General features: G+C 41.7%; 1 protein-coding gene and 1 pseudogene across 1 annotated transcript; both read left to right on the top strand.

Moving 5' to 3' along the window:
- The first annotated feature begins 42,685 nt into the window (after positions 1 to 42,685).
- LOC147434038 (uncharacterized) lies at positions 42,686 to 43,990 on the top strand. The gene is made up of 5 exons (XM_086490108.1): positions 42,686 to 42,892; positions 43,057 to 43,188; positions 43,277 to 43,318; positions 43,479 to 43,503; positions 43,929 to 43,990. Exons 1-5 carry the CDS (start codon positions 42,686 to 42,688, stop codon positions 43,988 to 43,990), a joined length of 468 nt encoding a protein of 155 aa, XP_086346234.1.
- Positions 43,991 to 44,148: 158 nt separating this feature from the next.
- LOC147434037 (uncharacterized) lies at positions 44,149 to 45,905 on the top strand (annotated as a pseudogene).
- Positions 45,906 to 72,089: the final 26,184 nt, after the last annotated feature.

The raw sequence follows: 72,089 nt of genomic DNA, 5'->3' as shown, positions 1-72,089 counted from the left end.
AGTTTTTGATACCCATAAACTCAACTCAGCTGATCTCTACCACAGATTTTAGATGCAACAAACCGTTGCAGCAACATGGTTGTCCATAAGAGCTATACTTTACACTTGTGTGGATCTCTTGCTCTCTCTATAGCAGTACAAGTATCTATGGATGCATTGTTTTGGGGTAAGACCCCACGGGTGCTTACTAAATCACCCCATAAGCATTGAGGATCACAATTTGATCTATTCTTGTTATACTTTCAAGGGAAAAAAATTGCAATCCCCCACGCGATAGCGGAAAAATTCAACTTTTCAAGTTGATTCTCATCATTCTATATACGGTTAGCTATGTTGGTTATTGTTACCTGCTAGTTGAGCAGTTTCTACAAAGGGTCTTACCAATTGGTTTGACTATGTAGATTCTACCCAACGGATTTGGATTGCGAAGGCAACACCCTCGGTTTCCAGTGCAATGTTGCTTGGTTTCTTCACAGGTGGGAGACGTGCTCCTGTGCATTTGAATACGGGTAACTAAACTTTCAATTCAATCCCCAGGGGCATGCCAAGGGCATGTCGTAACAAGTATTTTGGGCCGTAGTGTCCAATGTATGTTATGCTGTTATGAACCCACTTGTCGGATTCGATTTGGCACATGTTTTCACATGGGATACAACATGGTCTAGGGACTCAAGGAGTTTGGTTGAGCCAGTGTGGAGCAATGAACGAGGGTTCCTCTTACTCTTGTCACAGAGTGTTTAGAGTTACCTCCACACACAAGTACATCTTGTACTTGAAGGATGTTCTTTTTTTAACATCCTTACATGAGACATATTCCACTTGTGGAGAATATGAGTCTCTAGACTGACACTGGCGCCCATTATTTCAAGTAATTGTCAGGACAAAGTCCCTAGGTGCTGGTCAAATCTATTTCTAGACCATTTTCAGCACAACATATTAGGAGCAATTTCGGTGGCAAAAAATTTTCGGATACTTAGAATGACTTGTTCAGGTAAGTACAAGTACTGCTAAACAACATTACAGATTGTTGTTTATACATATAGCAAGGCTCTAAGTTGTTAATGAAAAAGTTTCATTGTTTGTCCCTAGAAGTGATAAATGTTTCACCTTCTATTATGGTTCAAATGTTTTAGCAAGGCTTGCAAATGATTGCAGCAGATAGTATTTAGTTTCTTTTTTGAACTATTTACATTCCTCTTTAATGTGTGCTACGAGCATCACATTCACCATAAGTATTGGCAAAGATAATCATGGATAGTCAGGTTCAAATCTGTTTTTTGCTAAATGCATGCACACAAGGTGTTATGGGCCCTAGTGTTTAGCAAAGGCTGATTTGAGTTGCTTGTGGAGGATTTTGCACTTTCGGTAGTATCTCTCTGAGCTTACTTTTAGATCTATCAATCACCAATAAGGTCATGGATCGGTTTGGGTGTTTGTGGATTTTTCACGTTAATCAATATGGTTATTCATCACGACATTGTTGTTTGCTCAACAATGTTGTATGATATTGTGATCCCCGTTTACGGTCCATCTGGAAAGACTGTCTGTAAATCGTGGGGAAAACCCTCAGTACTATCAGTTATCTAAGAGGATAGGCAAATTACAAAGTGTAATCTTGTGCTAAAGGATATGCAAAGTGTGTACGTTAGCACCAAGCGATCCAATTAGTAAGCATTTATTGCTCTACTTGGAGTTTCTCACCATAAGTTAAAGCATGTTTGCGACTAGGTGTAGTATCTTCATGTATAAATCAAGTTCTCAACCTTGAACACTAGTTATGGTGGGGTTGTTATCACCTAAGTCACAAGGAACACAAAGATTGTATTGTATCCAGTCTCTCTTGATGGGAGAATCTATAATACAAACGCCTTTTGGAGGGGGGACTCTAATACTCTCTCTCTTGCAAAAGTATTTCATTACAAGTTAATTAAGTACTATGTTTATGTTGCTACGATCAATTAAGTTGCTACGTTTATGTTGCTACGATCAATTAAGTTCACCCTCTATGTTCTCAAAGTAATCTCACAAAAATGCTCACTCAAATTCTCTCAATTCCACTATTCTCAAAGTTCATAGGCCATTTCCATTACAATGTATATGAGCACCATTGGATTTAAGCCAATCCATTCCTAGGATTCCATCATAACATCCTATGGGTAAGACTGTGAAATTTGCAGAAGTATTGTGACCATCCAAAACAAAATTGAAGTTACCCCCACTGAAGTAGAATATTTAAACTTCCTACCCGTAGCTAATTCTACTGTAAGGTCTATATTAGGGTGTTCAGGCAAAATGAGGTTTCTAATGCACTTAGGAGATATGAAAGAATGTGTACTCCTTGAATCAATCAATAAGGTTAGATGGTTACCTTTATATTCTATTGGGGTTGAATTACTAAAAATTGTTCATTCACTCCCTGATATTCAATAGCAGCATGAACATAGGGTTTGCCTGATTTCCTTCACATCTGGCCCCTTGAGCTCTGTTAACTTGAGGTGTTCCTTGAGGTCTTTGATTTCCTCCTCCCCTTGGACGAGGTTGATGGGGTTAACATTTTCTTTTTGTTATTGTTGGCAAGCAGTCCATTCCAAATAAAAGGTGGATTGTCTGGTCTAAAGTCTCCTTGGTTTTGAGGTTGTCTCTGGTTTTGGTTAAAGTTTTGCTGAGTGAATTTTCTCTAAATTTGCGGTGGTTTGGGTATAAAATTTCTAAATTTTTTATTTGGATTTAAGTTCCTACGATCATAATTGTCCACCAATCTTGTGAATTTTGAATTTTTGAATAAACAATCCCTAGACTAATGACCAAGATCAAGACAAGTGTAGCACAAATGATCCTGTTTGGCCTTCATATGTAATAAGCTCTCTCTTCTTTGCTGTGGATTTTGAGACCTTTGGTCCTCCTCGGGACGAGGCCTTTTGATTTCATGAACAAGAGCATATTTTGGTTTTCTCTTTTTGGTAGTAGATAACTCTATTTCAATGGGTTTCCTTGCATCAAGGACATTTGCAAAATTGGTACGACGAAGACTCTCGAGTCTAGTCCTCATAGGATTATGTAACCCTGACACGAATCAAGCTACTTTGACCTCTTGAGTCATCCTTGCTGGAGCATACTTGAGAAGGGTTAAGAAATGTTGATAGTATGGTTCAAGATCTCTCGTTCCTTGAGTACAATCAAGAAACTCACTCATACGGTCTTGTTGTGATAGTTCTTCTGGAGCTAGGTTTTAAGGTAATCCCAAGTTGCAGCATTAGGATCAACATTGTTTTGTGATGGTCTCTTCACCAATGCTTGGCTATTTTCTCTAGTTTGAACTTAACAATAATAGCTTTGTTTACTGCAGACGAATGAGCCAAATCAAAGTAGCCATCCATGCACTCAATTCAATCTTCAAGAACTTTGCCTACATCTTTGCCTTCCCTGCTAAAATTTCCAGGTTGAGACTTGCAAAGCATAGCATTGATGTCCATATCAATGATGGTGTGTTGATGAACAATAGGCGCATTTGCATTAGTAGCAGCCGCATTTCCTCTAGGAGGCATGGTAACTTACTGCACCATATCAACCAAGGTCACACTTAGTACAATATTCTAATCCACTCAATGTCCTTTAAGTCAAATAGACTAGACAATTGAAGATAAGATTAGAGAGAAATAATAACAAATAATTTAATCCAATTCCTATATCATGAAACTTTGGATTTTCCAAAAGTCTACAAAGTGTCTTGAAAGTTTATAATAAATCCTAATGGATCTCACATAATGCACTCGGTAATATCCATTGTGACATCCTTCTACCAATGGACTATAGCTATCCCATTCCTTGAGTATATCGGATGGGTGATCCTAGTAATCCTTTTTGATCTTTGGTTGAAACATTCCTTCATTGGCGTGTGAGTCATACCACTATTGAGTAAGGAATTTTTTTGTTACATGTACCCCCATTTTGGTGTGAAAATTTTCCTTCTTGTATCCGAAGCAGTCATTGAAGTAAAAAGATTCTTTTGAAAACACATCCGGTGTGTCACCCAACTGAGTGTATATTTGCATAATTTTCAAGGCATTGCGGTCTGTTGTAGACATTGCATAAAAAATTTTACATGGCAAAGATTGTGGATTAGTAACTTTCCAAATAAGTCAAACAACAACTTCCAAGGCACTGGGCGAAAGGAATGTTGGTTTGCTGGTTTTGCATTGACAACCCCATACATTGAACATAACAATGTCAAAACATCCCCTAGCCATTACTAAGGGAAGTGTGTTTCTAACTATCCATGTTTCCTTTGTCGGTCTCAAAGTAAGTTTATGAGCATTTATATACAATATTTGGTTAGTGACCACAATCTCTTTTCCCAACTTGGATTGTATGCACTCAATACTCCTAACAGGTGAGGGTTTGCGTTCAGGTGGTCTAAACTCAGGGTTTCCTGCAACATAATGGTACCAAGCTCAATATGTATTAGGTGCAATACAATCCATGGACATTAACCTTTTATTATCTTTCCTATTATGCATGGTAGTGACAAGCCTTTACACTTCCACTCCAATTTAAAAATGCTCCTCCATCATAAGGCGGGAGAGTATATCCGCCCATATTCCTCAAGGTAAGATGTCAATAATCCACATACACATCCCATCACTCAAGTTAGTTAGAATGATAAAATTAAGATTCAAACTCAAATTTTATATCCTCAAAACAATGTGTTATATCAATAATCCTAGAAGACCAAAAGAGATACATAGTGTCTTTAGGGAGATACATAAATACTAAAGGGTCCTATGAACTAATTGTTAATTCCTACAACCGAGGTTCTACCCCTATACTTTACATCACGAGTTTCAAAGTTTAGAACTTCCACTTGTGCATTGAAATTCACGTTTTTTTTTTTGTACCATTTCTTTCCTCGTGATACATCTGTGGGTGATAATCCATTAAAGCAGTTTACATGAGCATGCCATTCATTTACATCATCTCAAAAGAAATATCTACTCGAGTTCACTGCCATTGGTTGTACCTGGGCAAAGTCACTAATGCACTTGGGCTTCTCGTAGTCATCAAAGGTAATGGTGACATTGTGAGGATTGTATTTGAGAATAGGTCCATAGACTCTATTGAACCAATCCTGGGGTACATAATAGACTTGGTTTCCACCATTTGACTTCTTCCATACTCTTATTATGAGCCTCTCACAAAAGATGTATCTTTGGTTTAGCATGAGGGACTTCTTACTAAGTATGAGTTCTCGACTCGGTATGTCTAAAAGAGAATAGGTTATTGTAAACAACATATCCTTGCATTTTAACGTCGCCTTATTGTATCCTTTCCTTGAACCAAAGCTGTGGATTGGTCATAAACCTAATAGGCACTTGTGTTTGATGTTTAGGTTGAGCTTCAACATAGAACTCCCATGCTATGTAAGTTGAGCTTCAACATATAACTCCCATGCTATGTAAGTGTTCGGAACAAGGTAGCCTTTAGTCCCCTTTCAAGCTCAAACCACTTCAATTCCCCAATGGAAACTGAATCCAACCGCATAATTGAAAAAGACCCTTTGTGCAAAATCACTCGAGAGTTCATCTAGGAAATTAAGAAGATCCATCTAAAACAAGACAAGGAGAGAGAGAAAACATAGTACACATGTGAACCAAACTGAGTCTATGCTTATTCTATTCATCAAATTTTGATTTTTATGGCTTCATTACAATATTAGGGGTTCCTCAGGGCTATTTCTCTAAATATTCTTTTAACTCTCATGACAAGGTATTCTCTCATACCTCCCATGCGACAATGTGGTATGTAGTTATCTTCTAGTTTTTCTTTTCCTATGACAGCTGCAAGAGATTCAAACTTCTTAACAACTTAGGAAATCCTTAACATGTGGGAGTAAATTGCCAAGTAGTAGAACATGTCTTCTAGGCCTAACCATATTTTGAGTTGACGTAGTCTGAGGTTTGCAAACCAGTCTCTTGGACTGTTGTCAATGTAGATAAAGAACTAACGGAAGGGTTCTTGGTGACGGGTAAGGTAACTACAACAACACTCTTTCAACAAGTTGGGATTTCTGGCATGCCAAAGACTTTGGTTTTGATTTCTAAGTAAAAGAGTTCCCTTTCATCTCTTGATAGCCGTGTCGCCATATTGTTGAATATCGTGGTTAAAAACTCATTTCCTTGGCTAAAGCATTCAAACGTCACTTTGGGAGCCATTTGTTACTACAAAACAAACATTCAAAGAAATTACAACACCGTTGTTGAACAGTTCAACCACTTTACCATAACTCAAACCAAATACTTTCATTCAAGAAGACAAGTCAAACAAGTATCACCAACCAATGTCACATATAGGTGCATCATGAATACAATATCCTTTTCCAAACAGCATGCATGAATGTGTGTACGATGCATAACTATCCCGACTAGTATTAAGATTTAGACTATCCCCATAAACTTAAGCATAGGCTCTGATACCAGGTGAGAGATACCCCTCCTCGAGGGTCCATGCACAAAATGTACAATTTACAACTTTCTACAATTTTCAATATACATCACAGTTAAAGAAGCGTTTGCATAGGGGAGGAGTTCTCAGCTCCTGACCAAGCATGGAGTTTAGGCCATGAGGTGGATTGCATTCATAGGCACCTAGCGACTAGTGCTACCCCTGAAAGGGTGTTATGAATGAAAGCGTACTCAAGAAAAATATAACATTGTGAAGGGTGAATATATGTGTACACCGCATTGCGGAAAGAGAGAGAGAGAATATAGTGGAGGGTGAAATAGAGTGCATAGGGACGTGAGAGAATGACAACAAAGAATCTTTAAATGCCCCATCTAAATGAAACGGGAAACCATCTAATAATGCAATGACAAAATTTGGGTAAACTATAACATCAAAAAGTTTATGACAAAATAACCAGGAGAGCAACGGACCCCATATAGGGATCAACTGGTCCACCCATCCACATCCTCTCTACTATGGACAAAGAGAATTTCACTCACCCTGGAGCAAGCCAGAACACCTCCAACCTACCTTAGCCAAACATAAGCTGAGGCCGCTTCACCTCCCTCCAGCTCTGAAAGGATCCCAAGTACCAGTAGGTGGTGATAGCCGGTTTTTGGAAAATCATAGAAAAAAAAGAAAAAAAAACTCATTTCACCCCCCCCCCCCCCCCCCCCCCCCCCCACCGTAACTCATCTTTCCCTTCCCGCCCCACGCGCATCAGATAAAACTCTCGCACTCTCTCCCCCCCCATTTTCTTTACATACCCTCTTCCCCCTCCTTTCCCCCCCCCCCCAATTTACCCTCCCCGGCCAGGCAGAAATTAAGAAGAAACCCCCCAACCCCTCTCTTGTGCTCCCTCGGTGTCAGTCGCGTGGGACCCCCCACCCCCCTCCCCCTCACTCTTACACTCACCCCTCTCCCATTACCCTTTACTCTCTACCCTATCCTACCCCCCCACCCCCCCACCTCTCTTCGGCCTGCCAATATTTCCTCCCCCGACCCCTCCTCCCTCTTCCCCACCCGCTCACCTCACCCTTCTTCGGCTCATTCCCCCCCCCTTCGGCCTAATTCTCCCCCCCCCCCCCCCCCCCCCCCCCCCCCCCCCCCCCCCCGGCCCGCGGATATATTCCCCCCCCCCATTGACTTAGTTGTCATTCATCCTTAAGCCCATGCAAGACACACCACCCTGCCCCTCTCCCTCTCACCCACACAAACCCATGCCCCGCCATACCCCCTCTCTCCCTCACTCTCCCTCACACACTCCCTCTATCCCTAATCCCCTCACCCCTCCCCCTCCCCATCTACCTCTCACGGCACAGCAGCACGCCAAACTCTCTCTCTCTCTCTCTCTCTCTCTCTCTCTCTCTCTCTCTCTCTCTCTCTCTCTCTCTCTCTCTCTCTCTCTCTTTCTCATCCGAATGCCGCCATCGCGCAAATCTCTCTCTCTCTTGCCTTGCGGCAACAGCGCTATACACACATACACACACACCCCACCACACACCCTTCCCCCACCTCTCCTCTCTCTCCCTTGCGCAGTCCGCAGCAGACACTGCATCTCCACCACACACTCTCTCGCGCGCAGTCTGCAATCCAAACACCCACACACACGCGCCTTGCGGAAGCAGTTGAAACACACACACACACACACCCCACCACACACCTCTCCCCCCTCTCCTTCTGCCATGCGCAATAGTCCGCCATCCGCCACGGGAAAAAAAAGAAAAAAAAATATATAAATTATATATATATATATATATATATATATATATATATATATATATATATACATTATATAACTCCCCCCCCTTTCCCGTGTTCCCATGCACGCATGTGCACATACATATACATATACGCAGTCACCCGCAAAAAAAACACACCCGCATGCTCCCACACTCACATACATACATACGCACATGCATAAACGCTTACGACATCAACAAACGAAAAAAGAAGGATCCAAAGCATGCGCCGCCAACGACAAAAACAAAGAATGCGCCTAAGGCATGCCCCGGCCGACTCCGGAAAGAAGTACGCTCGACGCCAACGCACCCGCAACTCGCCATTCACCGGCAACACGCAACCTCGATGCCATCTCAGTAATTTAAGGTTATTTTACCATTATCTACAGTTTTCACCCAAGACATTGTAAATTTCCCTTTTGTAAATATCCTCTCTCTAGGTGAGGGTAACAAAGGCCCACATAGAGATTCCCATCTTTTAATAACCTCCCCCAAAAACAAAGCAAGGGTCAACCACACCGGGCCCACCACTTGCTTTGTCTCCCTGATTAAGATTACCCTAACCACACTGGGATTACCATAATCCAAGCAGCCAACACCTATAAATTGGCACTGAGAGGTCACTATCGGGGGGGGGGCAACTTATGTGGAACCAAGCATTGGGTAGAGTGTAGTAGGAGGGATTGACACCATCACCATCATGGGGAGAGGGTTTCGGGTCTTGTGTGCCGGGTTTGCCTTGGAAATTGCATCATGCGAAGGGACTCACACCCATCTCTCGACTCCAATGGTCGATGCACACACGTATGCACGCTCTTGGCAATGAACATTTGCAATCATTGAATCTCCCTAGAGAACACACCAAGTTGCACCATCTCTTTCCCCTACCTCTCTACCACCACGGCATGCCACCTTGTAAATATTGCAGAAATAATTCACCCTCACACCCCTGAGGTTGTTTTCATCAATTGCGAGTGTTCTGTGTGTGTGTGTGTGTGTGTGTGTGTGTGTGCGTAGGCTTGCAGTGTTCATATCATCGTGGGCTTTGCGTCCTAGCCGCTCAAAGCTAGGTGGTGCCCCCTATTCGCTTTACCGTGGCAGGCTCGAGGCGAGCCATTCGGCCCCTGGTGTTTTAGAGGCCGTCGGGGTCCGGGGTCCGCTTTGCGTCCGTCATTTGGTGCCCCCACTGAGGAGGGTTTTTCTAAGACCCCTTCAGTTTACAATGCTGAAATTGACGCCCACTATCAATCATGGACGAGTGGCTAAAGGAATTTTCTAACTGGAGGACGGAAGAAGAAGAGACGAAGGAGTCCCTAGCCACTTTCATTGAGGTGTTGGTGCCAAGCTGCAGTGTCATCAACATTCAAGAGGTAAATTCTCCATCTCGCATCGCTCATTCTAACTATAAATCGAAAGCATCAGGCAGGAGATTGGTGAGGTTCCATCACTGTTGTCAACCAAGGCACACGGTCAACTGAGTGCCAGCAAGGAAGGCAGCGGAAGGTCTGAAGTCTTCTACATTGGCATTCATCGCAAGGAGGTCATTCACGTCAAGGAAGGAGAGCAGACGATAAGGCCTCTTTTCCCTAAAGAAACAACAGTCAAAGATAAAACCCCGAAGTGGCCTAAAGGGGCTGCTCGAGCCAAGGGCAAGGAGAAGATAGGCTAGCCTGGAAACACATGACCCCGAAGGGAGAATCATCTGCCCAAGCAAGTGCTTCAAGCTTAGAGAGCCGGGTTGTACCCACTTTGTCAAAGAAGAAGTCATCTGAAGGAAAGCGGTGGAAGATCGCCTACCGATTTGCACGACGCATGCGAGTGCTACCAATCCACTTCGACAATCCAGAAGAAGAAGTGGTGAGAAGATTCCCATGTCCTAGAGAGGAGTGGTTCGGCTATTGCTCTCGCTATTTTGGGAAGCGAGTGGAGGACCTTCCTCCCCTCCCTATACAACTTATCCTGAAGAAGCTCTCTACCACGGGAGAGACCTAGTGGGCTGGAGATGAGCTGCAGTTGAATGGAGTAGAATTCATGCAACACGCCGATTACGGAAATTACCTACAATTGATGTTAGCCAAGAGACTGGGAGTGGTCAGACGCGTCACCATCACCCCGTACGTGCTGAGCAACGAAGGAAGGGTAGAACCCATGAAAGGTGACGACCTCTTGTGGATGTGCCAACTCATCAACACTGGCACGGTAAGAGTGTAAGTAGGTATTTCACCCTTTGTGCATAATGGAAAACGGGCCAACGGCATTTCCGTTCAGATTCCTGCAGCATATGCATGTGAACATCTATGTGGATAGGAAAGTATTCTACCAGTAGAAGATCGTCTACCTATTTGGTGCGGCAGTACTAGGAGAAATCCTCAATTCCCCGCACCCTATCATTCTCCCCATACTAGATTACCACCATTCCTTTAATGTCTCTATTTTTATCCTATTTTAGCCTATCGATTCGCCCTTGTAAGAAACCCCTATGAGCAGTTGCTGTTCATGTAAAAAAAAAAAGAGTTTGTAATTTCCCAAGTCACCATCATGGCAAGTGTTTCTTTCCCCACGTTTTGTGGAAAGAAGCGTGAGGATCTCACCACTGATTTTTTGGATGATTTTGACATTGCGTGTATCGTCTACAACAAAGATGACGACGCTTCATGACTCAAAATTTTTCCTCTACTGATGAAAGTAGAGGCCAAGTCGTGGTACAATGCATTTCCCCAGGCTACCAAGAATGCATGGGATGTGTTAAGGGCTGCTTTTGTAAAGAGGTTTGGTGGAGGCACAACCTCGGAGAAGCTATGGCAGCTATTGACAGAATTAAAGCAGGCAGGCCTGCTGGAGTATGCCACCTATGAATCAAAGTTTGTGGACCTATGGGAGAGATGGGTTGCCACACTGGAGGAAGGCGAAGGAGCGCCTAATTTCCTAAAGAAGGACCGTTTCATTGTTGGTCTATGGTCGCCGGTTAGAGAGAAGGTGAAGGGAAGGTTTCCTGCAACATATGAGTTGGCAGTCGAAGTAGCCCGGCTTAAAGACAAGAAGCTGCGCATGCAATCAAGAGTAAACAAGTCAGAGGAAACAAGCTCGGCCCGACCAACCCCAGTGGCTGCAACAACCAACCATAGAGTCCAACCACAGGAGATAGCAGAGGAACAACAAAACCTGCTGAGTCGCATCACTACCCAACTAGAGAGTTTATCTGTGCATCTGGTGCAGCAAGGGCATGCATCTGGCAGAAATCTAGAACAAGGAAGAGGACAACGAAGGCAGAACCCAGAATACCACTGTTACAATTGCGGAGAAGACGGCCATGGAATGTACTACTACCCACACCCAAGAAGGCAGAATTTTAATAGAGGGGGGAGACAGAATCAGATCTCTCTGCCAAGAGTAAGACCACCACCAAGACAGCTAGGACCAATCCTAGCAATCCAAATCCTGCGACCACCTATACAACAGCAACCACCACCCCAACCTCTCATTCCACCACTACCCCCACCACCTGCGATGAACCAAGCGGTGAGTGTCATTAGCTCAGAGGCTAAAGGGAAGGCGAAGGTAGAAGAGTTAGCTCGAGAGAAGCACAAAGGAAAAGCGAAGGTAGAAGAAGTGGATGCTATGGGAGTGAAACGTGCGAGGCACGAGGAGGCATCTCAAAAGGAAGAGAAGATGAAAGGGAAAGCCGAGTCTAGCAAACAAGCAGCTAAACCATGGCGGAAGATAGACATAGTCCAGGATGTGTTAATGCAGGGCCCGAAGATAACATGGCCCCAATTACTCCACCTTGCACCCAGAATGAGGAGGCAATGGACGAAAATGGTAAGTACCAGGAAATCAAGACCACGGATAGCTGGGGCTATCTCTCAGAGGGATCTCGACAATATCTTGCCAACCATGGATGCTCACATCAAAGGGCAGCGGATTTCAAACGTCTACATAGATGGTGGCGCGCAAATATGCGTCATGAGTGAAAAGATGATGCACCATCTAGGTCTAGAGGTAAGTAGGCCGGCACCCTGCCAAGCCAAGATGGCAAACAATGTAAGAGTAAAATGCGTAGGCATTGTAAATGCGGTCAAAGTAAAAGCATTCAATACGGAAGTGGAGGTAGACATCTTTGTCATGCCACACAAAGGGGAGGGCTACCCCATCATTCTTGGAGGCCTTGGCTTATGGCCATGGAAGCAAAACAAGACTGGAGCATCGGGATGATCCAGATGAAGGATGCTAAAGGGAAGTCCATATTCTATGACATGAGGACTAGGAAGCAGCGCAATATGATCTTGGAGGCTCCAGAAGACGAGTCCACCAGCGATTCCTCGCCTACCTCAGGAGAAGACACAACCACCACCGACGGGAGTGACAGTAGCATCGAAGTAATGGGAGTCATTCTTAAAGACCCAAATAGATTAACAGAATCTGAAGCAACCTCAGCAAACGAAGAGGGACCATCAGGTAAGCAGTCATTGGAGGATGCAGGTAAGCTACAGAAAATTCTCTCAAATGAGTTAACCAATGAAGAGAGGAAGGAGTATGTCTCTATGTTAGGCAACTTCAATACTTTGTTCATTGATGGCTATGATAAGATCACAGGAATTATAGTAGTGCATCACCACATAAAGCTCAAGGAAGGCAGTAAACCCGTAGTACAGAAGCTCAGAAGACTTGGAGTGATTCAACAAGAGGCATTGCTTAAAGAAGTAAGGAGTTTGCTACAAGCAGGTTTCATCTACCCTGTCGAAGACTCAGAATGGGTCTCCCCAGTAGTAGTCACACAAAAAAAAAAATGGTACATGGAGAGTCTGTGTGGATTACAAACCTCTCAATGCAGCCATGAAGAGGGACCATTTTCCCCTCCCATTCCAGGATGAAATACTCAATGAAGTGGCAAGTCACGAACGCTACACAGTATGCGACGGCTACTCAGGATACTTCCAGATTAGCATTGTGGAGGGGGATCAGAAGAAGAAAACCTTCATCACACCCTGGGGATGTTTTTCCTACAGATTAATGCCATTTGGCCTCACCAACGCCCCAACCACATTTCAATGCTATGTGACCTTTGTTTTCCAACCCTACTTTGCAACATCAATACAGGTTTTCATAGATGACTTTTGCATCTATAGCTCACGAGCCCTTCATCTAGCAAAGTCTATGATGGCTTAAACAGGCTACAAACCCTGGGTGGCCAACTCAACGTGGACAAGTGTCACATTGGTGAGAGCAAGGTCACTCTCCTTGGTCATGTAATTTCAGCAAAAGGAATCGAGGCTGACCCCAACAAAATTCAGGCTCTGGTATCTTTATCATCTCCCACCACCGCCAAGTAGTTGGTTTCTTTCCTTCAAAAAATAAGATATTTAAGCAGGTTCATTCACCTGCTATCTCAAGTGGTCCTTCCCCTACAACAACTCACCCAAAGGCATGTTTTCTCATGGAGTGAAGAGAATGAACAACAGTTCACTGAGGTAAAGCAAGTCCTATGTAAGCTTCCCACTATTTCACCCCCCAAGTGGGACGAGCCATTCTATGTGAACCCTAGTGTGGGAAATGATACTCTGGGAGCAGTACTAATGCAAAAGGATCCCAAAACTTCTTTCATGCGCCCTATTTACTTCTCTAGTCGAGTCATGACCCCATCAGAGAAGGGATTCGCCGAAGTAGAACACATGGTTCTAGCACTAATGTTTGCTACTACGAAATTCTGCTCCTATCTCTTGCCTAGACCATTTGTAATCCTGACAATGGAAGAGGTTTTTCCTTATGTAATGCGACACATGGATGTCTCATCTAGGATCTCAAAGTGGCTAATTAGACTATAAGAATTTGATTACACCATGCAAGTAGAAAACTCTACTAGGGCTATTCTAGCAGGAATTCTCACTCATCGCCACTATGAGAAGAAGCTGAAGGTCGACACGGAAGCAAAGGAAGGAACACCAGATAAAGAGAGCCCTAAGCTAGAGAGAGCTCACTCTCTTTTCTTTGACGGAGCATACAAGAGAACAATGAATTAGTCTGTAGCAGGCATGGTCATTTTCAATGAACAACAGGAAAGAGTATTCTCCATAGGGCACTTATCACACTCCCACTCTAACAATGAGGCAGAATATGCAGCCCTAATCCTTGGGCTGGAACAATGTATTTCACAAAAAATTCAGCGCTTGAATGTATTCGGCGACGCTTTGCTTTTGATAAGGCAGATAAATGGCACCTGGGAGTGCAAGAATCAGGTTTTACTTGGTCAACTTTGCCAAGTTAAGGACCTTCTGAAGAAGTTTGAAGCGGTAAGACTCTTCCACATTCCCAGAGTAGAAAATCAAGAGGCAGACGCACTAGCTAAAGAAAGGATACAAGATGTTTCCATAGGAGCAATCAAATTAAAGCTACCCCTCTTTCAAGGCAGTGATGCTATGTATGATATCATGAGCTTTCTAAATACAGGGGAATGTCCAACACTACACACTAAAGGAAAAAAACAATGGCTGGTAAGGAAGGCTACTAGGTATCGCCTTATAGACGACCACTTGTATTGTAAGGGCAAAGATCAAATTCTCAGGTGGGTGCCAACCTCCAGTGAAATCACCGAGGTAATCTCAAGCTGCCATGACGGCGTCTGCGGTGGTCATTTTGCTCTAGATATCACCAGTAGGAAGATTCTACAGGCAGGATACTTTTGGCCTAGTTTGAACAGAGATGTACACCATTGGTGTAAAACATGTAAGGCCTGTCAAGTGGCCAGTGATCGCACGCTAACCTACGAGCCCCAAACCCCTATCATTTCATATGGTCCGTTTGAGAAATGGGGAATAGATGCAATTGGTCCCTTACCAAGGGCCCAATCAGGTAACTTGTACATCATTGTGGGGGTAGACTACATGATGCGATGGGCAGAAGCAACAGCCACCACCTGCATTACAGCCCAAGAGGTGGCAAAGCTCATTTTTGAGCATATCGTTTTCCGTTTTGGCACTCCTCTTGAGATAATATCAGATAGAGGACCAGGATTCAGAGGTGATGTGGTAGGAGAACTGATGAAGAAGTTAGGCATCACACGTCAGCATTCCACACCATACTATCCACAATGAAATGGTCTGGTAGAGAAGTTAAATGGAATGATTTGTAAGATCATCACAAAATAGGTGAACAACCATACAGGAGATTGGGATAAACATCTCATGGTAGCTCTTTGGGCCTACAGAACAACGTTCCGAACATCACTAGGTTTCACCCCTTTCCATCTAGTTTATGGGAAGGAGGCAATTCTACCCATTGAGGTACAAATAGCCAGCTTATGAGTCTTGGCCAGCCAGACCCACCGTCCAATCGTAAACCTTAGAAACCACATCTTGGATCTAGAGAGACTACAACTGGATAGGGAAGAAGCAATCAATCACTATGCGGCACAGGCAGAATGACGCCGACTCACTTTCAATCAAGGGATTAAAGAGAAAGGACTGGAAAAAGGCATGTTAGTGCTGCGATACGACAACAGATTTGATACCAGGAAGGACAAGAAATTTCAGCCCAGATGGGAAGGACCATTCATCATCAAGAAACGCTACGACAACGGCAGCTATAAGCTGATGGAAGCAGATGGGAGAATTCACAAGACTAGAGTCAATGGATGGAGACTAAACAGGTACTTTCTTAGGTTTGACCCAGAATTCGTGCTAGACATTCCAGAAGAGGGAGAACCCTCTGACTCTACAGCTGAAGAAACTGAAGAAGGGCTAGAAGCATGAGTGCCTCTAGCCAAAAGAGAGAGGGCTAATGATAGCCGGCTTTCAGAAAATCAAAGAAAAAAAAGGAAAAAAAAGAAAAAAAAACTCATTTCACCCCCCCCCCCCCCCCCCCCCCCCCCCCCCCCCCCCCCACTCTCAGTACCCCCCCCACCGTAACTCATCTTTCCCTTCCCGCCCCATGGGCATCAGATAAAACTCTCGCACTCTCTCCCCCCCCCCCCCCATTTTCTTTACATACCCTCTTCCCCCTCCTTTTCCCCCCCCCCGATTTACCCTCCCCGGCTAGGCAGAAATTAAGAAGAAACCCCCCAATCCCTCTCTCGTGCTCCCTCGGTGTAAGCCGAGTGGGACCCCTCCCCCCCCCTCCCCCCCCCCCCCCCCGGCCCACGGATATATTCCCCCCCCCCCATTGACTTAGTTGTCATTCGTCCTTAAGCCCATGCAAGAAACACCACCCTCCCCCTCTCCCTCTCACCCACACAAACCCATGCCCCTCCATACCCCCTCTCTCCCTCACTCTCCCTCACACACTCCCTCTATCCCTTATCCCCTCACCCCTCACCCTCTCCCTCTCCCTCTCACGTCACGGCATCACGCTGTGAGCGGGATGAAAACACACACAGCGTCTCTATACAACCCGACACACACTCTTGGGAAGATACACACACACACTATGGGGCACCACTCGGCTTAGACAACACACCTGGCCGAGACAAGGAACACACCTCTAAAGTGAGAGGAGGGAGATTATCCACTTGCCCACGCCACACACACACACACACACACACACCCCCAAAAAACTCAGCTCAAAAGAGGAGAATTTCTAATGTTTAGATACAATTGAGCTTGGGCCAACACCAATGGGGCAAATAACTCACACAATATGGGTAAAATAAGCCAGATACAATCACAAACTAGAGCAGAAACTTCGCTCATAGAAGAAACTTACACAACAAAAAAAACACAAAAAGAGTGAGTAATTTGGCAAAATGGACAGCGCCATCGCGTCCGGAACGGCCCAAAACCCGAGTCTACAATGTCAAAGTGCTCAAATCCAACCTCGGATGAGCAGTTTAGGGCCAAAACAGGCTCCAAAAACACCAAAAACACACCTGCGGCTCTTCCTCCTCTCTTCTGCACGTTTTTTCTGCTCTTCGCTCTGTTTTTTCAGTTCCCACACTTAGCTTTATTACTTGGGCACCCTTGGCCTTTTAGTTGATCTCAAACGGACCCCGAACAGGCCAAAAACTGACCTCGCAGTGCATAGTTGTCACCCTGCTGCATCCATACGCACACCTGGCACTCAGCTTTTTCCAATAATGCATCCCGTAACCACGTGAAGTGGCCCCAAAAGATGGTCCTCATGATGACCTTTCTGCATAATTCTCACAAGAAAACACCCACGCTGTGTCCGTACTCATCCACGTGCAAGTATTGACCCCATTCGGCCTCCTGACGCCACTAGATGCCATCTGACGCACCTGCTTACCTCATGTCGTTGGCCCGCAGATAGCTTCCTCGAGAAGTTTTACGCACTATCAACTCCTCATTATTGTAGAAAAAACACACTGGTACTGGTAATAGTGAAAATCGATGCACTATATACACCCTGTCCTACCTATACACACGTGGGCCCCACGTAACCACCTGGCTCTGGAAAATGGGCAATCCTTTATTTGATGCACCATGCATGTGTATGTACATATGCACAATCCCTTGCTCCAAAAAACCCTTGACATAATTTGCCCACCCCCTAGCCTGCTAGAGCATTCATGCTCAGCAGCAGCACTAGTAGATGCTCATTCCACCTGGATCAAAAGGCCAAAGGCATATCGCCTCATTCACAAGAAGCATCATAACACCACACCTACATTTGTCAACAATCAACCAAAATGCACCATAGGCATATCCAACTAACACATCCGCCCTGTCTGGAGTTCCAAAAGCATAAATATTGCATGCCACATTCAACCCAACCGATAGAGACAACTAAAGTGACTCATCACCTGGCATCTTGGCTTCACCAGCCATAGCAACAACCTACAAATCATGCACCCAAGTAGCTAAAAGCATTGTGTGAAGGTAAAGTTGTTGATATCCAAAGCACAAAAGTATCCCCGCAGCACACATATCCCTAGCATAGACATCCACATAGCTGAGATTGGACTCATATATGCCAAACCCCTTCTCATCATCATAAGCATACTCATCATCACACGTAACTTTATCCACATCATAATCATGGCTAGCACCACTATCCATAGCTTCTAGCATGGGTTCATCAGTCTCCAAGAATACAGATCCCTGCTCTAAACCACAATCATGCTCATAAATCGGTTCAATCACTGCACATACATCAAAATATGGCTTCAAAACAGGCTCCACATCCAGCAAATCCACAAAATGGCTCTCAACCTTGCCCTCTTCCATAATTTCCAAGGAACTAGTATCCAAAGATACGTGCTCATCATCAATAACCTCCATCTCACACTCACACCCAGAATCACAAGGTACACAAGTAGCCAATGCATCCTCTTCAAGAATTTTCAATCCTGTATCCAAAGCATTACTCACCTCTTTAGTCTCTTCCATAAACCTGTCAACCTGCAAGACCTCTTTATGCTTCACAATAGACCTTGGGAAGAAACGAGAAACATCATAGGATAGGCTACTTTTCACCTGCTTAGGCTTAACTTCATCTTCCATGTCAAATCCATCTTGCACATGCATACCTGTACTGATACCATGTTCCTCAAGACGCTTAAACTTCCATTCCTTGTGCTTTGCAATGCATACTGCATCTTCAAAAGACTCGGGCCTCTTCAACTCAACCTCGAACCGCAACCAAGGTGACAAACCATCAACAAAAAAACTTTTCTTCAATGAACAAGGGGGGTCTCATCCTTAAGATCAACACACCAACGAGTCCATAAATCTGTAAAACCTTGTACATAGGCATCAACACCTTGACAAGAACCTTGCTTAAGAGCATTGAGCTCATTCCATACTGCATTTGCATCTTCCACAACCTGGAAACGCTCTAAAAAAGCTTCTATAAACTTGTCAAGACTCAAACCATAAGAAGAAGCCACTGCTTCTTTAGCTTCCAAATCCATGAACCAAACACGGGCCTCATCTTTCAAAAGCAATCCAAATAGCCTCAAAATCTTCTCCTCATCACACATATTGTTGCTTATGCATGCCACCTCGACTTGCTCCAAAAAGTCTTCCGCATCTTCACCACTTCTTCCATGAAATTCCGGATAAGAGAAAGCCATGGCTACCCAAGTTTAATGCTTTAAGAACCTCTTCGAACACACATGCAAGAACCCAAGACTTTTGACTACCCAATCCCCAGAAACTTCAATGGAGCTCAGCTTTAGATAAGGACAAACACATGCACATCAAATGAGTTTTCATAGTTGATCATCGGAATTACAATAGGCAAAGGACATTCCAGGATCTCTCTTAATCTTCTTGGCCCGAACATAAAGACTATGCGCTGCTTTAAAAAAATCTTCCTGGACACATGAACATTTATCTGGATTCTTTGAGTTAAATGAAATGGAGTGAATTGAGGGCCATTTTGATCATCCATTAAAGCCAACCATGCAGCTCCCAAGAAGGCACACCTGACTTATCCTCTGATTTTGCCAAAATTTCAGCAGCATAACAACATAAATGGATCAAAAGACCAAAAAACCAGCCATCATAACTTGGAAAAATTTTGGCAGAGTTTCCCCAGAAATAGAGCAGTAGGAACCCAAAATATAGACTGTATATGTATGCATAAACTGTCAACAATAGAACCCGAGCATCAAGTAGGACTCACTAGTACATAGCCTATGGCGAGGTCACAAAAAGGGTGCTCCAGCTACCTGTATCACCGGAAGGATCTCCACATTTGAGAATCCCCCAGCTCAATAAACACCTCACGCTATCGACCCTCACACGAAGGCTAATGCAAATCGCGTATAGTCAAGTCTCAGAAATGACTATCTTCCAGACAAAGTCTCAGAAATGGCTGGGACTGCCAAATACAACCAAGTATGGCTCCACAAATGCGTACAATGGCAGTTTCCACAAGTAACGTACAATCCAGCAGACAATGCGCTCAAACAGGCGCCAAATGATGCATACCCAGAACAACTGCAAGTGACACCACTACTATAGTATATCACTGTACTCCAGCTACCTATACCTGTGTGAATCACTTGTACCTGTACCTGTCCCTGTAACTTGTAACCTGTAACCTGTAATCTGCAACCTGCAACCTCTAATCCCAAATCTCGAAGCTTGAAGCTCGAAGCAGAAGGTACTCGAAGAAGATCCTCCGTGGGGGCGCCAAAAGAATGTGAGAGAGATGAAAACACAAACAGCGCCTCTATAACGACCCGACACACACTCTTGGGAAGATACACACACACACACACTATGGGGCACCACTCGGCTTAGACAACACACCTGGTCGAGACAGGGAACACACCTCTGGAGTGAGAGAAGGGAGACTATCCACTTGCCCACTCCACACAGACACACACACACACACACACCCAAAAAACTCAGCTCAAAAGAGGAGAATTTCTGATGTTTAGATACAATTGAGCTTGGGCCAACACCAATGGGGCAAATAGCTCACACAATATGGGTAAAATAAGCCAGATACAATCACAAACTAGAGCAGAAACTTCGCTCATAGGAGAAACTTACACAGCAAAAACAGCACAAAAAGAGTGAGTAATTTGGCAAAATGGACAGCGCCATCGCGTCCAGAACGGCCCAAAACCCGAGTCTACAATGTCAAAGTGCTCAAATCCGACCTCGGATGAGCAGTTTAGGGCCAAAACAGGCTCCAAAAACACCAAAAACACACTTGCGGCTCTTCCTCCTCTCTTCTCCACGTTTTTTCTGGTCTTCTCTCTGTTTTTTCAGTTCCCACACTTAGCTTTATTACTTGGGCACCCTTGGCCTTTTAGTTGACCTCAAATGGACCCCGAACAGGCCAAAAACAGACCTCGCAGTGCATAGTTGTCACCCTGCTGCATCCATACGCACACCGGGCACTCAGCTTTTTCCAATAATGCATCCCATAACCACGTGAAGTGGCCCCAAAAGATGGTCCTCATGATGACCTTTCTGCATAATTCTCACAAGAAAACACCCACGCTGTGTCCGTACTCATCCACGTGCAAGTATTGACCCCATTCGGCCTCCAGACGCCACTAGATGCCATCTGACGCACCTGCTTACCTCATGTCGTTGGCCCACGGATAGCTTCCTCGAGAAGTTTTACGCGCTACCAACTCCTCATTATTGTAGAAAAAATACACTGGTACTGGTAATAGTGAAAATCGATGCACTATATACACCCTGTCCTACCTGTACACACGTGGGCCCCACGTAACCACCTGGCTCTTGAAAATGGGCAATCCTTTATTTGATGCACCATGCATGTGTATGTACATATGCGCAATCCCTTGCTCCAAAAAACTCCTGACAATGCCAAACTCTCTCTCTCTTTCTCAGCCGGATGCCGCCATCGTGCAAATCTCTCTCTCTCTCTCTCTCTCTCTCTCTCTCTCTCTCTCTCTCTCTCTCTCTCTCTCTCTCTCTCTCTCTCGCGTTGCAGCAACAGCGCTGTAGACACACACACACAGACCCCACCACACACCCTTCCCCCACCTCTCCTCTCTCTCCCATGCACAGTCCGCAACATACCCTGCATCTCCACCACACTCTCTCTCGCGCGCAGTCCGCAGCCCACACACCCACACACACGCGCCTTGCGGCAGTTGAAACACACACACACACACACACACACGCCTTGCGGCAGTCCCCCCCCTCTCCTTCCGCCATGCGCAACAGTCCGCCATCCGCCACAGGAAAAAAAAAAGAAAAAAAATATATAAATTATATATATATATATATACATTATATAACTCCCCTCCCTTTCCTGTGTTCCCACACACGCCTGCGCACATACATATACATATACGCACTCACCCGCAAAAAAAACACACATACATGCTCCCACACTCGCATACATACATACATACGCACATGGATAAACGCTTACGACATCGACAAACAAAAAAAGAAGGATCCAAAGCACGGGCCGTCAACGACAAAAATAGAAAATGCGCCAAAGGCATGCCCCGGCCGACTCCGAAAAGAAGTACGCTCGACACCAATTCACCGGCAGCTCGCCATTCGCGGGTAACACGCAACCTCGATGCCATCTCAATAATTTAAGGTTATTTTACCATTATCTTCAGTTTTCACCCAAGCCATTGTAAATTTCCCTTTTGTAAATATCCTCTCTCTAGATGAGGGTAACAAAGGCCCACCTAGAGATTCCCATCTTTTAATAACCTCCCCCAAAAACAAAGCAAGGGTCAACCACACTGGGCCCACCACTTTCTTTGTCTCCCCGATTAAGATTACCCTAACCACACTGGGATTACCATAATCCAAGCATCCAACACCTATAAATTGGCACTGAGAGGTCACTATCGGATGGGGGGGCAACTTATGTGGAACCAAGCATTGGGTAGAGTGTAGTAGGAGGGATTAACACCATCACCATCACGGGGAGAGGGTTTAGGGTCTTGTGTGTTTGGTTTGCCTTGGAAATTGCACCATGCGAAGGGGATCACACCCATCTCTCGACTCCAATGGTCGATGCACACACATATGCATGCTCTTGGCAATGAACATTTGTAGTCATTGAATCTCCCTAGAGAACGCACCAAGTAGGTTGCACCATCTCTTTCCCCTACCTCTCTACCACCACAGCATGCCACCTTGTAAATATTGAAGAAATAATTCACCCTCACACCCCCGAGGTTGTTTTCATCAATTGCGAGTGTTCTCTCTCTCTCTCTCTCTCTCTCTCTCTCTTTCTCTCTCTCTCTCTCTCTCTCTCTCTCTCTCTCTCTCTCTCTCTCTCTGGGTGTGTGTGTGTGTAGGCTTGCGGTGTTCATATCATCGTGGGCTTTGCATCCTAGCCGCTCAAAGCTAGGTGGTGCCCCCTGTTCACTCTACCGTGGTAGGCTCGAGGTGAGCCATTCGGCCCCCGACGTTTTAGAGGCCATCGGGGTCCGTGGTCCGCTTTGCGTCCGTCAGTGGTAGGGTATCAAACCAACCATATCAATTTAGGTGTCATGCCTCTTCGATGCCTAACATGCGTGTTTAGGAAAAACGAAGAAAAAATCCCCGACGCGTTAGCCATATAGGTCATTCAACCCCTGACGCACTAACCTTGTAGATGAACCTAACAAAAAGAAGAAGACCTAGGAAATACACCCAATCCAGCAAAGTCCAGGTCAATGATTGTGTAGTCTAAGGCTTGGCGATGTAGGTGATCCTAGTCTTGTAGTAGAAACATTTTCATGAGAAACATAACGGGTGAGTCCAATCAAAATAGCTCTTTCCATATACACAAACAATATTTTCCAAGCAACTAGACTCTACATGGTCTCTACACTTACATGTCTAGGTCATAAACCATCGAGATCACTTCATGATATGATCCCAAAATCGTAAACCATAATCCAATCAGATCACACTGGTGAGCACTCCACCCAAGTCGGGTGAGGCACAACCAATCCTACATAACCACTTTAGAAAATAACATGGCTGCAAAAATTTGGCAGCATAACCATATCCAGAAAGAAACCAAGAGCCACACCGGCTTTCACCATAAAATCACAACCATAATCCATAGGGGAATCTCGGCCCTTACCCACAAATCATAATCACACTAAACCAAGTCCCACACTTGGAGTTTGACATAAGTCAATCGGAGTCCACAAACTTTGAAAGTCATAGGGAAGTGGACGTGCTCATCACCACCCAGCCATGCCCTATATAGACCCTTGGCGTACTAAATATAGGACTCCCTTGATTGCATGTCCGTCCTAGCCCTTGGACGTGTCTGGTCCTATGACATTACTCCCCCCTTGGAGAAGCATTTTCGTCCTCGAAAACAAGAGTGATGATACACTAATGTTTTCTATAGTGGCATCTTTCATGGATCCAGCTGTTTGGTTGACCGGAACACGGTTCAGCAAGAGGTTCAATGAAACCAAGAGTAACATCCTGATTTTTCACATTGTTGTCCATTTGCAACCATCTTTTGTTACCGATTCCTATCCAATCATAGTGTGTAGACTCCATTTAGAACACACATGAGTAAGAAAAACGAGTTATCACACAAAGATGTACCCTAAAGAGGTACCTTCTTTGCACTTTCCATGAAAGTAACTTGCTAACATAACTCGTCAGCTAAGTTTAAGTCCTTGACTTGTTTTCCAATTACAAATGAATACCATTAACATTCCCAAGCCTCAGTCCCAAGGCCTCAAACACCTTCAAAGGTGGAGAGATCTAGCGGGGAATGAGGATAGGGAAGATGAGGAAGAATCATCCATAGGAGAAAGAAATAGTTCCTCACTTATTATCACTCTTATTTCTTAGCATAGCATAATAGCATAGTAATGAAGATGAAGAAGATGACAATCATAAGCATTGAAGCATATCTTTTGGTTGGATTTTCATTTCATAGCCAAGAGTGGTGGTGTAGGCTCTCCATTTTCCAACAAGCTTGGAGAAGGAGATGGAGCTCTTACTCTTTGCACTCCACACAATGAGAGAATGTGTGTGTGTGTGTGTGTGTGTGTGGGGGGGGGGGGGGGGGGGGGGGGGGGGGGGGATTATACCCCCCTCTCATGCTTGGTCCACCTCTCTCTCTCTCTCTCTAGTAATATTTAATTATATCATTTGGGACATGTGTCCTCTTTTTTCTCTTTGAGAAAAAGAAATTAATTATTATTTTTATGCATCTAAATTCTCATTGGACCCCTTTAAAGCCTATCTAATAGGATTCAAGCACATCATGAGGGTCACATGTGGAGAATGTTTTTGAACATGTGTCTTTTATGCTTCTTAAGTCATTTGGTTTGTATTGAATACTTCAAGCACTTAGTCAATCAAGCATGGAAATGTTGATGCCTCTTCAGAGTTTATCTTTGAATTGAACATTTCAAGAACCTTAGTCATTTTAAGCATAAAAATCACCTCAAGCTTTGGGCAAGTGATTTTATGGTGAAAGCCGGTGTGGCTCTTAGTTGTTTTTCTGGATATGGTTATGCTGCCAAAATTTTTGCAGCCATGTTATGTTCTAAAGTGGTTATGCAGGATTGGTTGTGCCTCACCCGAGTTGGGTGCGGTGCTCACCAATGTGATGTGACTGGATTATGGTTTATGGTTTTGGTATTAGATCATGAAGTGATCTGGATATTTTATGGTAGACGTGTAAGGCTAGAGACCCTCTAGAGTCTTATTGCTTAGAATAGATTGTTTACGCATATGGAAAGAGCTATTGTGATTGGACTCACGTGTTATGTTTCTCATGACAATGTCGCTACTACAAGACTAGGATCACCTACCGCTTAGCCTTAGACTAAACGGTCGTTGACCTGGGACTTTGCTGGATCAGAGATGCTCCCTAGGTCTTCTTCTTTTTGTTAGGCTCATCTACACAGTTAGTGCGTCAGGGGTTGAATGACCTACATGGCTAACACGTCGGGGATTTTTCCTTGGCTTTGCCTAAACACCCAATTTTGGGTATCGAAGAGGTGTGACGTCTAAATTGGTATGTCCCCGATGCAAACACTTCCGCAACTTTGATGTATATTGAAAATTGTATAAAGGTGTAAATTGTATATTTTGTGCATAAACCCCCGGCAAGGGTATCTCTCACTGGAGCAAGGAGCTGCATCCATGTGTCCAGAGGGGGGTTCTTAAGTACCTTTTAGTACCACTTAATCTTTTTTTGGTACTCAAAACATTTTAATAGACTCACCATTTTGTAAGTTTTTGGTTTGATGACATTAATATATCAGTTCATTTCTCTCTCCCTCTCCCTCTCTTGCACTACATTTATAGTGTTGACTTCTCTCTCTCTCTCTCTCTCTCTCTCTCTCTCTCTCTCTCTCTCTTTAGGGCAGCCGGTTTTTGACCTACTAGACATCAGTTCACTCTTTTGATTATAACTTGTTCATTGGAACTCCAATTTGGGTGATCTATGGGATAAAGCATGTTAATGTAATATTATTTTTGTTGTCTCGGACAATGCTATTTAGCACATGTTTGACTAGTGCTATGGAAATGAAATTTTACTATTTATAGCTGGCAGATGGACAAGGCTTGATCGAGCCAGGCTATTGCAAAGGATATTATATTTATATACATTTTATCATTCAAGTGCTCATTTATGAGCTTTGGCCATTTATGACCGACAGGCGAGTTTGTACTCAATTTGACCATTCAAGAAATCTATAAATGAAATACATGCAAGAGGGAATTGGTCACTCTTGCACGGGGGGAGATTGTACCCAGTGCTTGTGTGTTTCTTCTCTCCTCTCCTCTCTTCTCCCTTGTCGCACCGGTGTGGCACTCCTCTGTTGGAGGTGCATCCGCATCCGCATGCGCTCTTATGCTCTCTATCTCTCTTTGTTTGTGTACATCTTGGATTATGCATGGTGAGATTTGTCAGGTATGAAGATTTGTTTGTTTATGGTTAGCAGTGTGCTTTTTGGTGTATTTTGTAGGGCCACCTTGCATCTGTTTGTAGAAGTGGTATCAGAGCTATGAGTACACTCCTTGGCATAAAACAATCATGGCTATGGAAAAGTACTCTATCTACACTGGAAGGGAGTCGTGACTATACACCGAGTGACATTTTTCGAGCGAGCCAAAATATGAGCGAATATTTATACGACATGGGCCCATCTTCTTGTATGTGGTGCAATTTGAGCCTCATCCTGAACATCAAGGATGAACCAGAGGGGGGCATGCCACCTAGGGACCGTGTCTATAGTTTTCCTCTTTATTCTCTCTCTCTCTCTCTCTCTCTCTCTCTCTCTCTCTCTCTCTCTCTCTCCATACCATAGGTAGGACCACCTTCAAAGATTAATAGAGTAGTGATCTATGAGTTTTGATTTTTGTCTTCACACGACCTTATTCAAGAGATGTGACTCGTGAGGCTTTGACTCCAAGATCTGTAGGGCACGTACATTATGCATACTCTATGTCTCTCCTCTCACATCCCCTTACTCTTTCTCTCTCGCTCCAAATTTGCTCTCTTCTTTCTTTGACCATAACACACAAGATTGTGTCTCCTGTCTCTCTCTTTCTCTCTCTCTCTCTCTCTCTCTCTCTCTCTCTCTCTCTCAAGCACACGTGCTTTTTCGAATGTAGAATAAGGTTGAAGCTACTCGAGCTCGTGACCTGCAAGCAACAAAGCATGTATTGTAGATCACTGCAAGCATTTTCTTGCTTGTCGAGCTCCACACAAAGAATTATAAAAAGACTTTCCTGACTATTTTTCTACCTCGCACACACTTCTCCACGTGCATGCAACACCTCCAACATGTGTCTCGCCACCTGTATCTCCCCACACCACTGTCATCGCGTGCCCTAGCCCAACCTAGTCACCACTTTCTCTTTTCTTTGAATTATCTTCTATGTAAAATAAGGGGGCCTTGTCTTTTCATTTGAATTACCTTAGAGGTAAAACTAAAGTAAAGCTAAGCAGGAATCACTCATTATTCCCTTTAAAAGACATTTATGCACCCCTATTTACTCACCCCCATTTATTCCCTTGGGAAGATTCTTGGTTCCACATACACATGATCTCACCCCTTGGATAGCATGCTCTTGAGCTACTTAGTTATCACACCTCCACATACAAGTGGTGTTCACGTAGATAGCATGGGGCTAAGTCCTTGTAGTTGAACCCGCCGGGTTCTTGCTGGTTTGATTGTCCTCAGCCAACTTGAGGTGTTTTATGCCCAAAAAACCCACGAGCTCGTGATTGCTTAGGTGGCATTAACTCTAGTATCACTTGCTCAATACTGATCATTCTTCAGCCCTCACGTAGATGCCTCTCATGCACACCATGCATAAGCACAACAATGCTTTTCTCTATGTGCACACATGAGAGCAAGAAAGCGAGAGGGAGGCGGGGTAGAGCCCGCAAGCAAATGCATAGGTCTTTATATTTTCACGATCGCGGCTAGTAGGTGCTACAATTATTAAAAAAGAAAGTAGGAGGAGAATCAAATGAGATGCCTCTCACTCTCTCGAGTGAAGCATAGATGCCCTTTACAAGTGTGTGTGTTGTTGCATGCAACAAGAGCCCTCCCTTCACATTTGCATGATGCAAGCGCTGTAAACCTGTGTGTGTGTGTCTGTGTGTGTGTGTGTCTCATTTAGCAATCTCACTATCACGACTGAAGCATGGATACCCTTTTTATTCCAAGACAAGTGTGTGTGCAGTTGCATGTAGCAAGATCCCTCCCTTCACGTCTGCATGATGTGAGGGCTGCGACTCTCTCTCTCTCTCTCTCTCTCTCTCTCTCTCTCTCTCTCTTTGTGTGTCTCATTAGCAATCTCACTCTCATGACTGAAGCATGGATGCCCTTTTTATTCCACACCAAGTGTGTGTGCAATTGCACGCAGCAAGAGCCCTCCCTTCACATTTGCATGATGCGAGGGCTACGAACCCCTCTCTCTCTCTCTCTCTCTCTCTCTCTCTCTCTCTCTCTCTCTCTGGATAGATCTTCAAGGTCTCTCGGGATAGTTTCCTACGATGTTAAAATTCTCTTATTCTCGTGTGTGTGGGTGTGTGCTAATAAGAGGAGGAAAATGGTATAACCTTTTTATCATCGAAGTGTGGTAGATTGGTTATGCCACTTCCCTCTTGAATAACAAGTCTTCACGTCAATTCTCCTCATTGAGGATAGATCTTTTTAAGGTCCCTTAGGATAGTTTCCTATGACGTTCAAATTCTCTTCTTCTTCTTCTTCTTCTTCTTCTTCTTCTTCTTCTCTCTCTCTCTCTCTCTCTCTCTCTCTCTCTCTCTCTCTCTCAGACACACACACATACACACACACACACACTCATTAACAATATCGGTGTGAGTTCTCTATTGTTAGGCATGGATTGCGTAGGGATTGTTGTGACTCGTGCCACTAGAGGGAGGCTATTGTTTGTAGGCTTAAGAATGAGATGTGTTCTGGGTTGGGGCTAATGGGGTTTCTTGTGGCTTACGTCTGCTGATATTGATGTCGGCCTATAGCAGGAGTAGACAATGGAAAATCGCAATATAGCAAGGTTAGGGTTGTGGGTCCGCACACGGTGACTGTAGCAAGAAGTGACCGAGTGCTTGAAATAGCGTGCATATGCATATCTCTCTCTCTCTCTCTCTCTCTCTCTCTCTCTCTCGTTCGTGTTAGGGGGCGGGGTAGGGAATCGAGACAGCTTGCATATGTTGGCTTAGAGGGAAGGAGAACGGAGCACAAAAGACACTAGAGTACCGTGGGAGGAAAGGTGGGCTTGGGTTGCAAGTAGTGTTTCCCTAAGAGGAAGTAGTGCACCACATGCACTTGGCATACTTAGTAACCAATTTTTTTTATTGAAGTAAACATTAGCATGAACATGATTATGTGTTCTACGGCCTTGATATGTAGGTGTCCTTGCTTCTTACCACCAAAGGAATTCTTCAAGTGCCTCGAGAGCAGAGGAAGGACTCAACAACATGAGCAGCACAGGGTGGCTAATGCCCATCCTCCTCTTCACTACCTTAACTCTCCATTAGCATTGCGACTGAGACCTAATAGCCAACTTTGTTGTCTGTTTTGTGCCCACCATTATCTGAACCCGCCTGCTTTTGGGAAGCACCACAGCTTATATGTCTGATCACTGGGTTATCTGCTCAAGTATCTCATAATTGAGCAAAATGTTGTCAAACACGATGCTATGATCTAACTACAAGACGGTATGCGTCTGCAATTTAGTTTCTATTACAAAAAAGTTGAGTTTAAAAAAAAGAAAAAAGCCTCCATAAAGTATTTGCACCGACGCAGATCCTTTAGGGAGGCTTTTTTAAAGGAAAAATCAATCAAAATGTCCAACCCTACTCACTTATTCACTACAAAAATATTGAAAATTTCCACCCCATCGAAGGGGTTTCGAAATTTTTGGGGTGAAGCCCTCACTATAAAAAATATATGTAGTCTCCTCTTCTCCCCTTGTTGCAGACACGTGCCTACTCTCCCTCACGCAGGCTACTTTTGGGAGTCGTATCAATTCTCTAGTCACACGGCATGCTCCCCTTTTTGTCAACTCTTGCATCAACCAACGCATATTGTTTGCATTGATTACCTCGTCCATAGTTGGCACGTGTGTACCCCTCCACTTTTCCTCCTCTTTTAGTTTCAATTTCAAAGTTTACTAAGTATCTTTGTAGCTATGCATTAAAAGGACATGGGTTTAGCCATAGTCAATTTGTATTCACTATAAAAGGATTGAATAAATAAAAAAAAAGGTCCCTAAAGGATTGCGTCGGCGCAGATCTTTGGAGAGTTTTTTTTTTTTTTTTTAATAAAGTGAGTAGGTCTCCCCAATCTCAAAAAAAAATAAAAAAAAGGGTTGGAAAATCATGAAGATTCTTAACATGAAAACTAAAGAATTTCGGAGGCCATACTGAAGAGTTTTGAAGGTCTAGAAGGTGTGAAGAATATGGAAGGTAGAAAGTAATTTGCAGTAGCATTCTTGTTGATCATGGGAGAGTCCATCTAGAACGTTTAGTAGTGTTTTTCAACTTCTCTTGATGGAGAATATTCGCAATTTGTTGCACAAGCAAGACGCTTGCTTCACAGAGTCCACCGACGGGTGGCTACACTAAAGTGAGCCATCGAACAAAAAAAAAATGTAAACAAAATTGGCTTGCTAGTGCATAACACAACAAAGGAGGGCCCCCATAGGATCTGTCACTTGCTATCAGTTGAGGATGCCATAGAGAGCTCCTTGGAGAATTTCTAGAGAGCCACTTAAGAGGGCGGCGTGAGAAACAAAATCACGTCTAGGTTAGTTGCATGAGGTAGTACTAGAGGATAGGCTATAGGTTAATTAATGGCTTCCAGAGCTTTTTGTTGTTGTTGTTGCGAGAGACCCCTTGAACTGCAACATTTGATTGGCTGAGTCACTTGCGAGAATGAGCCTGATGTGTTAGGAATGGCACGATGTGTTGGCATGAATATTGCACAAACCATGCAAAGCTGCATAACTATATAGAGTAGGCTATGCGAAATCTGGAAGGGGGTGGGATCATACACCGCTTCTTAAAAACTCTCAATGAATCTTTGAGTCTTTTGTGATTTTATTTCTTTTGAAGCCATTAGGAATACCATTTTAAATTATAAAAAGTGAATAGAGTCAAGGGAACCTTGGGTTGTTTGGGAGAGAGCCTCCTCCGTAGCACAACCTACAAGACATCGAAGCTTGGGGGGCTCGAACGAGGTGCTCCGGCAGGGTGGGGTTGTACAGGTGTTCCTCTCTTGGAGGGCGTTGCATGGAGATCTCAGGCCGGGAAGTCTCTGGGTGAGGTGTTGGGTAGGACTGCTTTCTCGCTATTGCTTTTCCTCGCTTGTCCCCCACATTTTCTATCATAGGGGAGGTTTAGCCCATCTTGCCTCCTCATTGGGAGGGTAAATGGGTGGCCTAGCTACTGTTTCATCACGGGATGTTCTCGGTTTAGCACTTCGGGTGTTCATTGCTAGGACAAGGCTCCCTTCTAATAGGTTGTGGTCTCGGCTTCAAGGTGCATGTCGGCTCTGATCTTGGAGAAAGGCGGTGCTTCTGATTGTATGGCTTGTGATTTCGGCCTTGGTTGTGGGTTAAGCTTGGTTATTCTTGGTGGTCTTGATAGACTACAAGCCCAAGGTGGTCTGCTTTGCTTTGCGATGTTGTAGGTGTTCTTGTCTCGATCTTGTTTAGTTGATGCCCCCCTGGTGGTGGCTTTCAATGGTCAAGCTATTATATCAGCTCTATTCACAGGTTCCCTTTGGGCAGACAGTTTGTGCGTGGTAGAGGCGTCGTCCTGGTGGAAACTAGGCATGCCTCTACTAGTGATGGGGATTGTGGGCCCCGCCCTCTCAGGATGCTATGTGGATCAATTTTTTGATTGTTTTGGTTTGGCCTCTCTTGTTCTGGCTAGTTTGTTAAGGGTCATATATGGTCAGCTGGTGGTTATCACATTTGTTTATGTATTTTTCGGTTAGGCCTCCGTGTAAAAGGTCACGATTTCGTTGTTTTTTTGTTGTGCTACTTTGATGCCATGGCTCATTTTGAGCATGGAGTTTTATGTAATTCTTTCTGCTACATAAAATATATACTACTCACTATTGTGAGTACTGAAAAAAATTGAATAGTCTTCATTTCTCTCTCTCTCTCTCTCTCTCACACACACACACACACACACACACACACACATTGTATAGTTTCAAAAATCTCCCTAATTGACTTTATTTTTCAACAACACAAGAGCTCTCTCATTGTATAGTAAAAGAAATATCCCTAAACCGATGGTTCTTTTTTAAATTAACACAAGGTATTTAAAATAAGAAAAGCGTATTCACTTATACATTTAGTACAAAGAGAGAGAGAGAGAGAGAGAGAGAGAGAGAGAGAGAGAGAGAGAGAGAGAGAGAAAATCTCCCTAATCGACGGTTTTTTTTTAATAACACAAGAGCTCTCTCATTGTATAGTAAAAGAGATCTCCGTACACCGATGGTTTTTTTTAAAATAACACAAGAGCTTTAAAATAAGAAAAGCATATTCACTTATACATTTAGTATAAGCGTACAAAGAGAGAGAGAGAGAGAGAGAGAGAGAGAGAAGAGAGAGAGAGAGAGAGGAATCTAGACTGAACAACTGCATCTCTTGTCAATGAAAATTTGTGATGATTAGCAATTTTGATTCTCACCCTATCTTTCACCAATAGCACCTCTCATTAACTTGCTCGGTTTTATCATCACTCAAAAAAGTTCGCTCGAATTTAACACATGAGCTGGGAAGTATGCGACGTAAAAAATGTATGTACAAACAAGTCTTAGACTGATGTATGTGGTCACAATTTGGTTCCCAATTCCTTACTTATACAAGCTATGACTCAAACAAACAATGTTGCGAATGTGGATGTGGAGGAGTTGAACGGGAGCGACGTTCCAAGAACATTGTTATTTGTGGAATTCTTGAAGAGAAGTTAGATATGCCTCCTTCTCTTGCCATCGTTATCAAAGATTTCTTCAAAACCCACTTTGGCATGTCCAGAGTTATGGTCTATGGAGCACATAGAGTGGATGAGCAAGGAGCTCCTTGCTCCGGAGAAGGGCCAATTGTATGCACCATGCCAGATGAGACCAAACAAAAGATTATCCTTGATAATAGCTGGATATATTTTAGCGATACAAAAAAATTTGTATGTGAAAATCGCACTATTAAGCAAGAAAATATGAGTCGCAAGGCATATGAGGAAAAGAAAAAGAAACATAGAGCGCAACAAAGGGGTAGCATGTATGGTTAAGAAAGGATTGGAAGATTTTGTATCAATTGTGAGATATGACAATAATGTAGATGAAATTGAGTGATTGGGCTAAAGAGAATGACAAGTGTGCAAAAGGACAAGTGGGTTTTTGTCGATGCCATAGCACCATTGATCATTTTGTCACTCTTTGTGTGCTCATGGAGGAGATTTGATTGAAAGGAAAGCAATTCTATTGTTGTTTTGTGGACTTTAAGAAAGCCTTTGATATGATTCCACGTAACAATTTGTGGAGGGAGGGCAATAGACACCTCGCTAATGCCCCCCTCCCCGGCATAAGATGGAGAGCAGTCCAGTGGCCAGTGAGATAGAGAGAGAGAAGGAGCTCAAAGCTCGCCTCTCCCAAAGGGGCCGCCAGGTGTACAAGGCCAATCCAAGGCTGATCAAACAAATGCAAGGGCAAGAAAGCCCGAGAGGGTGCCAAGTGCAAAAGTTGAGCAAGCATTTCTAAGGCCGAGCATAAAGGAAAATCCAAGGTGAAGGCAAGGGAGAGAAGGCATGTGGAAGCCAAACAAAAATGGTCAAAAGTGAGCCAAAGGGGCGGTGCAAGCGAAGCCCCCTCAAAGGATAAAAATAAAGAAGAAACAAATAATAAAAAAGCCTACGGGGCAATAGCGACATCGCCAATACCTCCCCCCCCCCCCCCCCCCCCACCCCCCCCCCCGGCTCAAGTGCAAAGAGAGCATATAAAAAATGAAGCGGCTACCTCCTCCAAAAGATGCCAATGTGAATGCCATATGGGCCAATGAAAGGGTAGTTTCCAAAGTGGAAAGCCCCCTTATAAAAGTCAAATTTTAATCAAATTAGGGGCTTTTTTGGTGCCGTTTGAAGCCTACAAAGTGGAGTTCTTTGATAGACCCATCCCTTTGTACTTTTTTCTTGAAAACGGCCGTGGTGATGGCAGTGCAAGCCCGTGTACATGCTTTCCGAAGTGCAATCAAGCCATTGTTGACCCATCTTGTTATTGTTTCCCTTCCCCCCTAATCTTTCTCCTGCTTTTATGTTTTCCCTCAGTGCCGGCTGTGTGGATATGTGTCCCCCCTCGGACCGACGGTGTTTTGTGTGAAAGAGTGAGATTGAGCGGCCGTGTGCATGTGTAAGGGTGGAGATAAATCGTGGCATTAGGTGTGATTTGTGTGGTGGATTTGTGGAGTGTGTGAGCGGTGGAGTGTGTGAGCGGTTTCTATTATCATACCCAACCTTGATTTCACTCACTCCATCAATCGCACTCCCATGTCCTCTGTCCATTACATACCTTTGTTGCTCCCTCCCTCTGTTCGTCTCCGCTTGTCTTTTTCACCTACTCCATTCTTCTCTCTCTCCCATTCCCTCTCTTCCCGTCCCTCCCTCCCTTGCATAATCCTCTCTCTCTCCCTCTCTCTCTCTCTCTCTCCCCCCCCCCCCCCCCCCCCCCCCCCATACCATCCCACTCTCTCACCTATTTTCTCTCTTCCCCTCTCTCCCTCTCTTGTGTAATCCATAATCTCTCTTTCTCTTTATCTCTATCTTTCTCTAAACCCCTTCTAAATCTCTCCTCCCCCTCTGTCTCTTTCATTCTCCATTATGCATCTCTCTCTCTCTCTCTCTCTCTCTCTCTCTCTCTCTCTCTCTCTCTCTCTCTCTCTCTCTCTCTACCCCTTACTCCCCCCCATACCATCACCTTGCTTAGTTGCTTCCCTCTCTCACAACCTTTGTCTCATTGTTTCTCCCTCCATCCCTTTCTCTAGAAAGATCCACCAACTACCACATGATGTCTCCATCCCTCCTTCACTCCCTCTCTCTCAAGCTAGCCATGGGCATACATATAAGGGGCAAGGGGGGGGGAGGGGATATATATATTCATTATCGTCCTTACAGGTCACATATGACCCATGGGACCCAAAAAAAGAGATCATTACAACGGGGTTTTCAGAGAGGCAAAAGGACTCTGGGTCCATTGGAAGGGAAAAGAGGCAAAAGGAAAATAGCAGATACTAAGGGGCGTCAAGAGGGGGAATCCCAAAATCCGAGCAAATATAATCAATCAAGGGAAAAACCGAGCAAAACTTATAATTTTTTTGACACAAAATTGAGGAAACCATAAACTTTGCAGAACTTACAATGTTTTTTAATATCCTTGTGCAATATATTAGTTGTATATATCTTGGACTTTTATTGGTTAGAGACACTCCCTACATAGTTTCTTTACATATAAAAATAATTTTTAAATTGTTCTATCGCTAACACATGCCAAAAACCTTCCATCAACATTGAAATTAAGAAAAAAGGTGTATCGCATCTACAAATCAAAATGGAGAGCGCAACAACTAAAATACTGAGCACATATCACCCAAAAAACTACTTCTCAAAACCATTGCAAGGTCCACAAGCCTTTAAGGCTGCATCAGCACCCGTGAACCTCCAAGTGCTTGGACTAACTCCAATTTCGTTAGAGCAACCTGATGCATGAACTCATGAGCATGAGGGTCAAGGCCAAGTACTTGCAGAAATATGAAGTAAATGTGCTTCCATGGCATATACACAAGGCGCTTGCTTTCTCAGTTTTGAAAATCCTCACAAGTACATCTAGGAAAATTTGACATTGTCACAGAGTATGTCACTCCCTTTGCACTTGACCCCACAGTCTTAACATAGAAAACATGTGTATCATTGCAAACCACAATGACCTCTCGCACCAACTATGCTGCCATGGTTCTACCCACTTCAATCTTGCCATGAAACTCCTTTGTTAATCGTGATCTCCATTTCACAATCTTTCCATCTCTAAATTTGGGACGGACGCTGCTAGCAACTCTTTGGTTCAATGGAATTGTTTCATGCATTCTTGTTGCTGATGTCACTCCTACTTGCAAAACAAAACAATTGGCTTGCAATTTTGTTACCTCTTGAGGTTGCAAATTTGTGCCCTCTACAACCACCCAAACACCGGGAGCTGGACCTGGTTGCCCTTCAACTATGTTCTGAACCTTCCACGTGTGCATGTTATTGGAGTTACAAAACCAAATGTACCCTTCCACAAGGCCTCCTTGTTGTGAACCAGATGGAGGATATTTTCTGCAACCCTAAAAACAAGGAGCTGGCACCCCTATTTTGGCATCCATTGAACAATCATTAATGAACCGCCCACATCTATCTCCATCTTTTGACACCACACCAAAACAAGTCATCTTTTGCCCAGGTTCTGTTCTCCTTATTGCCCAAATTGACTTTGCTATATTTACTTCAGGATATGGGACATCCCTTGGAGTTTTTTTTTTGGCTTGAAGTTGTCATTGTAACATACTCTGGCCTGTTGCTATCCTCCTCTAAGACAATATTCGCATCAGCAAAACTTGGACTCTTTTTCCTAATACTCTTTTCTTGGAGTATATTTCTATTCATTTCAGGACTATTGACACCCGTTTCATGCATTGAAGAATGTGTGAGGTCAACTAGTTTCTTTCCTGTTGCCACTGAAGCAGATGAAGGTTGGTTCATGAAGCGATCTGTCAAATCTTTAATGCCAGGACTGGTGGAGCTCCCAACACCTTTCAAATAGGCATTATATTTCACACTTTGAAGCACAACTAAAGCCATATCTGCACATGCTGCCTCATACAAACTTATGTGATCCTTATAACCAACAGAGGCTCGCATACTAGCATGTTTTGACTCAGACAAGTTTGTGTTAGGGACAAATATTCGTGCAGCATCTTGTGATACAAATCTTTCCCCCCAATGAGGCACTCGTACATCCCACCAAGCCAAACATGTCTCCAACGAAGCAGTCTTCCCTTCAATGTCCATTCCGGTTTTCCAAAATCTTCTAAGCTCTCCCTTACAATGCTCAGCCGCATTCTCTATAGGTGCAGTTCTCCACTTGCGGAACAAAATCTTGTGCTCCTCTTGAAATGCGGGATGGATGCACTTGCCAGTATTTCGAACCATACTTTGCTCCCAATGAAACAAACATGATCTCTCTTTGTTTGGAATAGACCTCTTTGCTCCTCCAAAATAAACAGTACGCACAACAATCCAATTGGCACTGGCTTCATCTGCCATAAATCCCCTGAACAGCTTATCAAAACCCTGTTCCTTAACCACATTGTTTAGTATCTTCCAAAATTCAATCTAAGCATATTTATTTTCCACGCTAAACTCAACAGTTGCAATGGTGAGCAGCTCTCGCACGTAAGGGTCATAGACATGCGCTGACATAGTCGGCCATCCTTGTACACGGTGAACATGATCAAAGTGCACCCACATTTGCTCTAAATTACCTCTAGGGCGCATCCGATTCACCAAATCAACTCCACTGCCTGGTCCCTTAATTGACATTTTAAATACATGAGGTTGTACCTTTTCACCCAATTGACCTAGGAAAAGGATACTATGGATGAAAGGATATCTGCACTTGCTTTTCAAGTCAAGCACTGCCTCAAGACCCTTTGAAGTGATGTTCTTTGATCTTTTTGCAGACTCCAAGCTTCGTTCCACTCTCCTTTTATTTGAAAGGGGAGTCACACTGTCAAGGAATTCAGCAAATTCCAAATCTTCAATCATAGCAGTTGCTCTTAACCTGCTCCAATAAGCTTTTCCATGATAAGATCATGGGTGGTGGCCCGTTCCAATTGTTTTGTAGTCACCAAAGGATCTCGACTCGCATGATCAAGCAACATTTAATCAATGTGACTTTCAACCATCCGACTCCTCCCTTCTGAACATGGATGATTATGTTCTCCAAGATGCAAAGCACACCTAGTATAGTTATGCTTATCTCTAGGCAAACAATAGTAAATAACTGCAAGACATGTAGAAACACATTCGGGAATTCGTCCACAATGAGTGCATACCAGTGTGCCATACTGAGAAGAGATCCATCATTTAGGACTAGATTTAACAAGCCGACCTCGCCATTGAGACTCATTGGACATATTTGAACGCAAATAAAATGGACAATCAATGTTGATGCAATGCAAATGCCCAGAGAATCTACTAAATCTGACAACTTCATCGAAACTATCACTACTACAAGTAACATACTCTGTCCACATGTGACTATCATGTCTTTGTTCCATACCACTCATACCTGAACAGAATTCAAAAGCAATATACCCATCATAATGAGCTGGGAGCTCATCAGTAGAGACCACTTTCTTGGCTTGATGGAGCGCAATATACCAATTGCTTTGCAATGGCATGCACTTAATCATGTCAATCACACTTGCATTGATCTCTGAGAGAGGTACTTTCTTGTCTTTCTTGTCTTGAGAAACTCTGCCAATGCCAGCATCAATCTGATCCTCACTTCTCATATCCACCTTGTAGAACTGGTGCTGCTCATGATCAAGCATAAAAGTTTGTTCACCATCTGATGATATAGTAGCTTCTACCTTGACTTGCGGTCTAGATAATGTTAATGGACGAAGACAGAAATGAGCATCACGAAGCTCAAAATGTTCTTGCAAAGAAGCAACTGTCAACGAATAAATTCTGGTATCAAACATAAGCACTAGCTTCTGTCCACGCCTTGGACCAAAAAGTGTAATACATCTCCCCATGGGTTAATAGTGTGCAGAGCAAAAGGTAAGAAATATTAGAAAGCATTGGCATGGTTTTGAATGATACAACGGGTGTAAATATAATAGACTGATATGCTTAAAATCCTATGCATAACCGCAAGCCGCCAAGAGGATTGCATGTTCGTGTTCCCAAGAACAACAATCATAGCTTTATAAAATATATTATACTAAAAATAATTCACTTTGAGTTTTAAGATTTTCAGTGAATCGTGCATAGTAATGACAAGCGAATTTCACCTACCCTCTTCAATATCCCATGCACAAATCCCAAATACCCTCTCCAACCATATTTTAGAGTGTTTTCACACTACTGAGCTACGGGCATGGTCACGCGAGGATTAGTTAGAACCAAGCCCCGGCAGTCTCCGACAAGAGCTCATAACTGCCACCTTCAACAGCATGTAGAGAGATGAAGATCGATGTACAGATGAAAAGCTGTCAAGCGTCAGATATGGTCAGCAAAAATAACTGAAAACTAAGCCTGAGATTTTTAAGTTTGAAAATCAAGGTCCCATGGTATTATTATTGGGAATATTTAATTTGCAAGCCCAATTTACACTACAAAACGGGATATGTGAGCACTAAGCTAATCTACCAGCATTGGGACTATGCCCCAAACAGGTAATATCGTGAGGGATGCAAATAGTTGTATGTGTGCCTTCGACAACACAGGTTAGTTTGAGATAGATTCCAAAGTTCCATGAAACAAGGCCAGATTAGTTGTATGTGTAATCGAAGGAAAGCTCTAGCTGAGGGTCTCCCCCACTCCTTGATCAAACATACTACAAAGTAGGACTCATTTGAGATAATATATGGGACAAAGTAAATTGCCTTAGAGGATTAACAAGGTAAGACCAAGGCTATGTCTATTTGTTGCATTTGTCTGAATTTTACAATAGTTATTTTAAGCGGACACTTTCCCTGAACAATGCGTTGAAAGTGTTACAGAAAGATTTGATTTTTTATATAAAATGCAATTTTTCAATTGATTTCTTGAATTAAAAACGTTATTCATGCCCTGCGTTAGCTTCTTGTGTAAGGCCAACGGTCGTCCACACCTCTTAAAGCAACCTCTCTAGAAGAAAAACATACCTGCTCGCACTCTCCTTGTATGCCGGTCACCTGACCTCCTTCCGGTATCTAGTTCGATTCCAAAAAAGAGGTACAACCCAGTATGTAGAGCTAAAGCTAAAACCAAAAGGACGTGTGTGTTAACAAAAAATAAACGCTACTTTTATCTTTTCCAAAAACGGGTACAACCCAATATGTAGAGCTAAAGCTAAAACCAAAAGGACGTGTGTGTTAACAAAAAAAAAACGCTACTTTTACCTTTTCCAAAAACGGGTACAAGATGTGCTGGCTCTTATTTGATTATTAGTTTATCTCAAAGTAGCCTTTCTATGCTGCAGAACTGCAAGTCTTGCCTTCAAAGCTCCTTGCGCTAACCTCTTGCCCATCTCTTGCGCTAACCTCAGCTAACCTCAGCCTTCTCGTCTTGCCTTCAAACCTCCTGCCGCTAACCTCATCCATCTCTTGCGCTAACCTCTGCCATCTCTTGCTCTCAAGTTACGCCCTCTGAGGCCATATAATCTCTGTAGCAAGCAATCTTCAACCTTCAAGAAATCTTCTCTGTAGCAAGCAATCTTGCAATCCATAAGAGTCTTCAACCTTCAATCTCTACAGCAGATGCGCCTTAACCACTACAAATAGTCAAGCTCCGAGTTCGCATAGAAATCTTCATGGGGAGAAGGGAGTCTTCTTCATGGGGAGAAGGGAGTCTTCCTCGGCCCGAAAGCCTCCTACTAGAAGGGAGTTTTTTTTTTCGAATGTTTAAGATGAAGTTTTGTAAGGTTTTGTAAGGCTACTAGTTTTAATTTAAATTATTGACAGCTTTTAAGAATACAGAAACCTGTCGTAAAGCTTTCTACACATTACAGGAGGCTAAACTAAAGTACAGGAGAGATGTATTCTTAGCCTAATCTCTTGGATAAACAAAACTACTGCATACCCTCTATTGATTTTGTGATTGATGGTGTCTCATAAATTCTGTTAGAATTGGCAGTAGCCATCCACGCCGGCGTTGGTGGCTAGAATGAATTTTTGAATGTGTGAATTTAGCTATAGATACGCTCTCTCTTGATATTTGCAGAGCTGCACAACTTCTCTAAGAACTGTCTATAGCCATCCACACCGACGTGGATGGCTAGAAAGAGTTTCTAGGGACAAATGTTTTCAGAGTTATATAGCTTTTGTTAGAACTGGTTGTATCCATCCACGCCGGCGTGGATGGCTAGAAGGAATTTTGAATGTGTGAATTTAGCTATAGATACGCTCTGTCTTGAGATTTGCAGAGTTGCATAGCTTCTCTAAGAACTGTCTGTAGCCATCCACGTCGGCGTGGATGGCCAGAAAGAGTTTCTTGGGACAAATGTTTTTTGCAGTGATTCATTCTCAGTAAGCTCCCTCAAGATATCCACGCCGACATGGATGGCTAGAAGGAATTTCTTAAGATAAAATTTTATAATTGGGCATGCTTTCTTTAAATCTGTTAACTGCCTCTTGTTATCCGCGCCGACTTGGATTTTTTGGTGGATGATCAATAAATAAAGTTTTTGATTTTTTAAATTGCCTCTAGGCATCCGCGTCGGCATGGAGTCCTAGAGGCAGTTTTAGTGAAGTAAAGAAATTGGTTTTGTTGTGTTTTTCAAGTCCTTCAATTCGTGGACGAGGTCGCAGAGGGAGACGACTCTCTTCAACTCAAGATTCAAGTATATTAGAGAGCAGTGATCAAATAAGTGCAGTATCTGTCACTGATATGACAGAAGGTTTGGAGACACAAGAAGAGGAGATGCAAAGTCAAGACTTGGGGCTTGGCTCCATAAATGAAGTTGATGAATCTCTTGCTCCACAAGAGGCATGTTTACAAATAGTGCCTTATGTTGTAAGAGATGAAGTAGCAGTAGATACTGAGACAGAGGATGAGCACAAGCTATACATGCATAGAGGACAAGATATTCTTCAATGTACTCGCATGTTTAGTTGTTTTGATTGTCCACCGATTCCTTTATGTCGATTGATCCCCTATGCAAGGGTGAGAGGCTTAAGAGATGATGTTAGTGGATTGACATCTGCTTTTGCAAAGGAGGGCTATATGCAAGAAAAAGGAGCTTTTATTGTTTCAATTTGGAATTTCAAGAAGGAGGAAGCTTATGTTACAGGTATTTCATTTCTCTACTTTGATCTTTTCTACTTTCTGTTTCTACTGTGTTTTTTGTTGTTCTCATAAATAGTAGTTGAGTATGCTTTTCTGTCTATGCTTATCTATTTTGCAGAGGACCTTCTTACTTCATGGGACCCAATATGGGTTGATATACATAAAGAGTTTGAAATTGAGCTTTCTAAAAGACCAAATATTCAAGCCCTTTCTGATAAAATGTTCTATGTTTGGGAGGGTAATCATAGAACGATCGCTTGGACGGCTGCTATTAAAGAGAGATTCTCCACTGATCGAGAGAAACATTGTAGTGTGCTTTGTACAGTTATTGACCCTACACGAGTGCCAGAGATAGCTCTTCTTAGTAGCTTGCAAAGAATGAATTCGTAAGTTTTATGACTTTCCATATATTCTAGCAAAAAAATTATATGTTATGTTTCTTACTATGTATGTATTGTATATGAACTTGGAATAGCATGAACACACATGCTCTTGTGGTCACCCATCTTAGGGATGAGCTTGTCAACTTCTCCCACATTTGTGCAGCAGATCATGAAGCTTATGTAACAGGGCTTCCAGAAAAACATCAAAAAATGATTGCTGCAGTCCGTAAGAAATACTCGAAGGGTGTGGAGCCTTGGTATCCACTTACTCGTCGATACTTGGGAAAGCTCTTATACGATGTAAGTGTCTTTGGCCTACTTTTTAAGAAAGATCTCGTGTTTGGTTTTTTTGAAAATTATGTGTTTTCAATTGTGTATTGAAGGATAAAATATCCAAGTAATTGAGCCAAAGAGTATGTGCTTGTTTTTTTTCCAAATTATTTATTTTTAAGTATGTGTTGAAGGTTCAAATGTCCAAGGAATTGAGCCAAAGAATAGAGCAAGCTAGGCAGACAATGACAAATGAAGAACTTATAAAAGAGGAGGAGAAGATATTGAATGATTTAGCACTCAAATATGGAGAGAGTGTTGGAAAGGTGGTTGAAATATTTTTGTTTAGGTATTTTTCACATAGTGTAATAGCTGTTCAAACTTGGTTTTTTACTCGTTGCTCAAATACTACAGTTGCTAAATATTGTTGATCCGAATCTTGGACCGGATTGGATGGTTCGAGTTCTTGCACTCAAGTGGGGTCCTGATAGTTGGGCTACGCTTGGGAAGCTGAACTTGATTGCTATGCATGATGCTCCTGTCTTGAGCAAACTGTTATGGGTTTCCTTGCTTGAGGCAGACAAGATTACTAGAGCATCTTATGGTTTAAAGAAAGGAGATCATGTGTATCGCATTTAAGTGAAGTTTCTTTTGACATTCAAGAATCTTTGATGTGTACGATTGCTAGTTTTTTGTGATTGTTTTAGTTTTTTCTCATCTTCATTGTTATGTAGTTGGATTCATAGAGAAGGCCTTCTACAAAGGATTTTTGAGAGAGCCACAAAGTTTGTGGAGGACTTAACCAACATTGTTGGTGGTATTTTGTTGCCTCATGATTGCTCTCTTGCCTCTTACTTTGAGGAGCTCAAGTTTGAAGCACGACCCTATCTTTTTCCTTTGGAAACCTCTCTTGAAGCTAAGACAAAAGATGTTGACAAGCAAGCTATGAAGAAAGTGGAAACAGTACGCATGGCATCTCAAAGGCTAGCCTATAGGTCAAGCTCATCATACTTTTATTTCAAGCTTTTCATAATTACAAAGTTTGTAGTGATGTTATTTTGTTTGATTGTTTTAGATTTCTATTATCCTTGGTTGGAAAAGGCTTTCTTCCACGGATTCCATTCTTAGCTAAGCAGTGGGCACAACTATCTACTGGGGAAGAATGCATGTAATCCCCTTCCATACATAAGCTCACTACTTGGGAGATGGAGACATGCCCATGGTGGATAGACATGGCTTCTGGGCATGTATTGGCGAGAGAGAGAGAGAGAGAGCTTCACGATACTATGAGAGTTGGTGGCGCATCCATCGATGTGCCTCTACCTCCTAAAGTGAATGAGGTAATATCAGGTAAATGGTTACTCAAAACAAACTGATGAACCATGATTTGTTGAAGAGCTTTAAACTCTCTTCTTTCTTAACTTATTTGTTTTACATACTGGTCATATTGTGTTTTATTGCTTTTTCTAAGCTACAAATACTTCTCACAAGGGAAAGGAGGTGATTGTTGAGACTAGGGTGGATGAAAACATGGAGCGAGAGCATGGTGAGTATCACTTACGATGCATACGTTTTTATGTTCATTTATTGGAGTTAATTCACTTTGTTTAGCCTCTTGTATCGCAGTAGATCATGGGGAGATTGTTGCAAAGAAAACCATTTCTTTTGTCTACATCGTTGATATTCCCTTGTCTTCTCTGTCCTCATTGTCTGACTCACGATGCATGGCCATTTTTGGGGACTACATAGCCATTGCTGCTGATTTTAGGGCCGGTGTTTGACATCCGGCATGGATTCGTGTTCATGAGCACATGGGATTTGCACCCTTTGATGAGACCTTGTGCGTGCATGGTGGGAGAACAGTCGCATAGGCTGCTGATTTTATTTTTTTGGATCTTCCCTTTGGTGGTTCCCACTTAGCCTCCCCTGTTGTACCCCTTTGGGATATTTGTAGTGAGGATCATGTTCGTGCAGGCATGCAACTTGCATATTCGACTTTGTCAGACTCTGGGTGGTTGTTGATCATGGTCTCTATGACAGGTTTGAGATATTTTGTCGTGCATCAGAGATCACTATTCACCGTCGCATTGTATTCCTTCATCATGGAGCTTATGGTTATGGTAATAGCTTTGGTGGTCGGATTGAGGTAATGCTCTTCTACATAATTAACTTGTTTGTTTTTCATTTTGGTGTGTTATTGTTATTTTTATTGTTCTAATTGTCTATGTGGTAGTGTTGTGTCATTGTTCTCTCTTACTTATGGTGCATAGGGTTGGCATGCAACCACCTTGCTTTGTGGTTGAGAGCACTCCGCTATTCAATCGACTTGGCATGCAACCTTTGGATTCTTACATGATGCACCATCTTCCAGAGTCTTCTCTAGCGAGATCATCATCCGGGGAGCCATGGCGTGGTGGCTTGCAACGAAGTCATTCTTTTATTGCATGTTTTGTGGAGCTTCTTTGTAGGCCTGGAGGTCTTTGCTTGGAGTTGGGATGTGGTACATCACCCGTATTAGCAGCATGCTTAAGCACATGGTGGGTGTGTGCAGCAGTCGATAGTGACGACACTTTGATTTCAGATTATGTGCAACCATTACTTCGCCCTAAAAAGCGAAGCAGAGAGGGGGCCTCCACCTCTCTTGATGTTGATGATGTGGGTGACATGCCTTCGCGTGTCAACCCCTTTGATGACTAGTGAGAGTTCACCTTACACTTCATTTTCCCCCACTATTTTATGTTTCCATCATACTTTTATGCTACTTTGTCACTTTTTGGTATCATTGATTGTTCAGTATTTGAAAATTATGGATAATGATTCAAACAACAATTTGAGATTTCTTATGTTTCAATGATGAAGGTTATGTATTGCTTACATGTGCATTATGAGACTTACCTTTTTCTTTTTGTATGGAAGTGTGTTGCCAGTTTATGCTGAGGGGATTGCAAAAACAATGGCTACTGATATACGATACGATTTTGACACCCACAAGAAGTGTCAGAGGCGCAATGTCTTTATTGATGACGAGTGTGACTCTTCATAGTCATGAGATAGAACCGTAGCATTTCTTGTTGTTGTTAAAGTGTAGAGGAATGACATGTTGCTCTCTATATTCCACTAAATATTCCACTTGTTATCTTACAATCCTAAAGAAATCTCTCTTTTTTGGTTATAAGATATGACAATTGTCTCTTAATATAGTTTAGAAACTTTGTAGATGTATGAGCATTGTTGACTAAGTTTAAAGCTAAAATTAAAATTATGGTGTTGAATGTAGTTGTGGATCATTACATGGTTTGTAATAGCTTTGCTACCTGCTTGGGTTTCTCATTGCTCGACATCAAGCCTCAACTGCACAAAAGAATCTAAAGTCTAATTCTCAACAATGCTATTGCTACGATTACTTAGGGATTCTAGAAAAGATTCTCATTTTGAACAGTATTTTTGCTATCACTTAGGGCTTTAAGTAGGATCTTCATTCATCTTTCTTAACAAAGCCCATTTGGTTTCATTATTCATTTGCTCGGATTTTCCTTCGCTCGACAATTCTCGCTCGCCACATGGTAAGACTCCGTCAAAAGATGAAGGTGATAGTTTAGGAGTTTTAAAATCCTAGATGATGGCTTTACCACCTCGGTAGACACCCCATTTACCTTGTTTATGAGTTTTGTGCATCTTCTTGAGATTGATTGCCTTGATCTTGAGGTTGTTTGGGGTCAATTTGTTGGCAATCAAAAGTGTTCTTCCCTTGAGAAGGCAAGATTTTTGTAGTAGTTTTGTTCATGGTTTCTTGTTCTTGAATGTAAAAATACATTGTTGGGATGGCTCTGGTTTGTTCATATAGTTGATTTAAGAGATGGAACTAGAATTGATGTGAATTGGTTGGATAATATCATTGAGCTTGGTGATGGCTTCTTTGAGTGTGTCTTCCTCGGTGCACCATGGGGGGTTGAGCCCTCCAATGCTGACCTTGAGTTCAAGAAACTCTTGCAGTCATTTTTCTTGTAGTGCTTTTTGTATTTCAGTGTCAAGCTTCTTGTGTGTTACCTTATGCATTTATTTTGTACCGCCATAAAAGTTTTGGTGAGGGAAGCTTCAACTATTCTCCATTGTAGACCCTTGAAAACATCCTTCCCTTCAAATTGCTCCAATTTAGCGATACCATGTGGCATGCTTTATGAAGCCACTCTTCTAGGTCAAATTGATGTTGACTGGTAGTGTGTTGCTTTAAAAAGACTACTTGAACTCTCACATCATGTCCTTGGGGGGTGATTACAATACAAAAACCTATCATATGCGTTCCAACTAGAGGAATTATCTTATTCTATATTTTCTCACATTTTCACATACATAAGGGTTTGGAGAAAATGATCTTGAGACAAAAGTTACCGATTGAATTGGCAAAGGGTCCCTTTTATTTGGGAAAATTTTAGAGCCAAGGGGTTTTTCAAATAGTCCTTGAACACACATGATTTATAGGTTTTACACATAGTTACCGCCAAACATTATGTTTTGGAAAGATGCCATTGCTTACAATTTCAGTGGTCCAACTTTCATGTCAAGTTCACATAGATGTCAAGTGTAGGATTGTTTCATAAGCATCAAGACACTATACACGCAGACTTGTAATATGAAGACAGTGCATGCACACACACACACACGCGCACACGCACACACACACACTCTCATAAATAGATAGATAGATAGAGATACATGTAGTAGGAGGAGCACAATTAACATGGTGATATGTGTAGCACATGTGAGTGGTCTATGTACCATATTTTTTGATAGGGATAGGTTGCTAGTGGAGGCATTATAGCGTGAGACATTTTTCAAAACCAAGACAACGTGACTTGCAAAAACACTGGCAAGCATATCCCCAAATGGAAATCTCGGAGAGAGAGAGAGAGAGAGAGAGAGAGAGAGAGAGAGAGAGAGAGAGAGAGAGAGAGAGAGAGAGAGAGAGAGAGAGAGAGAGAACCACTCAAAAGCATGAGAAGATGACACTTATTTTTTAAAGATACTTACAATGGTGTCCAAGAGATGTCACCAACATCCAAGAAGGAAGGAGAGAGAGAGAGAGAGAGAGAGAGAGAGAGAGAGAGAGAGAGAGAGAGAGAGAGAGAGAGAGAGAGAGAGAGAGAGATTGTGATGTGGAGCATGCATGATGGAGTGTATACTTCCATATGGTGCATGGAAATCTCCAGAGTTCGCAGGTTAGTGTATTAGTGGCAAGATTAATATAGGAAACATCATGACAATAGGAACACCAACAACATCGTGAGTGATGACAAGTGCTAGGAGGGCCCAAGAGTAGAATGGAGTCATCAATTGTTTCCCTTGAGTGCTCATGGTTACTTCTAGTGCTTTCCTACTACCTTACTGTATAATTTATGTGTGAATTCATATGGTGTATGTAGTCATGCATCCCACTATTTTTTCATGCTTCCTCTCGTGTCTCATGTCATGCATCATGTTGCTTTGGTGGTGTGTTCTTTGGTGATATCTCTCTCTCAAAGTGGTAGTATGATGATGATGGTGTGTGTCTGATAACCTTGTGCTGCTAACCATCCCCTTGAGAGTGACCTCAAACCCTCCTTATATAAGTGGAGAGAAAAAATCTTTAACAATTCTCAATGCCACACAAAGAGGGCCGAAACACATGGCCCAACCCCGCTAGGAAGACCATTGCCATGGCATTATTTAGGGATGATGATGCAAGCTAGATGCTCTCTAGTCGGTGGGTGGCCACTGCTAGCGAGACAAGGAGAATATACAATGATTTTTGTTTTTTATCATTATAGGAAAAAGGTAAGGGTGATGATAAGTAGAGTAAAATGAGAAATTTACAAGTGGTCATGCCATAAAAAATGATGCCAAATGCTTGTGCGGGCGGGTTGCAATATACCTTTTGTGATGCTCAATTTGGTGATGTGATGCTTATCCAAGTATGCCTCTAGCTTTGTTGCGTTGTTTGCAGCCATAGTCACACACTTCCCTTTCTGTCATCATGGCCACCATCGTTCTTGTTGAGAACTTCATCGGAGAGTGGGTATGCATGCAAGTATATGAATGAGAGATTGCTGCTGATAATCTATTTTTTCTTACTCATGGGATGATCTGGGAGGTTTTTGGAGGTGATTATGCCAGGAAAGAGGTGGGTGTCTATGTAGGTGATGTGTACACATGTGTATGAAAGTGTGTATGGCTGAAAAAGTTATTTTTCCCCCAGCTTATGACTGATTCGAGGCGAATTAAAAATTGGGAGAGAGAGAGAGAGAGAGAGAGAGAGAGAGAGAGAGAGAGAGGGTAGTTGTGCTTGAGAGAGGAAGAGAGAGCCCATCATTGAGGGAGAGAAACTGGGAGCACTGTGTGTGTATGTGTATGTATACATGTGTGTGAGAGATAGGAAGAAGAGAGATTTGATTTTAGGGAGGGAGAAAGAGAGAGGGAAATTTCAGCCAGGAGAGCTTGGGGAAGACATGAGAGTGAGAGATAAGTGTGTGTGTGTGTGTGTGTGTATGTACTTTGTGTGTGAGTGTGTATGTACTGAAAGTTGACTATTTTCAACTTGTGTGTATGTGTGTTTGTATGTAGGAGAGAGATATTATAGCCTTTTGTTGGTTACACACACACATACAGATAGATAGATAGATAGAGAGAGAGAGAGAGAGAGAGAGAGAGAGAGAGAGAGGAGACAAAGAGGCCTCTCCCTCCTCCTTTATTGAATTTGACTTCATTATTGTGTACACTATTTTCAAAATGTAGATATTATATTGCTTAAATAAATTAAGAGTGGAGCCCCAATGGCATGGAAAGAAAAGCATGGGAGAGGAGATGCTCTTGGCTCCACCAATGCTTGACCATAATGTACCCTCTTGACCGTACGTCCCATGGCACGTCCCATGGCAAGCTCTTATAAGAGATTTTCCTCCAAGCTTTGAATCTTCAAGTGGAGGATCATCCTCTAAGCCTTGAAGACTTGCTATTGAGTGTATACCAAGAGAGAGATGGACCAAAAAATTGAAAAGAAATCCCCATTATCCCTCCTCTTGAAACTAGAGGCATTTATGCCTCTAGTTTCATATTTGATTCTTCTTTTGTTGAAGTGGAGGAGTTTCCCTCCTTAAGAATTTCCATCATTGGTGTTTGATCAAACCTCAAAAAGTATTGCTTTAGCCTCCATCCATTGACATGTGTTTTGTGAAGCCTACCATCTACATCCAGTCAATAACTTCCATTATTGTAGTTCTTTCTAATGACAAATGGCCCCTTCCATCTGGGTGAAAACTTCTCATCCTTCCTAGTGTCAAACTTGTTATCATACCTTAGAACCAACATAACTTTCTTGAGACCTTTTGCATTGAGTCCCTTGTTTAAGGTAAGTTGATGTTGCTCTGCCTGTGTTGCATAGTAGTTGTTGATAGCATTTTCTCTATCTAACTGAAGCCTCTCTAGATCAAGAATGTGGTTGCAAAGATGTGTATTAGGGTGCTCCATTTGCATAGCTAGCACTCTAAGACTATCCAACTAAACTTTGATGGGTAAAATAGCCTCTTTACCATACACTAGGTGATAGGGTGTGAATCCCAGTGATCTCCTGAATGATGTGCGATAGGCCCAAAGAGCATTCATAAGGTGATTCTCCCAATCAATTGCATGATCATTTAGCATGGCTTAGTGATTATTTTGCATTAGGAAAAATTTGGACTCTTAAAGGGGCCCTATAAGGATGTTTGACTTAGTCTCTCTTGTCCAAAGTGGGCAACCCGGTGAATTCCATGAACGCTTTGTCAAAACCCTATCAACCAACATATCACTAGAAAGATCATAGAAGTACATTATAAATCCCCAAACTCTGACAAATTTGGAGTTGATTTGTAGAAATTATGACCTCCCCACTAAAACTAAAATGTGGAGAGAGATTCCATTTATAAGATGGAGTTGTCACATAAATAAATAGAATCTTCTAGAATATGCGAAATTTGACGGCATGCTATATATCAATGGATAGATCTCAATGAGTACATTATAAATCCAGAAGGTCCAACACGTTTTTATTTTATTTGTAAATTTTTTACCATGTGCATGTTTTGGACAAGAGAGAGAAAGTCAAAGTCCTCATAGGGCGCCTTTGAGAGTACAAATTTTCCCTAATGTAGATCATACCATTTACCTTTTCCACCAAACCATTGCATCGTGGATAGTAGGGAGTTGAGTGTCGTTTGCAAGATGCCCAACTTTTTCATTAGATATCCTACTAGGTCCCCTCTAAAACCTGGTCCCTTGACAAAAGTTATCTCAAGAGGAGCGCAAAAATGACAACAAATGTTTTTACATACAAATCCGGACACTTCATTAAGTGTAATCCGGGTGGTAGCTACTACTTCTATCCACCTGGTCATGTGGTCCACACCCATTATGATGTAGAATTGACCTAATCGGGTCCTTGACAAAGTCCTAATAGTATCAATTTCCCATTTCTCAGATGGTCCATAAGAGATAATACGAGTTTGTGGCTCGTAGGTGAGCCTCCTATCGCCAGTCTTCTGACATTCCTTGCATGTTTTGCACCAATGGTGAACATCTCTTTGCAAACTGGTCCAAACAAATTGAACTTGTAGAATCTTTCTACTAGTGATGTCAAGTGCAAAGTGCCCTTCACAAACACCATCATGGCAACTTGAAATTATTTATGTGATCTTTCTAAAGAGAGGTACTCACCGAAGGATTTGATCCTTACCCTTTGTAATAGAGGTCATCATTGATAAGGAGGTATTTTTTAGCCTTGCATACAAGCCACTGCTTTTGGCCCTTGGTAAGTTTTTTAGGACACTCTCTTGTGTCCAAGAAACTCATGATTTCAGGCATAGCATCACTACTTGGAAACGAGAGTTTTAATTTGAATGCTCCCACTGGGACATCTTGTAGCCTTTCTTTAGGCAAAGCATTTGCCCCTACTTGCACAAATTGAAATTTTCATAGAAGCTCCTTAACTTGGTATAGATGTCTTAGCAAGCTATGAGGTTTACAAGCCCAACGTCCTTGTACTTGTATTATTAAAAGCCTGGAATCACCAAATACATTGAACCATTGAATACCTTGTGTCACACACCACTCTAATCCAAGAGTTAAGGATTCATATTTCGACTCATTGTTGGAGTGGGAATCCAAGAGAAACCCAATGGAGAGTACCTTTTCCTCTTACTTGTTGAAGACGATAATGCTAACTACAACTTTTTTCATTGTCTTAGGCTTCATCAAAGAAAAGAGAGTGAGCCCCCTCTATCTTAGGGACTTCTAACACATGTGTTACTTCTTTATCATTTGTCTTGATCTTCAAATTATTTTCATAGTGATGATGAGTGAGAATGCCTCCTAGACTTGCTCTTGTGGAGCTCTCTACTTGCATTGTGTAGTCAAACTCTTGCAACCTTGTGTGCCATTTGAAAATTGTACAAAAAACATCCACGTGCTGCATTACATAAGGAAACACTTCTTCCATGGTCAAAGTTATGAATGGTCTAGACAATAAATAAGAGAGAAAATTGGTAGTGTATCTAGACTAGTAGACCTTCATATAATTTCTCTAAATGAAGAGAGAGGGATCCATAAATACAAAAGTCATCAATAAAACACGGATAGATTGTCCACAAAATGACTGAGAAACAAATGTTACATGGCACTAAAAAGTGAATGGAGCATTGGTGAGACCAAAAGGTGCAACTCTATTAGTAAAACATCCCCATGGTGTGATAAATTTTCTCTTGATCTTCTTCAGTGATGCTAATTTGGAGGTAGCATGAGTAGTCATCACATACTGTGTAGCACTCATGTCTTGCTACCTCATTGAGAATTTCATCTTGGAAAGAAAGAGGGAAATGGTCTCTCTTTGTGGATGCATTAAGAGGCTTGTAGTCAACACAAACCCTCCACTTACCATTTCTCTTTGGTGTGACTACCACTGAAGAAACCTACTCTAATTTTTCAAGATGGTAGATGAATCTTTCTTCTAATAGTTTCCTTACCTCCTTGAGTAAGGCCTCTTGTTGAATCACTCCTAGAAGTCTCAACTTTTGTACTACAGGTTTACTTCCCTCCTTGAGCTCAATGTGATGTTGAATTACTTTGATGACAATGATTTTATCATATTCATCAATGAACAATGTGGGGTAAAATTACTTAGCATCAAAATATAATCTTCATGCTCTTTGTCACACGACTCACTAGAGAGCATCCAATGTAGCTTACTTTCTTCTACTAGAGATTGTATACCTAGTGGATCCCCTTGGTTTGATGATGATGCATTAGGTTGCTCCATCTTCTTAGTGTCCTTGAGAATTACCCTCATCACTTCAATGCTACTATCACTTCTTTTAGTCATTGTTAACTCCTCTTCTAAAGTGGTTGAAGAGTCACTACTAGAAAACTTATCTTTACATATTTTAAGATACACATTGCATTGCCCACTTGTCTTCATGTCATAGAGTATTGTCTTCCATTTGGCATACTTCATTTAGATTATTCCGGTACCCAATCCTACTTAGCTTTCAGATTTAGAAGCTAGGTTTCCATAGATTGATAGGATATCCCTCCCCATTGTGTGGCATAACAAAGATATCTACATCCATTTCAAATGTTGAACGCCTTTATCCTAACTGCATTTACAATGCTAATACATCAAACTTTGATATTATTTTTCATTTTGGTTTGGCATGGTGCCGGCCTACTCACCTCTAAGCCCAAATGGTGCTCATCATTTTCTTAGTCATGATGCATATTTTTGCAACACCATCAATGTAGATATTGGAGCTTTGCTTCCCTTTGATGTGAGAATCCATCACCAGTAGTATGTCAGCTAGATTCCTCCTAGAGATAGCCCTAGCTATCTTTGGATTTGGACATCTTGTGCTAACCATATTTTTCCATTCTCTCCTCATCCTAGGTGGTGCAAGGTGAACAACCTAGGGCTAGGTGATCTTTGGGCATTGTACAGAGACAACTTGAACCAAATCATATGGTTTAAAACATTCACACAAAGAAAAATCTATAATTTCAACTTTACGTCGTGACTTGGATGGATGTTTGTTAAATTCTCCCTTGGTTTTCATATTTTATACTTTTGGGAAGTTTCACCATGCCTACCATTATTTAATCTTATTGCATCCACATGTTCTGCCTTGGTGTTACCTTTTGCCACTCCTTTGGTATGCCCCCTCCATTTTCACCTTTTCCTTACCTTCATAACTAATGACACTTACTGCCTGGTTGCCGATTGGTGATGGGGTAACAGTGGAATGAGAGGTTGTGGTGGTGGTGGGTGTGGTTGAACTTATGGTTGTAGGATTTTCATGGGTGGTGCTACTTGTGGTGTCCTCGGTGGTGGTGGTCTTGCTCTTGGTGGTGAGAGTTGATTTTGTCTTACTCCTCTGTTAACATTTTTCCTCCTTGGTTGTGGACAATAATACATACCATGGCCATTTTCTCCACAATTGTAGTAGTGGTATTCCTAGTTTTGCCTTTGTTGTCCTCTCCCTTGCTCTTGATTGTGGTTGTGTGCAGCCCTTATTGCACCAAATGCACATACAAATTCTCTAATTGAGTAGTAATGCATCTTAAAAGTTATTTCTACTCTTTTGATGCCTCTTGTGGTTGGGTCCTCTGAGAATCTATTGCAATCACTAGGGCTAGTTAGATTGACGTCAATGAATATGAATCATTAAATCTTGCTTGCATGTGCAACTTCTCGTCTTTAAGGTGGGCAATTTCTACTTCCAATTCATACGTTGCAGGGAATCTCCCCTTCACATTCTCTTTAAACGATGACCACATGCCATCAATGCAATGCTACTCCTTGAGGAATTTAAGTGCTCTTTCACCTTACTCCAGTGAGGAAACCCATTGCTCCCACAAACTCACAAACTTGGACTCGTAATTGGCATACCTTGCCTGCTTCAATTCTGTCACCAAACAACTTCCATAGTTGTGTCTTCACCAAACCTCTTCACAAAGGTAGCACATAGCAAGTACCATGTATCCTTGGTAGCTTGGGGCAAAGTATTGTACCAAGACTTGGCCTCTACTTTCATCAATAGAGGAAAAATGTGTAGCCATGAAACATCATCATCCTTGTTGGAAACCACATAATCAATGTCAAAGTTATTCAAAAAATTACTGGTGATGTCTTCCCCCCTCTTTCCACTAAATGTGGAAAAAGAGACACTTGACATGGTTGTAAATCAATGAGTAGACAATCAAAAATCCTTTTTTTTTTGGGAATAACTTAGTGATTCATAAAGGTTTATACACGGGTGAAAAATTGGAGCTAGATTCTAAATGAGCACCCCGATAGAATAGAGTAAAGATGCTTACATCATAAGAGTGGTAGTAATTGAGAATGGGTAGGATGATGGAATGTGGGGATAGAAGGATTTTGTCTAGCATTTCTACTCTGAATAGGAAATAATCTTTTGCTGAGAGAAAAGTTTCCTATCAACATATACATTTACATGCATGTGTTGCAAGCAACAAAAAGAAAAGACTTCTAGCCTCTTGTTGTTATCCTTGTCAGGTGTAGGAAAAGGATTTTACCACTAGAGTTGCATACCTTAGGTGTTCACAAGGAGGCACCTCCACCATATGCCACTACCTCTTGTTGAAGCTCACATAATCCTCCATACCGGATTCAAAATAGACTTGGCCAGAAGAGTCTACCTCAATACACAAAATCTTACTAATGTGAGAGTGTTGATGTACATCTCAAAAGAAAAACTCACCATCCTTTCTTCAACTTCTCTGTTGGCACTTATTGACAGAATTCTTTGGTTGATAGCAGTGATGACACTTCATAGCCCTTTCCCTTAATGCTCTTGATTTTAAGTAGCATGAGCAATGAGAGATGGGGATCTCACCTCTTGGATCTCAATGACAATACAAGCTGACAATATTCTATGAAGGCCTTTGGTGCTTCCACAGTCTTCTCTTCTATAGTGCTTCTATGAAGGCCTTTATTGCTTCCATAGTCTCCTCTTCTTTAGTCCTCCAAGTTGAAAACTCCAGTAGCTACTTGTCCATGATTGATGGCATGAGTCATTGCTACTCTTTATTAATTGAAGGTCTTTGCAAAGTCCTCCTTGATGAAAGTGAAAAATAGACTCAGTGGCCTCTACACCAAGACTATGCACAATGGCCTCATCAAAAGGGATACACAATATGGGACACCGTTTAGCTTGGGGTGCATCTAGGACACAGACACATACAACCAAAATGATAGAAATGACACATCAAACACTTTAGTATACATGGAGTAGGAGGAGCACATTCGACACGGTGATATGCATGACACATGTGTGGTCTATGTCGCACATTGTTTGATAGGGATAGCTGGCTAGTGGAGGCATTATTAGCGTGAGATATTTTTTCAAAACCAAGATAGTGTGACTTGCAAAACCACTAGCAAACATATCCCCAAATGGAGAGCTAGGGAGAGAGAGATTCACACAAAAGCATGAAAAGATCAAACTTATTTCTTATTGATACTTACAATGGTGGCCAAGAGATGCCACCAACACCCAAGAAGAGAGAGAGAGAGAGAGAGAGAGAGAGAGAGAGAGAGAGAGAGAGAGAGCTTGTAATGTAGAGCATGCATGATGGAGTGCGGATCACCATATGGTGCATGAAAATCTTCGAAGTTAGCAAGCTAGGGGATTAGCAAAAAGATTAGTATAGGAAACATCATGATGATGGGAACAACACCAGCATTGTGAGCAACGACAAGTGCCATGAGGGCCAAAGAGTAGAATGGAGTCATCGCCCATTTCCCTAGAGTGCTCACGGTGCCTTCAAGCACTTGCCTACTACCTTGGTGCACAATTTTTGCACAAATGCATATGGTGTGTGTGGTTGTGTATTCCACTATGTTTTCATGCTTCCTCTTTTGTGTCTCATGTCATGCATCATGCCATTGTAGTGGTGTGTTCTTTGGTAATGTATCACTCTCAAAATGGTAGTTGATGATGATGGTGTGTGTTTGATATTCTTGTGTACACTTCTAGCTTTGCCGTGTTGTCTACACCCATAGTCACATGTTTCAATTGTTTCTGTCATGGTCGTCATCGCTCTTGTTGAGACCTTTTTGGAGGAGTTTGTATGCATGCATGTGCGTGTGAGTATATGAATGAGAGATGGCTGAAAATCTATTTTTTTTACTCATAGGCTGATTCAAGAGGTCTTGGAAGGTGAATATGCAACAAACAATGTGCATGTGTGTAGGTATTGTGTGCACATGTGTATGACTAAAAGAACATCTTCTTTTTTTAGCTTATGGCTGATCCAAGATGGAGGAAAAAATGTGTGTGTGTGTGTGTGTGTGTGTGTGAGAGAGAGAGAGAGAGAGAGAGAGAGAGAGAGGGTCATTGTGCAGTGCTTGAGAGAGAGAGGGAGAGAGAGCTCACCATCCAGGGAGAGAAACTGGGAGCGATGTGTGTGTATTAGTGTGTGTGTGTGTGTGTGTGTGTGTGAGAGAGAGAGAGAGAGAGAGAGAGAGAGAGAGAGAGAGAGAAGAAGAGAGAGAACCGGTGATTTTAGAGAGGGAGAAAGAGAGAGAGAATTTTCACACATGGAGAGTTTGGGGCGAAGAGAGTGAGAGAGAAGAGAGAGAATGTGTGTGTGTGTATGTATTCTATGTGTTAGTGTGTATGTACTGAAAATTGACTATTTTCAGCTTGTGTGTGTGTAGGAGAGAGGTAGAGATTTTTTGTTGGTGAGAGAGAGAGAGAGAGAGAGAGAGAGAGAGAGAGAGAACGAGGCCCTTCCCTCCTCCTTTGTTGACTTTGGATTCATTATTGGCCACCCTATTTTCAAAGTATATATATAATATTTCTTAAATAAATTAAGAGTGGAGCCCATGGGAAGAAAAACATTTTTAAAGGAAGATGCTCTTGGCTCCACCAATGCTTGACCATAATGCACTCTTTTGACCACCCATCCCATGGCAATTTTTTATTGGACATTCTCAAACTCGGTCCAAGTAGACTTTGAGATGCTCTTGCCCCACCCACTTCAACTTCATAAAGAAGAACCGGTGTCACCAATGTGTCAAAAAGGTACTTCTTGAGAACCCAACATTTGATGTTTTTCACATTACAGATATTCTTAAATGAATAGAACGCTCTCTTTCTTGCTTCCAAATGATGCATAGCATTCTCAAACTCGGTTCAAGTAGACTTTGAGATGATGCTTTAACTATTTTCAATTTGGTCACTATGTAGATAAGTACCCAAACAATACTGCTAAAAAAATGGCCATTCCGATAGTCAACCCAATGTAGTAACACGTAATCTCAACTAGATCCCCTTCAACAACAAATGTCCCAATGGAGCAAGAATTAACCTCATTGAAGATGATTTACCCTATGACAATGAAGTTGAAGCTAACTAAGGTGAGAGCTATGATCCCAAACATGATACAAATGACAACCCTTCTTAAGTATTTCTATATCTACACAATTCACTTAAAGTGAAGGGAACATTAAGTAAAGTGAAGGGCATATTAAAGAATGAGGATATCACCTTAAATAAAAGTAATAGTCATGATTTCATTTCTGCACAATTAATAATCACTATTTCAATTGTAAGACTTACGTAATGGTTGAAGTTTGCATCGGTGAATTTGCAGAGACACGGACGTTCTTGGTATCACCTTGAAAAGATTTTGATGTTGTCTTTTCACTTACTATTCACAAGCATTATGTGATATAGATTTTCAAACTGACACATTCACAACGCATTTCACATTAGTATTTTTTGACACAGTTGCTATCCTTTATTAAAGTGATGTTACATTATTGGGCACCCTCCTAATGTATACATGTGTCTAGAATTGCAATTGGGATAGCTTACATGTAATGGTAAATTATTGTGTTGTCTTTAGTTTTCACAAATAGTGAGTTGATGACGTGTAAATCAAAACTCTAGAAATTGTAAAAAAGGCATCGTCTCAATAAAACCAACAATACTTCTTGGACATTTATTTTTACATAGGCATTAGGGGAATTTTGAGGTCATTTTTGTGCCTTTTAGCGTGTAGAGAGAGAGTGGTCTCAACCAATGGTTGAAGAGCTTCCGTTACGGAACCTCTATTTTTGAAAACTCACAAAAAAAGCAAATAGTCTATCTTTACCGCAACTTTGAGCTGGTAAATAGCAATGTAAACAAGTAAAAGTGCAAAGGCATTTAATAGCTGTCGCTTTTAGAAAGACGTACTTCTCATATTATATTGTTTTCATTTTGCACGTTGCCATCATAAAACAACGTTTGGATTATATCTCATGATCTTTTCCAGTTTTGAACCGTTTTTTGCACATTCTGCTTATTTTCTCTTGAACTCAGACTAGAATTCTCTGCTCATTTCTTTTTTCACCATGGAATCTTCATCACGATCAAAACGACCAAGAACTTCCATTGAAGCCATTATCACTTACAACACGACTGATCAAAATGGATAGTGTAGAATTTCTATATTCATGCCCATTGTAGTTTCTATAGACTTGTTCTCTAATGCTGAAGTTAGAAAATCTAGAACAATGTTTTCAGTGAAGACTTTAGACTCAGCAAATGTACTTGAATTTGTGGATGAGGGTTGGAACAACAAAACAGTGAATGGAATCACTTGTTATGTGCAAGCTGGCTCAATTTCTTGCAAATACATGATAGGGACACAAAACTTCATTATGTCATTTTATTACTGAAGATGGCACTATGTTGGTGGTCAGCTAACTCCACTTGATCAAGACAAGGAGGACTTCATTGACAGCCCAATAGAAGACATTGATATATGGGTAAACAATGAGCATCTGTCAATTGTAAAGATAAGAGGCATGTGTAGCTTACAACAATTGAGATTGGACCTGCAAAATGATGAAATTGAACTGCCCACAACATTCTGCTTTCAAGTAAATGGTAGAAAGGTAACTATTATGCCTAAAAGTCTCTTGTTCTCTTATTGGTTCTTTATTTAACTTTGACTGTTTTTGTAGGTATCAAAAAGGAATGAAAACAGGCTACAGTGCAAGGACATCTTGGATGGCATTGTACATTTGGTGCCTTAAACATGCCCTGCGAGGATCTTATTTTGTATCACATGACCTACAAGGATCTTATTTTGTATCACATGATTTAAAAGGATCTTTATTTTGTTATTGAAATGCAACTTTTTCAAACATCCAATGATTTGATTTTGTAAGAGAGTCTTAAAACAAGTATTCAATTTCAAATATTTGCACTTACATACAAGGGTCCATACAAGGGCCAATTGGTTACAAGTGGGCTATAGAATAGACAATTGGATACAATAGAGAACTGAGAAGCTTGATACAAGTGGGCTACAATAAGCTAGAATAGTTTTTTGGCAGGAGTTTTCCTGTCCCTAGGGGACTTCCTTAATGCGGTTGGTGCTTTTGCAGGAGATTTTCTTTTTGAAGTGGGCTCTTTTGTCCTGGGAGATTTTCTTTTTGAAGTGGGCTTGACTGGAGGGCTTGAAGGCTGCTTCCCCTTTCTCTTATCATCCATCTCTTCACTTGCCTTTTCCTGCTCACCACTCTCTTCTTCATCTTTTTGAAGTGGGCTTGACTGGAGGGCTTGAAGGCTGCTTCCCCTTTCTCTTATCATCCATCTCTTCACTTGCCTTTTCCTGCGCACCACTCTCTTCTTCATCTTCCAGCTTTGCTTTCCCCTTCTCTTCAACATCATCATCTTCAAATACCTCTTGCAGTTCTCCATTTGCTTCAATCATATACTTGATAATCCTTGCTCTTGTCAACCATAGCACTCTCTGTTGATCTATACAAGGCAATAGAAAGCAAGTTTTAGGAACAATAAAATGAGAAAAAATACGGCTGGAAAATATGAAATATGCTATACTTCTATATCTTGATTGTCATTGCAGTATATGAAGTCCAAGAGGAGCTTGACATTTGTCAATACCCTCCATCCACATGAATGGCTTTCAGGCTGGATTGGAACGTGCAATTCATTACATGTATTTTTGGGAAAAAATCTTTGAGGATAATCCATTGAAGTGAACAAAGCATAAAGAATTCCAACCTTCACCACTACAAAATGGATGTCATTCAGCATCTATAAATCTTATAGTAGCACTATCCAAAATTCTTTATATATGAGGTTGTGCTTTACTAAAAGTATGTGCTTATGGTTTACAAAATGTGTCTGCTGCTATACTTACAATTTTGCTTGACCATGTACTCCAGCAAGAGAATTGACAAAGTAGCATTTTCTTTTCACAATATCAATTGCAATTAAACTCCAATGTGAGCTATAAAAACAAGCCTCAGTTAGCCTTCTAACGTGAATTAGCAAATTCTCTTCACAAGGTGTAGGTAGAAAACTTACCTCTCATGATAAGGAATCAAGAAAAATTCACAGATTTCCAAGTCCACATGAGTCAACCACTTTGTGAGCTCTCTAATGTTTTTCTCTATCCTGAGAAATTGGGAGATAGCAGGGTCTAAAATCTCCACCTTTTGTTGAAGGTATGGCTCATATGAATGCATCATTAACCTGGTAAAGAGTTCTTGTTATATAAAGAGTTCTTGCTATAAACAAAAATACAGAGGAAAACAAAAACAACCTAAGGCATGTGATAAGGAGTGGAGAATTCATCTCCTTGGTCCAGTCCTTGAGAATTTCCAAGGTCTCAGAGTCAAGTGAATTGTAATCCTCCCTAGGATCCTCCCCACTGAATAGAGTGACAACAAAACCAGTAGGATTGACACTCCTCAAGAGGGGCACTGGCTGAGGTTCCAACAGGTCAAGCTCCTTTCTCTCTGCAATTTCCTTGTCTTACTTGGCTCTCTTTTTCCTTTCCTTTTCCTCTTCTTCAGTAATATCAAAAACTCCTACTTCAGGCTCCTTGGGCTTCCTCCATGGAGGAATGTTGAGAATATTGAATGCCTTTATATCATGCATAGGGACAGGCTCCAAAATTTTTGAAAACCTGTATGTCAGCCTCCTAAGAGTGATCATGTCTTTGTCCATCAGAGTAACCCTATGGGCATGAGCTGCACAAATATAGGCATCTTGGAAAATCTCAATCATAAAGTCCTCAGAAGCCTCCTGGATACATGCCAATGCAGTACTAGTCCACCTCATGGAAATCTTATACTCCTCTACAACTTGTCTGCACACTCTCTGGAAGGGCAGTTTGGGAATTGCAAGATTGATGGCCTTTATGGCCTTCCTTATCTCTCTTAGACATTTGACCCCCTGCTTGAACTTTCTCTTTGTAAGGAGAGGCTTAAGCTGCACAGGCTTGGAAGCTTTCCTCTGATGTGTATCTTTCCTTTTGCTTGTTTTAGGGTTGGGTAGAGAAGAATCCTTCCTCTGAGATTTGGTCTTCTTTGTGCCAGCAGAGGTTGGTTTGCCAGGATCTTTAGAAGTGGATGGTTGGTTTGGTAAAGTACTAGCTGAAGCTTTGCTAGGCTTAGGAATCTCTTCTTCATCTTTGGATAGAGGCTCATCAACTTTCCTTGCAGTCTTCTTGGTCCTTGCCATCTTCAAAAGGAATAGGAATGATTGTTGCACAACAAACAACAAACATTAGTAACAAACAACAAACATTTTTTTCCTATTATGACACCCCGTGCGGGATAACCATAGCATTGGAAGTTTCCACCTTCCAAGCGGCTCGCGACCGAGTGACACCCCGTAGGCGAAATAGCAAAGCGAGGAAAAAGTTCACACATACAAAGATCGCGCACGGGGTGACGGGGTGACGATTGTTCTTCTTGGTCCTTGCCATCTTCAAAAGGAATAGGAATGATTGCTGCACAACAAACAACAAACATTAGTAACAAACAACAAACATTTTTTTCCTATTATGACACCCCGTGCGGGATAACCATAGCATTGGAAGTTTTCACCTTCCAAGCGGCTCGCGACCGAGTGACACCCCGTAGGCGAAATAGCAAAGCGAGGAAAAAGTTCACACATACAAAGATCGCGCACGGGGTGACGGGGTGACAATTGTTCCAAGTGCGGGTAAAATTGGGTTGTGAAAGCGCCGCAAGAATCGGATAATAGCGCAGCAAGAATCGGGAAAAATTGGGCAAGAATGTGCTCGATTTGAGTGCTTCTCGGGCTTGTATAGGGCGCTATGCGCAACTCCCTAAGTGCACAACTCCCTAGGCGCATACTAGCCGTTAGGCACAAACTTAGAGGCGGAAACCGCTTGGCACACCCCCCGAGGCGGCATTTTTGGCCATGTAAACAACCTACCCAACCCACTTTTCCGCTCATTGTCCTTCACAAGGCTAGAAATAAAGCCTCCAAGCGACACCCCATGCGCGAATTTTGAAGGTGTCGACCGCTTACCCAGTGACACGCCGTAAGCGAATTTATTGAGTGCCAACTCTCTTCTCACCCTCACAGCTCGCATAGCAAGTGACACAATTTGTTGTAATTCTTTCTTGCTTGCTTAGATTTACAACTTGCATACTTGTTTGTAAACCATTATTAGTTTTTTGCATTATTAAGGAAGGGTAGTTTATTGATATATTTTAGTCATTGAAGAAATATATTTCTTAATGTCATGTCTACTTCTTAATGTCTTGATGGACTTCTCTTTTCTCTTTCTCAGACATTTGTGGATTGTCATAATGGATACAGAGGATATGCAAGAGACCGCTGATGAGAGGCTGATGTCTTTTCTTTACAAAGTTAATGAACTTGCAAGATTTCAAAGTGTCAAAGAGATTTTTATCGATGCCTTTGAGCTTCAACTACTTGTGGATGGCTTCTCCACACAAATTAGTGAATTGATAGAGATATATACAGCATTGACCAAAGATCACAGGCTTGATAATCTTGTTCATTTTCTTGATATATGCAAAGCAGGTAGCTTGGCAAGGACAGGTATTGCAAAGAAGTGTTCAAGCCTTCATCCAGACTGGAAAAAGATCATAAAGCCTTGCAAATTTCATGGTAATATGCATTGCCAGTTGGTAGAGTATGACCTTGGACTTATCATTTTCTTCAGTGTACTCCCAATACCAGAGGGCAAACAGATTCCAAATCAAATTTCTCAGGCTGAGGAGGACCAGGAGGAAGAGGAGGAAGAGGAGAGGGAGATGGAGTTTCATGAAGAGGAAGAGAAACTACAAAGCATTGAGATGCTGGACATTGCAAAATTTAAAGCAAAAAACATCACTAAAGTGGAGAATGTTGACATTGAGGATGAAGATGTTGATCCTTTGCATTGCACAACAACATTTTCCACATACAGAGTTAACAAAAAGGAATATGTTTTGCTGAATGACATTCAGCATCTTTTTGATCTTAGGAAAGTTTTGGATGAGTGGGGATGTAATGACATAGGATTCATTGATTACTCTTCTTGCCCCTTAGCAGTCTTGGACACAGAGGCAGAAAATTTTATTGACAGCTCAAGTGTTGGAAAGCTTCTGCAGGACATTGTTCTGAGATATGAGCAATAGGGTGTACGTTTTGAAGAGGAGTTCAATGAGATCCAAAAAAGGCTTAAAATAGAGCATATGGGAGAGGAAAAGACCAGAGATTATGAAGTAAGGGCAACTAGATCCATTGATATATGGGAACCTGCCTTTTTTGAGGAGGATGAGTCTCCTAAGGTATGTTTATGACCATTTTGCTTTGTCTAATTAATGTGCCAAACAAATAACCAAGACATATTTTTGCAGATTGAAATACTGGACACAGACAAATTCCTTGGCAGGGGGAAGGGTTCCAGACCATTAAATTTAGGAAGGAACCAGAGCTTGGGACACTTTATTGGGAAGCTCAACAAAGAGACTGTCATTATATTCCATAACAAGTTTACAAGAGAACCATTGCTGCCAATGCTTGCAATTAAAGCACTTTCAAAGGTTGTTGGTTCATATCAGCTTCCTCCAGGGTTAGAGAAGTTAATATTGGTGGAAAAGGAGGAAGCCATCAGAATTTTTGGATTCTTCCCTGGACTTATTGGTTCTAGAGCTGATTATTTTGCCACAATGGCATCCTATGTGCTTGCCCACATCCTATGGGACCTCATTTCTTGATGTACCTTCAAGACCATGATCTTTGATGGCATTGTGGAGAGCTTTCCACTGGTTATACTTCACATTGGATGAACCCTTCTTGGCATTTACCTTTCCTAGTTTGCCATGAAACCCTAGGAAAGCTCTGGCCTTCACACCACCAACAAAGACCTTTCTAGGCACATTGTTTCCATTTGAAGATCTCTTCAGGTCTGTTTCAATATTAACCTTATTGATAAAACCCTTTCAATACATTTCATTGCAGCATCTCTAGCTGCTTTTGGCTGTAACTTCCAGGAAAACCCCACATACAGATGTACAATTTTCTCCACAATTCTGCAAAGAGCATGCAGAGTGCATATGTGGACATTAGCAAGTGGAATATTTAAAATTGCTTTGAAGTTTGGATCTTGAGTATGCCTATTGGGTGCTTTGTTCCAATTTGCAGGATTACATTCTTTTGTTGATGCCATACAATACAGACAAGGGCTCTTTGCCATAGCTCCTTTGGAGACATTGTACATACATTTAAGGGTTTTAAGGTCTCCTCCCATGTGCCATTCCACCCTGTAACTTCCAAACCCTTCAACTTCAAGCTCTTCCCCTAATTCTTGTGCATTAATGACTTCGAGTATTGTTGTTTGATGGAAAACCCAATCCAGAACATCAAAGTCTTCACTCTCTACTTCAAAAGCACCTAGCCACCAGACATTCTTCTCCGATTGCATGCTGAAGTACTTGGTATCCTTCGGTTTCAATGCTCTGTTCATTAAAGTTATGGAAATCCTCTCAATTTTTCTGTTCTTAACAATCTCGCATTCATCAAGCTTTATCACAAAACTGACAACACCATTTGCTTCTGTATGCTCCAGCTCATAGAATCTGATCATTTCCTTCTGAAGTGTCTTCAAGTCAAGGAAAATATTATTGAACTCGTCAAATTGAAGATCCCTCTTTTTACCATGATAGGTACCATGAATGTGGTGAGGCTCACCCAACATCTCCATTATCCTCTCATTGATCTTTTTCCTTGCTTGCTGCACAATGGATGGCTTTGGAAGCAAAGAGGACCTGACTTTACATTGCTTTAACCTTGAGTTCACATTTCTAAACAGCTTGCTATAACCATCTCTGCTAATGCCTACCTTATCCATTGTATATTGCACATCCTCCTTGTCCAAGCAAGAGCTCTACAAAAATCCCTCAATGCACTGCTCCTTTGCCTTGTTAAACTTCTTCTCTGTGAAAATCTTTTTGGCAACCTTGGGAGGTAAAACATCTCAATAATGTTTAGCTGCCATTTCCATGTTTGATGCAGAGTTTGGTTGTAGCAAAGTCCTAAATCAACCTTGGGAGGTAAAACATCTCAATAATGTTTAGCTGCCATTTCCATGTTTGATGCAGAGTTTGGTTGTAGCAAAGTCCTAAATCAAAAGGTACAAAATTAACTGATTATTGATCTTGTCCAAATGACACCAACAAAATAAACAAACAGTGATCAACTAAATTAAATCATTTAATAAAGAACAGCTGCAATAGGGTCTTAATAACAACCTAACAAAAAGATTAACAACCTAACAAAGAAAAGTAACCTACGCATATTAACAAAGAATAGTAGCAACTTAACAATATAAAATAAGCATATATACCTTGCTGCTCTGATTCTCCTGCTGCAACCTCCTCCACCACGTCTCAAGGCTTCAATGTTCTTTGACTTCTTTTCTCTTTGTCTGTTTCCTAACATTGTATTCTTTCTTCTAGCTTGTTTGAGCTGAGTTTGTAGCTTTTCGTTGCTCTCTTTACATTCCTCAAGCTGTTGTTTAAGAGTATTTATCATTTGTTTGGCCAAATGATCTTCTAACTTAAGAATATCTCTCTCTACCGCAAGACTCTGTGTATAACCCATCAACCCTCTTTGACCATCACCCACAAATTTTATCAAAGATGAACAATTTGATAATGGGGGAGTGCTCTTTGTCATTGGGTCCACTGGATACAATCTTCCATCAGTCCAGAGATCAATGTGTTTTTTTTAATCTTGCCGCATTGCTTCAAATATGGACGAGGACACCTCTGCACATTTGTTTCTCTTGCGCACTGGACAATATTCTTCATTTAGCTCAATGTGTAGATGGTATAAGCTTCTCTTCTCCATGGAAGTCTATTAACAGTATTTGTTAGAGATAGTACTATAGAGAAAATCTCTGCAGATACGAGGAAAAAGACGACACAGAAAAGGTTTGTTTCAGCAAGTGAAATTTTGAATTTTGGGCCAGAACTGACGTTTTCGTTAGTTTTGGAGGGAGTATTTTTTAGAATACTAAAGATCCTAGAAAGATTTGACAATGACATGTTTCCGCGGAGGTAAAAAGGACGCAAACTCACCTTTTTACAAACATTTCACTATTTTTAAAATAAAGTATATATTCTCTCTCTACATATTCTTACAGGGCACAAAAGTGACCTCAAAATTCCCCTAATGGTTGTAGTTATTTTTTCAATAAGCCCATATGGATTTGTTGTAAAACGTTATTGAGAATCTACCCTATAAGGGTCATGCAATAAATGATAGACACCACCCATGAACTCAATTGTAAAGAGGGACTTCTAATTTTTTGACACCGACTTAGCCAATAAAGAAGTTAAATACCCAACTCCATAAGAGGTGTTGTGGAGTTTGGGGGATACCACTTAAGGCCATTCTCTTGCAAGATGCCTTCTCTATCTCTCTTATGCTAAGTTAGTAGTTGTGTCGACATGTTTCTCTCTTACACGCCATCACAATCAGATTTATTATTGTGTTTGTGTGTGTGTGTGTGTGTGTGGTGTTTCCTTGTCTACTTGTTTTTGTACTTGGTTAAGGGAGAGATGGTGAGAGGTGTAATGGATGTGTATGCATGTGAGAGGGAGAGAGAGGAAAGTTTGAAGATTTCTAGCACTCGGGTTCCCAATCTCCCAACAATCAAATTAATGCTTACCTTTCAACTAACAAGAAAAATAATAATAGTAAAGTTTTGATAGCCTCCATGTACTTTTTGGGTGATGCCATTAAGTGGTATCAAGCCTAGAAGAACAATTGGCCAAGCATCTTACATGTGCTGAGGATGGCGTCCCATTGTGTTACATTTGGCCGAACTTCCAAGCTAAGCTCAAGGATCTCTTTATGCCACCAAAGTACCTTGATCATTTGAAAGAGGAAATGAATGGATACTTTGTGTGAAGATGATGAGTTTGGAGTTGGAGGAGATGTCCCTACACCAAAAGGACCATTGAATCCTCCTCCATTCCCATCTATGCCACAGATTACACCAAATTCTATGGAGGCTTTGGTAAAGTCCATGATAAAGATGATGCTATAGTAGGAGGATTTAGGAGTGATGGTCAAGCTAGACGCCTGTAAATTTTGAGCATCTCTCTCTCTCTCTCTCTCTCTCTCTCTCTCTCTCTCTCTCTCTCTCTCTCTCTCACACACACACACACACACACACACACACACACACACACACACATTGTTTTCAAGGAAAGTAAAGTAACCTTGTGTTTGTCTGAAGTACTAAATCTGAGAAAAAATGCTTAAACCCTTCTACTGCACCTAACACTTGTACTGTGCAAAGGAAGTGACATTAGGTGAAATTTGGACTCACAAAGGGGCGCTTTAAGTACTTTGACTTTACCTCTCTCTACCAAAACGGGCGCATGGATAAATTTTTGCAAACAAAATCCAAAGTTGGCGGATGTTTGATAGTTATAATGTCCTTTTGAAGATCTATCTATTGATATATAGCACGCCATGAGATTACTCATATTTTAGAAGATTCTTTTTTAGATTCCGACAGAGTTGTGACATCGTAGGTAAATAAAAAAAGAATCTTCTAAAATATGAGGAATCTCATGGCGTGCTATATATCAGTAGATAGAGCTTGAAGAGGACATTCTAACTATCAAACCCCTGCCAACTTTGGAGTTTATTTGCAAAAATTTATCCATGCGCCCGTTTTGGTAGAGAGAGGTAAAGTCAAACTCCTTAAAGGGTCCCTTTGTGAGTCCAAATTTCACCTAATTTTTTAGGTGAATACCCAGGATGAGTTTCAATGCGTGTCAAAGGTTCCTTTTAATTTCATAGATATGTGTTCAATAGACTGGAGAAAGAAGAGAGAATGATATTGTGAGTGATAGAGAGAGAAGAAGATTAACATTTGTGGGGTCCCAAAATAATGATCCTAGATGGTAAGATGTTGATGGGATTTTAAAATGGATGATTAGATCTGAGAGGTTAAGGGTTGAATGAAAAAAAGCTAGTGAAACTGATGGGATCTGTAATCGTTGATGGTAGCCGGATTGTGGATGATTTGTTATGGCCATAGTTGAGGGTGGACTAAAAACTAAAAAACGTTGGCTAATATAAGGGATGAATCTGAAAATACTGGTGTGACTATTGGACCTGCAACAGTACGGCAAGGTTATAGATGAAAATTGAAAATGTTGGTGCTGATGGGGTGTTGTATGCTAGTTTGATGCTTCATACTAATCTATTGCAAAAAAGTCAAAGACATGGTGATTTTGGTGGCTTGTATTGTGGGTCAAGTACTCCCGATGAGAGGGGTCTTGTACTTCTAAGATCCATTTCTTGATTTCCTCTCTGACATTCACCGGTGTCTCTTTTGTGGCTTCAAATTCATGGAAACCTCCCTTAGTAGATGTGTTTGGTAGCTCTACTCGGGGTAGGTCTACCCATGTGAGCCCTGTCTTTGTTGTATGGGTTGATGGAGCTGTCACAATTGCCTTGGCTTGAATGGAACTGATTGTCACTTCTTTCTTTGGTAGCTTTAATGTATATTCTTCCTTTTGGGATGCTAACACTACATGTGACTTTGTGAGTTTCTCCTTGAGCTTTATTGTCTCCTATTCTTCTACGCCTAGACAACCCTATGTTCTGTTGTCAAGATTTGTCTATCGTATTACTCTTGTGCAAGCTCCTCTCTAAGTTATTTTAACTCTTCTAAAACTACCACTGGAGCTGATGATGTCAAAGTTTGGGTAGGTGTGTCTTGCATTGCTAAGAGTCGTGTTAGTGTGTTTTTTACCACATCGTTTGATTCCCCAAGCTTTGACTTCTTTTGTTGCTCCGCTTTTAGTTTTTTTTCAAGGGTACATCTCTACCTGCATTTGGCTATTTTCTTCAATCAAATCCAAATTGAATTTAAAAAAGAACAACATGCTTCTAGGGATTGGTGCTAGCTCTGGTATGAATGTGGGGCTCACCCTCTGATAGGGGGCATGGATTGCGATCCATGTACCCTAGTCCTAGAATGCATTGAAACTTAGTACACAGGTCCCTCACAGTTCCTTGATTCCTTCTAGGTGGTTTTTATGTGGTTTGGATCACTTTAAATCACACAAAAGTCAAGTCCTAGGTCTGTTTGGAGTTTTTTGGACTTGAATGACTTTTGCCCTATTTTGACCCGCTTCTTGAGGTTTTTTGATACCCTTGATTTTGGATAACTTATTTGAATATCTCTCTACTACAAGACTGTATAGTCTCTATCCAAAAAATCAACAGGGAGACATGGATTGCAATCCATGTTTCATCAGACCTGAACCCCAAACTTGGCTAGGTGAATACCTACAGTCTAAGGAGTCTACCCCACCACTTGTTTTTGGACTTGGAAACCTTTTTCTTGATCAAAAGTAAATTTTTGTATTTTCCTTAGGGTTTTTTGACGAGCAGCTGCTCTTTTGGTGATTTAGTCAACTTTTTGTTGTTTTTTGCTATGGTGCCCTTTGAAAAAGTTGTCCCAAATGTTGTCATCACCAGTCAAATCTTATCTTCAGATGAAAGGAGGGATTGCAATCCATGTTTTACCACTTCTAAATGTGAAATTTAATTAGTTATATGCAAGTACCTTGCAAAGGTTAGATTTTCACTTATTTTTGGATTTGGATTCTAGAAAGTCAAAAAGGCTCACATTTTGGTCAATTTCTAAGGACTTTGAGGGTTTTTTTCAATTTCTTGATTTGAATGATTTTTCTGTGTCAATTTATCACCAAAAGTGTATATTCATTGATCTGGAACCTCACTAGACCCAATAGTATTAGTTTGTAGTCAAAATGTCACAAGGGGTCATGGATTGTGATCCATGTTCCTACACCAATTGGCTCAAAACTTTCTAGATCGGATCTCCCTGGCTTGGTTTACCCCATTTTTGCACTTATTTTTTGGTTAGTATCAACTTTTGACTTTTGACCATCAAATTTCCAAATTTTCAGAATTTATGGTCTTGGCTACAAAAAATTGGGCTTGGTAGTTTTTTCCTTGATTTTTTCAATCCAATTTGATGGTTTTGATTGTTACTTAACTAAGTACTTCAATGAATCCTATAAACAAAAACCAACAAATGGTGCAAAACTGAAAGAAAAATGGATAATGGAATAGTACTTTCAAAGCATCAGAAAATATGCAAGATGAAATGCTTTCGTATCTCAATCACAACTCCCAATACCTCTCAAGAATAGATTTAGCAAGTCCCTAACTTCTAGCCTCTACGAGGCACTAAACCCTAGCATAGTTTTCTGGCACTATATGATGTCAATACTTAGGAAAGTGACCCGGATGGGGCACGTAGACTCTTTGAGGGTGCAAATCTCAGGAAGTGAACCTACAGAACAAATACATATCTAGTACTTAGCAAATATATCACTCTCAAATTTGGGAAACTGCCTATGTCCTATGTCACCACTCTTGGTCATCATGCCAATTTCAATACTCAAACAAGGTCCAAATGCAATGAGACTTTAAGAGGAGGTCTAAGACACTTAGGGCCACTATCCTAGCAAGCTTGGGATCAATCTAACAAGGTATCAAAATCATCATCAAGGTCCTAAAAACTATAGTAAAACATATCAAAAAGGTCCCCCTATGGTCTAGGAACACTCTCTTATGGTCAAAAGGTCAAAAACCATTCATTAACGCACTCAAACAGTCAAAAAACAATCATTAAGGAGCATTAGATAGGAGCAAAATGCAATAATCAAAATTAATTTTGGATTACCAGATGTCAAGATAAATCGATCACAAAGCATGTGAGAGTGGTGGCTCTTAGTCTTACGCTCCAAAACTCATAAAAACTTTTGATAATGATAATGTGTGTTCCCACTTAC

This window comes from Adiantum capillus-veneris, chromosome 19, assembly GCF_014529385.1.
Source record: "Adiantum capillus-veneris isolate H3 chromosome 19, ASM1452938v2, whole genome shotgun sequence".
Lineage (NCBI taxonomy): Eukaryota > Viridiplantae > Streptophyta > Polypodiopsida > Polypodiales > Pteridaceae > Adiantum > Adiantum capillus-veneris.
This window is presented reverse-complemented; position numbering and strand designations above follow the sequence as displayed.

What these genes read in the sequence shown, in the direction of transcription:
- LOC147434038 (XM_086490108.1), top strand. Translation starts at nt 42,686, where the DNA reads ATGAACACACATGCTCTTGTGGTCACCCATCTTAGGGATGAGCTTGTC. An exon ending in TGGGAAAGCTCTTATACGAT is followed by an intron (nt 42,893 to 43,056) that starts GTAAGTGTCTTT and finishes TATGTGTTGAAG; the next exon opens with GTTCAAATGTCCAAGGAATT. An exon ending in CATGTGTATCGCATTTAAGT is followed by an intron (nt 43,504 to 43,928) that starts GAAGTTTCTTTT and finishes TATTTTGTTTGA; the next exon opens with TTGTTTTAGATTTCTATTAT.